The sequence below is a fragment of the Pelodiscus sinensis genome, chromosome 18 (genome assembly GCF_052426305.1).
Source record: "Pelodiscus sinensis isolate ZL-2025 chromosome 18, ASM5242630v1, whole genome shotgun sequence".
NCBI classification, from domain to species: Eukaryota; Metazoa; Chordata; order Testudines; family Trionychidae; genus Pelodiscus; species Pelodiscus sinensis.
The window spans coordinates 6552570-6623508 of NC_143069.1; the positions used below are offsets into that span (position 1 = coordinate 6552570).

At 49.9% G+C, this 70939-nt stretch overlaps 1 protein-coding gene and 2 long non-coding RNA genes across 5 annotated transcripts in view; all 3 read right to left on the reverse strand.

The window, feature by feature from the left end:
- Positions 1-2210, reverse strand: part of LOC149523175 (uncharacterized) — a 2406-nt gene extending 196 nt beyond the window's left edge. Inside the window, exons 1-2 of the long non-coding RNA XR_016347140.1 lie at positions 2052-2210; positions 1453-1551 (exon numbers count right to left, since the gene is read on the reverse strand). This is a non-coding gene — a long non-coding RNA (uncharacterized LOC149523175). The remainder of the gene's footprint in view (positions 1-1452; positions 1552-2051) is intronic.
- Positions 2211-28215: 26005 nt separating this feature from the next.
- Positions 28216-47270, reverse strand: LOC149523176 (uncharacterized). 3 transcript variants are annotated; one of them, XM_089769953.1, is made up of 5 exons: positions 46750-47270; positions 43669-43707; positions 41538-41825; positions 35184-35230; positions 28216-29054 (listed from the first exon to the last, which is right to left on the reverse strand). In XM_089769953.1, the coding sequence occupies exons 1-5, from the start codon at positions 46778-46780 to the stop codon at positions 29040-29042; spliced, it is 420 nt and encodes a 139-aa protein (XP_089626079.1). In that variant the 5' UTR covers positions 46781-47270; the 3' UTR covers positions 28216-29039. The 3 variants fall into 3 exon arrangements, with proteins under 3 accessions (XP_089626079.1, XP_089626077.1, XP_089626078.1); XM_089769951.1 differs by lacking the exon at positions 35184-35230; XM_089769952.1 differs by lacking the exon at positions 28216-29054 and having other exon boundaries at positions 34420-35230.
- A 13769-nt stretch (positions 47271-61039) lies between these two features.
- Positions 61040-62054, reverse strand: LOC149523177 (uncharacterized). The gene is made up of 3 exons (XR_016347150.1): positions 61948-62054; positions 61607-61742; positions 61040-61375 (listed from the first exon to the last, which is right to left on the reverse strand). It is a non-coding gene; the product is annotated as an uncharacterized LOC149523177 (long non-coding RNA).
- Positions 62055-70939: the final 8885 nt, after the last annotated feature.

A 70939-nucleotide genomic window follows, 5' to 3' on the forward strand; every position in this document is an offset into this window, starting at 1 on the left:
AAGGATACGTTGTTTTATCAGTGAAGACACCCAGGCTTGTAGTTTATTACAATTCCATGCCCAATTCAGGAACAGCTGATGAAATCCAATAACAGTTTTGAATGATTTCTCTTCCCTCCTTTCCGTTTCTTGTTTCTCAAAAGGCTTTCTTCTCTTTTGTCTCTCTCCATCTCTTTTTAATTCCCATCATTTGAAAACATATTTTTTTCTCCCTTGTTACCTCTTAATTAGAGATGATTGTAAAGGTAGTTGAAATTAAATTAAAAGTGTTTACTCTTGTTTTTTTTCAAAATTTCAAATTACAAAGATCATTCACATGTTTCAAAAATCAACAAATTTCAGCCACCTTTTTAGCTGCACAAAAACACTGAACACATCCTGATTAAAACTGTCATTGACATTTTTTCAGTTTAATATTCCATCAACTTGGAAAAAAATATGAAAAATGTAATACAAAACCAAAATATTTTGACCAGCTGTTTTCTGAATGATTCATGTCCTCTGCAGTTATTGCTTATTTAGCCCTAAAACTGTACGATTTCCTGTTGGGTTACAGTTTGTCTGAAAGATGTTCAGTGCCCCTAACTCCTATTAGCTATACTGAGATTTGACAGCATTTTGCCCTAAAATTAGATGCACCCGCTGCCCTTGAAAGGAAAATTAAGGCTCAATCCTATGTTCTATGAAGCTGATGGCAAAATTCCCATTGATCTCAAAGGTGCAGGATTAATCCCTTAGGCCTGATCTACACTAAAGGGGAAAGTTGACTTAAGGTACGCAACTCCAGCTATGTTAATTATGTAGCTGGAGTTGACGTATCTTAAATCGTGTTTTCAGACTGTCCACACAGTGGAAGGTTGACAGGAGTGTTATTCCTCATGAGAAGCAGGACTACCGGTGCCAACGGGAGCACCCACTCAGTTCGAATTAGTGGGTCTTCACTAGACCTGCTAATTTGGACCCTGGTGATCAACTACAGCAGCATTGATCTTCTGCATAGTGTAGACGTGGCCTTACTTGAGCATCAACTAAAAAGCAAAGGAAGAGAGAAGTGGAGAAGACCAGAGGACAGAGAAAGAGGGTGAAAGGAGATGATAATTAAGCAACTAAAGAGGAGGAATGGGTGGAGGGGTGGAAAACGGGAAATTTTTAAATGTAATTCAGTCTGTTGCCTGCACATTCTCCCCCAGGAGTTTCCTGGCACATGGGCAGCATCAGCTTTTGTTTATTTTTAAAATAGCCACAAGTCATAAAGGGCCTGAACTTACAAATGCTCAGCACCTCCAGCAAAGTAAGGAGCACTCTCAACTCCACTGAGTGCCACAGGAGCATGAGGACTCAGCCCCTGGTACAATCCAGTTCAGAGCCTGTTTGTAACGATCAGTCACTTAACTCTGTACCAAGGCCCCTAAATATCCATTTTGGACATCTGCAATAAGTGCTGGCACTTACCACCACAAAATGCTTGCCTCAGCCTGCTCTCGTCGTCTAACATCCGCATGGAGCTCATGCCGTACAGGGTCATTCCCACAAAAGGAATGCACTTGAGTGCTGAAAAGAAGGACCAGAAGAAAAGGAAGAGAGACAATTGACTGTTATCTGCCTTCTTACTATCGCATTTAGAAACACCGCTGGGTCGGATGCTATGGGCTCCTAGGTCATTTTGTGCTGCGTACACAAATGATAAGGCAGAAGTAAAAAATCAGTGGGGGATTTACCCTGAGGAGGAGCATTCTCCACCAATGTGCAGCTGTGCCAGATGCCCAATCCTCTCCCAGAGTAGGAGAGAGAGCACTGGGGAGGGATGAGAAATGGAATGGAGAAGAGCTCCACTAGACCTGATTTTCCTCAATCCTGTCCTTTAAGAACTTCAAATGGGGCATAAGAGCTTGCACCTTGGTGTGGATAGCTCATGGTCTAGCAACTGGAACCAGCCACAGCAGTTCATCTCATGCCCCCCAAATAGCACTCTGTGTAGCTGTACAGAGCGTGAACCTCTGTCCTTAAATGGAAGACAATAACTTTGAAACAAAAGATGGAAGTTGACATACGATAAGCTGATGATAGGTTGCCCAGCGTAATCAAAGTGAACACGTCAGACAGCTTCAGTGGATTCAGATGACATTGAAGCTCATACATCACCTCACTGAAATAGCAGCGTGCCAGAGCCACTAATGTGTTGCTCGCTGCCACTTTTAGTTCATTTGTTGCGTCCTTAAAAAATACAAAAAGAGAGAGACTGAAGTGATTAAAGCCAACTACACCAGCCAATGTTGCTCAAATGAATCAAGTTCTTATTTCTGTTTTCCACCCAACTTTCTGAGAACAGAATCATGAGTCATAAATAATCATTGAATCGTTTGCCTAAACACTTGTCAGCCTTTCAGTTGTTTGCAAGCTGCTTAGACTATTCGCTATTAGCTATTTGTGGTGGATGATTGGCTATCATAGTGACATGATATTTTTCCCTCAGAGGAGGTGGGCAGCTTCAAGATATTCAGAGAATTTTCCTGAATAAACTATACCCTAAATCCAAATACTGCTTCTTTTGGAAACAGCTCCGATTCTGTTTAAAGGTTTCATCCTGCTTCTTAACACCATAGTATCAGAGCACCTTCCACACAAAATCAGTATCAATAATGAAATCCCTAGTAGACTTCACAAAATACTTGCTTGTTAAGAAGCGGTAGGCCTCTCTGCATCTGATATATGTCACAATATCCTGACCTTACAAAGCACTTAAGCACATGTGTAACTTGAACAAGATGAAACTAGTCACATGCTGCTTAGGACCTGGGATTTCTGGAGGACGGTGTGGGGATCTGTGGGCCCCTAGCAGTCATTAATCCTGGAGTTTCAGTATATAGTTTACAAACAATGTTTTAATTAGTTTAAGCTTTCATTCCTGTCATTAGCATATAGGGAAAACTAACTTACCTGAGTATCAGAGGGGTAGCCGTGTTAGTCTGAATCTGCAAAAGCAGTGAAGTGGGTCTTTGACCACAAAAGCTTATGCTCCAAAACTTCCGTTAATCTAACTTACCTGAGTCTCTCTCATGTGCTTTGAGGCAAGTGTTATTATTTTGCTCAGTAGCCTTCTCTCTAGGACCTGGGCATCCTGCTGTAATACTTTCTCCAGGATACAGTAAATGTCTACTCTGTTTTTCTGGGGACAAAACATAAAAGAACAATTGGGGAAAATGTTTCCTTGATGACAATATAGTAATGCTATAAGCTAATATAGTAACGCAATATAGTAACACTTACGCTAATAAGCTTCTGCCCAAAAGAGTTTACAATCTAAACATGAAACAACTAGCCCAGGCTAAAAGAGCAGATCAATAGCCAGGAAAATAATTCAGGTCTTCTGATTCACTATCTGGAGTCCTCTCCACTAGACCACACTGATTCCACAGCCTGCATACTCACTCAAGTAACCCCTAGTCTTCATTTGTATAAAACTTGCTATGCCCTCCACAATCACCCCAGCTAGCAGCATTTCAGAAGAAGCTGAGCAATTTACACATTTTTTAATCAGAATAAGGGCCCTGCACTGCCCCCTTATCCAATTTCGTTTATTATTATTATTGTTGTTATTATTATTATTATTATTATTATTGTTATTGTTATTATTAGCATCATGCCTTTTTTTATCCACTCCAGACAGAATTTGTAAATACAATGATAAAATACCCAACTCCTGCAGTAAATCTTCTGCAGCTTTTAGGGAAAATTAGCTCAGGAGTTACCTCTACATTGACAGTAGCACACTTGAAGGTCTCTTTTATGGGGTCCATCAAAGTTCAAATTCACAGATGATACTAAATATGGAGGAGTTGAAGGTATGAGTTGTGACAGAGAAATAATAAAGAGGGGCACAGAGAAATTAGAAACCTGAGCAGAACAAGACTGATTTCAGAGAACTGCAAACTAGCGCACCTAGAGAGGGGGTCAATATAACTGACATAATGAGCGGGAGAAAAGTGGGAAACAACAAGTGACCTGGAGTGACAGTGAAAAAAAAAGTCAGCCATCTGGGTTGGGTTTGTTACATACAGGAATCTTGTCATAAAGCAGGAAGACAACAGTTTCTCATTGTTCATCTGAGGTGTGACTGCTTCTGGCTTATTTCACTTTTTTGGCACCACATTCCCCAGAAAAGATCAACAGCTTGGAAGTAATTCAGGAGAAAATTTTAAAAAGTGCAGGGAGGCCAGCAGAACTGACTTTTAAATAGAGACCTGCAACCTCTATGGGATCTGACCTCATGCATCCGGGTGAGGTTGGGTGGGTGTAGGGGAGCCTGCCTTGACAATAAATGGCCACGTCTCCCTTTAACACGTGCGGATCTCTAACAAGCAAAACCCAGGCCTGTCTCAAGTCTGGTGCACATAAGCATGCAGGCAAGGTCATGGGAGAAGCTGTGAGAGGAAGGAATGTTTTGCATAACAATGCAGATGAAGCATGGTACGTGAGACTATGTCAAGAACACATGGCAAGCAATCTTGTACAGGTACTTCTGTTTCTGATAACCACAAATTACAGATGCAGCCATACAACTGTCAACTATGCACATAGCAGCAACATCCTGAGTGACAGGATGTACTCCAGATAGGGTATTGGGCATGTTCCATATCCTACACAATACGTAATCAATTGGTAAATATTATTAGAACAACCAAGTCTCGCTTTGCTATAAAATGGGCTTAGTAAGAACAATCCGTGGGAGGGAATGAGCAGGATTGACCCACAGGTACTGCTCGATGTAACTAGAAGTAAATAGACCCTTCACACCGGTGATCCAGTGCATGGTGTTCCAATGCATGGGAAGAAAAGGAACCCTGACCTCCTGCCTGCTACTGTAGGTAGCATACGGGTGAAGTGTAAGTGAACTAGTCTTTATTATTGTATTATAGTAGCTCTTTTATTAATTGCTTTTGCATTGCTTTGCACTATATTCTTGCTTTAGAATGTATGGCATTTAAGGTTTAAATTGTGTAGTAATTGTTTTTAAGGCTTGTAAAACTTAAACAACTGTCATAACTGCTTAAAGCTTGCAATAAATAAGAAAGTGGTTAAGTATCCCTGGAGTGTCCCGGTTTCTCTTGGATCTAAAATGAATCGTATCACATCACAGTGGGAAAACAACTGGACTCCCCTGGGCTCAGATCAGGTCAGCTCTCCTCCACAGAGTCAGCACAACCGTGACTGCCTACTCCAGCCAGCCACCACCTCCTTGCTGCATAGCATGCACTGTGGAGTGAGGATGCTTAGGAGTCAGTGTTTCTTACCCTGCAGCACGTACATTGCACAGCAGAGGGCAGTATCAGAGACCTAAAATTTAGACTTTAACATCAGGAAAAATGCCCCAGCTATAAGACATCTATCAGGTTATTACATCGTCTTCATTGGAAAGTGGTGGAAACCCAGTCACTAGGAGCTTTTAAAATTGGTTTGGCCCCAAAAAATGAAAAAGGCACTGCTGGGAAATTGGATGATCCAACAAGCCTTTCACATCTGTCTCCTGTGAGTCTATAACTCTGAATTCAGGCAGCTGAAGGTGTGAACTGCCTGCTAAGGTCATAAAGCACTTTGGAATGTTCAAAGCCAATGGTTGGCTACACATTCCAGTGGTTGTGCTTTTAAAGGATGCTGCTGCAAACTGCTATTATTACTGCTCTAGTGGGGAGAGGCTCTGCCTCTTTCCATTCATTTTTAAATGTAAGGAGGATTTTTAATTGAAAATCATAATTGATAACTTATGAATACAAGCGCCCCACACTATTCAAGCGAGCCAGAAATGAACTGCTTGTCTTGGCTTCCTGGTACTTGAAACTAAAATGCCTTCTGTGTTGACCCTTAATAGAGAAATGGACTTTGCTGGATGCGAGTATTAATAAAAGAAAAAGGGGTTTGGATTATTTAAGAACCCTTCAGAGCTATATCCCAATCATATGTCATTATAATTAAGAAGTGTTGTCTTGGGTTTAGAGCAGAGAGTCAGTTCACATGGGTTTTATTCACCATTCTTCTACTAACTCACTATGTGGTGTTGAGCAAGTTATTTAATTCCCCATGACACAGCCCATCAGTAAATGGGGATGTTTATCACTCTCCCAAAGGTGCTGTAAAACCTGATTCATGCGTAAGTAGGTAAGTGCTTTGAGGTTTTTGGATGAAGATGCTAAGGGAGGACAAAATACTGCTATAAGAGATTATAGATACCCCTACAGTGCACTTTTATAATCTACAGCCCATGTACTCCAGTGTGTACAAAAAGACAGTGCTCCTCTGAGTGTCTCTTTATTATATCATCCTGATCTGTAACAGAATTTTGCATGATGAGTTTTGCATGAAGACAGAAGGGTAAATACTGCTTACACTGAAGGTGGGCTGAGCCAAGTTCTGTATTGAATTACTTCCATGAAGTCAAACAGAATTTGGAGTGGAAACATGGAAAACAGATGTGATTTGATGAAACTGCCCTACCTCATCCTGCTGAAGTTTTTCTAGCAGAACAGTCACAACGACAGCCAGTTTGGTCTCAGCTATCTTGACAATCTGAAGGGCAATAGAGGCCTTATCTTGATCGTCCATATGGTCCAGGAGGAAAACAACCTCGCTGTAAACAGCTGAAATTAAAGGAAAGGATTCTGCTGGTTATCATTGATGTTGGGATTCAGGGCTTGTGTCTTTAATTCACTATCTAGTAAAGACTCTGTAGGAGACCAGACATGGTGATAAGTGGACCTGGGAATCATGCAAATCCTTTTCTTCCCTCATGGTGACCATGTCTGTTTGCAGAGCTATTGTGGGGGGACGGATTATAATAAGGAAAAGCTGCTCCTTTTAAATAAGATCCCCACATAAAATAATCTTTTCCACCTTTACTATTAATTTAGGCATTTTGATAGCACACAGAATAATTTAGAGCCAAGATTTTTAAAACTGGGTGCCTAAACTAAAACTCCTCAATCCATATTAACACGCCTACATCCTGATTCAACAAATTAATCACATGCCTAACTCAATGCCAACAAATAAATCTAAAGTTAAACACATGCTGAAGTGTTTTGCTTAGTCAGGGTGTCATTTCCAAAAGTGCTGAGCACCCAGAATTACCTATGGATGGTGCAAAGAACTTCTAGGGGTTCAGTATCTCTTGAAAATCAAGCCACTTTTTAAAGACCCTACTGTATGAATTTAGAAGTCAAACTTTATGCACTCTGTTTTGAAAAAAGGCTTCAGTTTTATTTTATGGTAATTTAAATACTTGCAGAGAAGACACATGGAATAGGTATTTGTCCAGTTGCCTCTAGAGACCCTAAAAGATTTTCCCCCAATGCACAACATAAGAACATAAGAACGGCCGTACTGGGTCAGACCAAAGGTCCATCTAGCCCAGTATCCTGTCTGCCGACAGTGGCCACCACCAGGTGCCCCAGAGAGGGTGGACAGAAGACAATTATCAAGCGATTTATCTCCTGCCATCCCTCTCCAGCCTCTGACAAACACAGGCCAAGGACACCATTTTATCCCCTGGCTAATAGCCTTTTATGGACCTAACCTCCATGAAATTATCTAGCTAGGTGTTTTCCATGGGTAGGGTGATTGCCCCATACCTTTATGTGAAGCCTCAGAGATTAAATCTTGGTAAGTCTTGCTCACATAGTCAGGATCAGTGTTACCCGTAAACTGAGCACTTGGGTGGCAGACATGTGTTTCTAATGGTTGTACACATCCGTACATGCCTCAATGCACATCAAATGTATTCTACACGTAGAATTGGAGAGAACATTGGTCAGGATGCAATTGATCTCCAGATTTGAGGGTGGGGAGGAATTTTCCCTGGGTCAGACTAGCAGGGATTATTGTTTGGGAGGTTGGGAATTTGTCTTCTTCGGGAGTACGGGGCACTGATCAACCACCAGGATCATCAGGGCATTTCTGACCTAATCATTTCTCTACCATTGCAAAGGCCTCAGGCATTGGTAGCATTTCAGTTTCTCCTATCCTCTGTCTGCAGCACACAGCATCTTGGTCTCCTAGGCCTTGGGCACATCTACACAGCAGGGCTAAAGCAGAAATAAGCTACACAACTTGAGCTCTCAATTGTGCAGCTTAAGTTGAAATAGTTTATTTCGGCTTTTGGCGCTGTCTACACAGCAGGAAGTCGGGGAAAGAGCACTCTTCCTCCTACTTCCCTTACTCCCCATAAAATGCGGGTTATAGGAGTCGGAGAAAGAAGTCCTCCAGCTTGACATTATTTGACATTATGTTGAAATAATGGCTTGCTGTGTAGATGCGGACTATGTTATTTTGCAATAACATCAGTTATTCCAAATTAACACTGCTGTGTTGACATACCCTTCAAGAGTGACAATTTTTAGTCCAAGACAAGTTTTGGTTTCAGCATAGGGTTGCTAGGTGAAACGTAATGGTTTGTGACATACAGAAGATTAAAGTACATGATCGAATGACCTACCAGCCTTAAACTCGATGAAACTGTGAAATTGTTGATGTATTAATAAAATCAGGATTTTATCTCCCATGTGTGTCTCAGCAGAAATTCTCCTGGAGACTTAATATTTAACAAGAAATCTGAAATGCCATATTTATCTGTCTCCATTGTAACAGCATTCCAAGGCATGGAGGAGGAATTGATCAGAATTTACCCTTCCCATGAAAGATTGCTCAAGATTAGGCGATTACCCATCCTTACCCTTCGATTCCAACACCCAGATGCAGATGGAATCAGAACTGTAACTTACATTGCCCATACAGTTGCAATAGTAATGGTGAAGGATTAAGAGCACTAGTGTTGCTAAGAAACGCTTTGTTATCCTCCATTTAATATGCTAGCTATCCACTTAATATCTTAAGTAGACAGCAGGTACATCTAGACTGCAGAGTTTTTCCAGGATACCAGAGATATCCCAGAAAAGCTCTGCCACGTCCAAGGAATGCGTCTGCTTTTCCAAAAAAATATTGGAAAAGCAGACATGTTTTTTCAGCATCTCAGTAAACCTCGTTCTACGAGGAAGAAGGGATGTTCTGAAAGAGGCTTTTTTTTCTGACATTTGGCCCAGTGTAGACGGGCCAACTGTCAGAAAAGCCTCTTTCAAAAGAAAAGTGATAGAACTTTGTAGTCTAGACACAGTCAGCTAGAAGAGAAGTCCTTCTGTGTTTTCTCTTCTAATTTCTCCCATCTCTGATGCTTTGCACCACTGGATTTTGGCTCCAAGGATGCAGAAGTCATAAAATAAGGACCCATATTAACAACATAAAACAACTGGAGAAAGGAAAGAAGACCTTCCCCATAACATCCAATAGTGACACAGGTTGTCAGGAAAGTTTCCAGGTTCAGAGGCTGTAGGCCAGTCCTTCAACTCAAGTCAATTAAAAGGGAAGTCAGTAGAGGTTCACTGGATTTACAGCAGCTAATGATCTGGTCATAGAAATGGAGAATATTACACGTTTCTATGCACCCATGCTCTTGAATGTGTATGTGTGGCTACAGGTTGGATATAAAAAATACAATAGTGACCCTTACCTCTATCAATTACCTCCTGTTCACTCACAAATGTATTCATGGTTTAGTCTTTCCTCAACACCTTCTCTCAATCCTTTCTCCAACTAGCTCCAGTACTGAGAGATAGATGGCCTCTCAGTCTGTCAACCAGAACTTCCAGTTAAACTTACACAAGCACTATTGTGACATCCTTGTGACCAAAGCAAATTCCATAAACTGTTGATGACCAGGTAGGCACACAGGGACTCTGTCACTTTGCTGGAGAGAACTATGGTTAAGATGACCTGTCACCTGTCTATGACTTTTACTAAAAATTGCCCTAAATAAATTTTAGGTGCTGGGGAAAGGCAGCACTCCAGCAGACTCCACCGCTCTGAGAGCAGGCTAGGGTGCCACTACTACTTCCACTCCAGGTGGGTGAACTGCCCAGGGTACCCTGACTGCTCTCCAACCAATGCTCCAGCACAGCATCTGGCCCCAGGGATGCCCTGAGATGTACCACGCCAACTACTGTGGAAGTCACAAAGGTCCCAGAAAGTCACAGAATCCATGATTTCTGTGATAGAAATGTAGCCGTATTAGTCTCGTGTAGCTGAAACAAAAAACAGGACTATGTAGAACTTTAAAGACTAACAAGATGGTTTATTAGGTGATGAGCTTTCGTGGGCCAGACCCACTTCCTCAGATCAAATAGTGGAAGAAAATTGGCACAACCATATATACCAAAGGATACAATCAAAAAAATGAACACATGAAATTTGATTTGTCCTTTTCATATGTGTTCATTTTTTTGATGGTATCCTTTGGTATATATGGTTGTGTCAATTTTCTTCCACTATTTGATCTGAGGAAGTGGGTCTGGCCCACGGAAGCTCATCACCTAATAAACCATCTTGTTAGTCTTTAAAGTGCTACACAGTCCTGTTTTTTGTTTCATAATTTCTGTGACCTCCATGAATGATTCACAGCCTTATTCATAATCACTTTCTCCCAAATAGGCCTCTACCTACAGGTTCACAACCATCTCCTCCCTGTTGGTCAGAATCAATTCTTAAATGCCTATGCCCTGGGTTACTTCCTTCAGTTTCTGAAACAAAGCATTGTCCCCATGACATTCCAAGAACTTAGTGGATATTTTGTGTTTTATCATATTACTTTTCCCACTGATGTCTAGGTAGGTAAAGTCCCTCATTACTATAAGGGTCTGGATATTTGTTTTATTTGTTCTAGAAATGCCTCATCTCCCTCCTCCTCCTCCTGGTTTGGATGTGTTTTCCCCACTTCGTCTTTACCCAGAGACTTTCAGCTGGTCTGCCTCTTGCCTCTTTCTGGAACTCAGAACAAGTGTACAATACAACACCACCTCCCTTTTATTCCTACATGCTCTTCCTGAACAAGATGTACCCCTCTATGCCAATACTGCAGTTATGAGATTTATCCCATCAAGTATCTGAGATGCCACTTAAGCTCAGTTATGACTTGTCTATTAGTACTCCCAATTCTGACTGCTTATTCCTGTTATTCCTTGAATTTGTGAGTAGACGTCTAAAGCAGTGACACTCAAAATGGTCCATGAAACCACTTTGAGAAAACTGCTAACTGGCTACACTGGTGTGTTTATTTACTGGTGCCGCAGCCACAAAGCCTCGTGGCTCCCATTGGATCCGATTTGCTGTTTGCAGCCAAAGGGAGCCATGGGAAGCAGCAGCCACAGCTCCTTTTGCTATGACTGACTAACCAGAGCCAAAGGGACCTGCAAGGCTCCGTGGCCTCAGTGCTGGTAAATGAGGCAGCCCTAAATGTGCTAGTAGGCCTCTAAACAGCATAACTCCATTCTAGGATTAAGGCCTGGGAACACCACAGTCAGGATAAGAACTGCAGACAGTAAAAGACCCTGGGCACCATAGCAACCACGTTCTAAAACACTCGAACTGGGTCTCAGTTGGTAACGTAACACATTTTGCTTGAGATAACATTCATAAAATTTGCTTAAACTGTCTTGCTTCACTCCTAGATAATAAGCCTGAGAACCAAGTGCTGCACCACATCAAGGCCATACCCGCCTCCTATAGCAACATCATCATCTATGGAGACTAAAATGTTATTACTGTTTTGCTGACATGTTTTGGCATTTGAACAATAACCACCTGTATATTAATTAACGAGCTGTTACTTTGCAATGGGCGGAGATATTATGTAATCTTGAGTAGTTCTATTGGCTTATGTGCTCATTTCGTCTTGCTGCTAGACCTATCAAATCATTTTTCCTCCGTCCTCCTGCTGACTATATAATCTATTGTATTGTGTTAATTAACCAGTGTTCACCAGGGTAACCCCTGCGTGTCACTCCATCAGCTGATGTATAATAAATCCTCTGCTTGTTTTCACCTGCATCCAGAGTGTCCTGGCTTATTTCCAACATAAATAAACACACCGGCGCGGCCAGTTAGCAACTTTCTCAAAGTGGTTTCACGGATCACTTTGAGAAACACTGATCTAAGGGATTGATCAAATTCCCCCCAGGGATTTCCCTCTTGTTGCTCCTGTAATTCTACTCTAATTTTCCATATCTGATTCTCCCCAAAGAACTAGTCCTCTATTAAAGATACCTTTTGAACCTAGTTGCCTTTTGTCACCTGCCCCTACTCAACTTAGTTTAAAGCCCTTCTAATAAGATTGGTGAGTCACTGCATTAAGATGTCCTTCCCTTTTGTGGTCAGATCGACCCCATCTCTTCCCAGCAAACCTCCTTCCTGCAACAGTATGCCATGACTAAGGAAGTCAAAACCTCCCATCCATCCATCTTCATCACACTATTATGTGGACATGCTTACCATTTAGTGTAAAAAGCAGAAAAAACACTCAGTGCAGGAAACAAGGGGACTGAAACTGAAGCTGTCAAGTTCACATGCTTCCATTTTCACTAACTGATACATCTGGATCTCTCAAGCTAGTGGGGATGTCCAAGGCAGAAAAATAGTTCTGTAGATCAGCATGTGATTATTTGTATTGCGGTACTGCCTCATAGTCCCAGTCATAGGCCAGAATCTTATTGCCTTAGGACCTGTACAAACTCAGAATAAGATGGTCCTTAACTGTCATTAAGTAATATTTATTCACAGCGCAACAGAGAAGATAATTAAGCAAGAAGATAAGCCTACTTTGACCAGGTACCAACATGAAACTAGTGTAATAATACTACATATTTAGGAAACTTTCTCCCTGATTCAGGGTCTGTTGTGGCTAAGCCCCAGTTCCATACCATTGTGCAAACTGGGGTCTTATACAACTGCGCTAGATAGAAAGTGTACAGCAGTACAGTTCAAGAGTACTCCATATTTAATACATGCACAGGAGGTCACTTCCACAAGAAGCTAAGGGCATGGTCATCACAGAGAGACTTCCTGTCTCTGCTAGTTTTATGCATCCCTCACTGTCTACGCCTGCTCCATAAGTTCAGGCCTTTCAAAAACACAGCATCATGTACAGGTAACTGTAACAATGCTTGTTCGTTGTATCTGTTCACATGAGAGCAAGGCATCCAATATCAGTCCACTATGGGTGGATCAGCAATAGGAATAATGTTTGTGCATGTGACAAATAACCCCAGGACCACAGAACAGATTAAGGACACCAATGTGTGTAGCAAAGTCATCACAAACACCGTGCAGACGTCAGGGAACTCATAAGTTAGCATATAACCTTCATTCCGATCTTGGTGCAATAGTATATCCTCAAAAGGAAACTTTACTTATTACTTGGTTGTATTTTACTTATCAGTTGGTTGTATTTTACAAGATAAAAAGCTGAATCGTTGGTTGAATGTTAGTTTACTTGCCCCAGGGCCAGATTTTTACAAAAACAAGTCATGTGCACATACACAACTAAGAGTTCTGCAGCAACGCACACTGTCCTGCAGCAAGTAGTAGTGGGATCCTGCCCTTAGCAAGTCCTGGGCTTACAATTCACATGCTTATCTCACTAATAGGTATCAATTGATCAGCCTGTACTGAATATGGCTTGACAATTTGCCATCACTCAAAACACATTACAGTCAGAGAGGATGATAAATATACCATTTATTCACCATTATGTACAAAGTCCAACATGTCCAAGGAGGCAAGAAAACAAAACTGGTGAATACAGAAAAAACATTACAGCCTCTCTCCGAGTTACAGACCAAACACTTGGCTGTAACTCGATCAGTTTGTAACTTGGACCCCATTGAGTTACACGTGACCACGCTGTTTGTAAGCGCGGGTCACATTCGTAACACGGGGACCGCCTTTACGACTGCTCCATGGGAGCTTTGGTCGTAAGTGCGAACGGTCGTAACTCGACCATTTGCAACTCGGGGAGCAGCTGTACTGCAAAAAATAGACTGATAGCAAGAAGCTTTTGTACAATGTGCAGTAAGATGCACACCTTAATCCCGCTCAGCGTTTGACTGACTCTAATTCAACCTAAGGTTTGTCAGAGTAGGGTATGAGGCCCAGATCTTCAAAGGTATTTAGACTAATTTCCATTGAAACCAATGGGAGCCAGGAATCTCAATACCTGGGACGATCTGAGCAAGGACGGCAGAATTTGATGCAACAACAATATGCATTTCTAGAGAGATTTTCCTTTTTAAATAATTTTACTAACTCTCTGATTCAAATATAAGCCATTATTAGCCAATAATTATATTTTTTCTATCCCTATTAGAGCACAGACAAATAGGAGAGTGGAAATAACATGATTTATTTAAAAGATTTTAACCAGGTTCTTTCATGGAAAAAAATTAAAGATCCAGCATTGTACAGATCACTCTGCTGAGATGTGAGCCAAATGACTTAAAGCAGAATTCCAATATTACTTCTCTTTTTTGAAAGTTTTCTCACAAACTCCTCAAAATATCTGCCTCCACCTAGTGGTGTGGGTTTGTTATTTATATTCCCTGTTGTAGAAATACATCAAATTATACTCCGCATGATTCTATGATTCTATCTGTAGGGACAGGGACAGGGATAATCCTGGGAAGAGGCTCTTTTTTCCTTCACTACTCTATAGAGGTTCTTATACTGCTTGTTGTCGGCAAGACATGAGAAGTCATTCTTCCACTCTACTCTGCGCTGGTTAGGCCTCAGTTGGAGTATTGTGTCCAGTTCTGGGCACCACATTTCAAGAAAGATGTGGAGAAACTGGAGAGGGTCCAGAGAAGAGCAACAAGAATGATTAAAGGTCTAGAGAACATGACCTATGAAGGAAAGCTGAAAGAATTGGGTTTGTTTAGTTTAGAAAAGAGAAGACTGAGGGGGAACATGATAGCTGTTTTCAGGTATCTAAAAGGGTGTCATAAGGAGGAGGGAGAAAACTTGTTCATCTTGGCCTCTGAGGATAGAACAAGAAGCAATGGGCTTAAACTGCAGCAAGGGAGATTTAGGTTGGACATTAGGAAAAAGTTCCTAACTATCAGGGTAGTCAAACACTAGGGCTGTGTCTAGAATGCATCCTTTTTCCGTAAAAGGGATGCAAATTAGACACATCGCAATTGCAAATGAGGTGGGGATTTAAATCCCCCCTGCTTCATTTGCATAAACATGGCTGCTGCTTTTTTCCGGCTCGGAGCTTTGCCGGAAAAAAGCGCCAGTCTAGACGCGGATCTTTCGGAAAATAAAGCCTTTTCCATAAGATCCCTTATACCTCTTAAAAAAAGGAACAAGGGATCTTTCGGAAAAGGCTTTATTTTCCGAAAGATCCCTGTCTAGACTGGCGCTTTCTCCGGCAAAGCTCCGAGCCAGAAAAAAGCGGCAGCCATGTTTATGCAAATGAAGCGGGGGTATTTAAATCCTCGCTTCATTTGCAATTGCGATGTGTCTAATTTGCATCCCTTTTACAGAAAAAGGATGCAGTCTAGACACAGCCTGGAAGAAATTGCCCAGGGAGGTTGTGGAATCCCCATCTCTGGAGATATTTAAGAGTAGGTTAAATTAATGTCTATCAGGGATGGTCTAGACAGTATTTGGTCTTTCCATGAGGGTAGGGGCCTGGATTCGATGACCTCTCGCGGTCCCTTCCAGTCCTAGTATTCTACGATTCTATGATTCTTTTCATCCATAAACATTTTTACAGACAAAGGGAACGTGATGCAATTGACCTGGCCTTGGGATCCCCTCCTGGAGGCCCTATGGTCTGACCATACCCTAGAGACACAATAGAAAAGTCCTCCAGACAGACTGGAGTGGCTGTGGGAGAAGCAACCAATCAGGGCCAGGAAAGTCCTATAAAAGCAGCGGAAAGACCAGTATCAGTCAGTGTCTCTGGAGGCCACAAGGTATGCAGAACCAGGAGACAGGCTGCCTGAGAGAGTGGCAGCACTGCAGACAGCTCCTTGGCTATGTCTAGACTGCAGGCTTCTTTCGAAAGCATCTTTCGAAAGAGCCTCTTTCGAAAGAGCGCGTCTAGACTACAATACGCGGATCGAAAAATCGATCCGCTTTTTCGAAAAAGAGCATCCAGACTGCTGGACGCTCTTTCAAAATTGAAAGCCACCCGGAACTGCTTCTGCCAGGGCATGGGGGCAGCATTTCCTTCCGGGTGCTGCCTGCCTGCCCTTTGCAGAGACGCGTGGTGAGAGGGACACTCCTGAACACCCGTTGCTCTGCTCCTGCAGCTGCCTTTGCTGTCCCTCGAGGAAGTAAGCAAGGCATTGCAGTGCTGCTTTGGAGTGCTCAGCTTCCTGGGACACCCCAGCAGCTTTTTTCTTTTGAGGTTTTTCGCTTTGAGACCCTTTTTTTTGGCATGGAGCCAGAGCTGCCCCTGGGCAGGCGATAGCCCCACACCACCATACTGCAGCTGTTGCTGCATCTGCATGACACTGTCATGAGGCTACTTCCCGAGCTGGACCCAGACCAGAGGTACGAGGGGCTCCTCCGTCAAGCAGCCGCACTGCCCTTGCCTCCAAACTTTTTCGTGGACAGGCGTGTTTGGAGGTTTGACACCAGCTCTGACTGGTGGGACCGGCTCGTGATGGAGATCTGGGATGACCAAGACTGGCTACGCAACTTCCGGATGCGAAAGACCACTTCCCAGGAGCTGTGTACCTGGCTCGCCAGACACCCACCTGCGGCCCGCCATCCCCCTGGAAAAGAGGATCGCCATTGCCCTCTGGAAGCTGGCAACCCCCGACAGCTACCGCTCCGTGGGACACCAATTTGGCGTGGGCAGGTCTACCGTAGGATCCATCCTGATGGAGGTAAGTCATTGTCTGGGGACAGTCACAGTTTGGGGTGGGGGGAAGGGAGACTGTCAGGAAGGGCCAAGTGGAGTGGGAGTGGGAGGGAGCTCCTCCACTCACCCTGAATTGTTGGGGGGGGGGGGGTTCTGAGGAGGGGATTCCCGGGGTGTTTGAGAGGGAAGGTGGGCGGTGGGTTCTCCTCCTAAGAGATAAGGCACCCCTTCTAACATTTTGTTGTCTGTCTCGTTCTGCAGGTGGTGAGGGCCATCAATTCAGAGCTGCTCAACAGGCTCATCTGTCTACCAGATCTGGACAGCGTCATGGCCGGCTTTGCTGCCCTCGGCTTCCCGAATTGCGGAGGAGCGCTCGATGGGACACACATTGCAATCCGTGCACCGCCCCATCGAGCAGCCCAATTCATCAACAGAAAGGGCTACTTTTCTATGGTCCTCCAGGCCCTGGTCGACCATCGTGGCCAGTTTTCGGACATTTCTGTTGGGTGGTCAGGGCGGGCACACGATGCCCGCATCTTCAGGAACTCGTACCTCTACCGGAGGCTTCAGGCAGGAACATTTTTCCCGCATCGTGAGTTTGCGGTTGGGGATGTGCACATGCCGGTGTGCATAGTGGCTGATGCCGCCTATCCCCTGATGCCGTGGCTGATGAAGCCCTACACCGGCCACCTGGATGCGAGCAAGGAGCAGTTTAATGCTCACCTTAACCGGGTTCGCAACCAGGTGGAATGTGCGTTCGGACGTTTAAAAGGCAGATTCCGGTGCTTGCTCACACGCCTCGACATGGGGGAGAGCAACATCCCTGAGGTGGTGGCCGCGTGTTGCGTTCTCCATAACCTGGTGGAGAGGAAAGGGGATGCCTTCCTACCAGGGTGGGGTAGAGGTGCTGATGGCCAGGAGAGGCACTTTGCCCAGCCCCGGACAGCTGCCATCCGCCAGGCTCACCGGTCTGCTGTTGGCATCCGGGAGGCCCTCCGGGAGCAATTCTCCAGTGGAGGCCACTGACTCTACTTAGGGGCTTCTGCCTGGGGACTGGGCCCTGGCCCAATAGAAGCTTCCCTCCACAACCCATCTCCTGACCCTGTTTGGACACATCAGTAACACCAGGGTGTGTTGCAAAATAAAATGTTATGTTTAATGTTTGTACATATTCTCAAACAATAGTATAAATGTAGCAAACATAACACATTTTTTTTTCATTTTTGTTGTTGAAAACACTATTTACAATAAAGAAACATTTTGTTGAACCCTTTGTTTGTGCTTTATCTGGGGTGATGGGGGTGCTTGAAACATGGAGGGGGGAAGGGGACTGGAAACCTGGAGGGGGGAAGGGGACTGGAAACCTGGAGGGGGGAAGGGGATCAGGTTGCATGGTGCTTGCCAGATTTCCCTCTCCTGCCTGGGCCTCGTGTTTGGGGTGCTCCACGGCTACGGGATCGGGTGGTGCACCTGTCGGTTGGCTGGCTGGGGTGCTCTTAGGACGTGGAAGCCTGGGGGAGAGGAGGGCCAGGGGGAGAGAGGGGCTGGGGAACTGGGGGGGCTGGGGGAGAGGGAGGTCCAAGGAGGGAAAGGGATGCTGTTGTGGAAGGGGGGTTTGGTGGGGTGGGGTCATGGGGTGCTGGAGGAGCAGGACCAGGCACAGGAGCAGGCAAGCCGCAGACCTCCCTGAGAGTGGCACACAGGGACGTGCGCTGCAGGACCAGCTCGTCCATGAGCCGGTCACGCCAGCGATCCTCTGCCTCCGCCCTCTCTCTGAGGATGGAGTTCAGCTCCTGCACGGCCTCCACGTGCTGCCTGAGGATGTTCGCATAGACACGCCTGTGTCTACGGCTCCCATGTCCCCGAGATGGAGATGGAGGTGGGGCTGGGGTGCTCTTCCACGGCCTGGTCTGGCTGTGGAGGAAAAGAAGAACACACAATCAGTCCTAAAAACTGGACTCTGTAGCACTTAAAATACTAACAGGATGGTTTATTAGGGGATGAGCTTTCCTGGGCCAGACCCACTTCCTCAGATCAGAGTAACACGGCTACATTTCTATCACAATCAGTCATGTGTGCAACAGCTGTCCAAAAGGGCATGCCCTCTCCCTGGAGACAGGGGAATCAGACATTCTGAAGGTTACACTGTGTGTGTGTGTGTGACCTGGGCATCAGCCTGAGCATGACAGGTTTCCCTTGTGCATCACCCACTGTGCACCCACCTACCTCCCCCCCCCCCCCCCCGGGTGTTACACAACCTCACTGCACTCACTTGCTGCTTCCTCTCCTGCGCCAGATGATGCCTGGGAGGCCTCTGGGGTCTGGGTGACTGGCTCCAGGGTGAGGGTCGCCGTCTCCTCACTGTCCTCCTCCTCTGGGACCATGTCCCCGTCTCCAGACTGCTCTGGGTCCTGCTCGGGAGCGTCCACCATGGGGTCTGCCAATCCAGACTGTACGAACCGCCGTGGTGTGCATGCTTCTCCACTGCCACCCAGGATCTGGTTCAGCTCGGGGTAGTAGGGGCAGTAGTGGGGGGCTGCCCCAGAACGGGAGCTCTCCTCCCTGGCTTTGACGTACCCCTGGCGCAGCTCTTTTACTTTGGACCGCACCTGGTCCTGGGTGTGGGGGTAGTGGCCCTTCTGGGCCAGGGCTTCAGCCATGCGGCCATAAATATCTGTGTTTCGCCGCCGGCTTTTGAGGGCCTGTAAGGCCTCCTCCTCTCCCCAGAGCTCCAGCAGGCTCTTGATCTCTGCGCCAGACCAGGATGGTGCCCGGCGTTTGGAGCCCTTGGCTGGGTCCCCAGAAGGCTCTCTGGAAGGGCCAGGACGGTCTTGGGGCTGGGACATGCTTCAGCAAAGTAGCCGTGTGCTCTGGCTCCTTCTCTGCAACAAGTGGCTGTGAGGGTGCCTGTCCTTTAAGGAATGGCTGCAGCCAGGAACCACAGACATGCAACGCATGGCCCAGATTGTCCTCCAGGGCTTCTTCCTGGAGGCCAATACTTTCGAAAAAAAGGGCTCCCCCCGTCCACACTCACTTACTTTCGATGGATCTCCCTCGAAAAAGGCGTTCTTCCTCGTAGAATTAGGTGTACCGCCGTCGAAAGAAAAGCCGCATTCTTTCGATTTACTTTCGAAAGAACGCGGCTTGAGTCTGGACGCAGGGGAAGTTCTTTCGAAAAAAACCCTGAGTCTGGACACAGCTCTTGTGAAGAGCTATTGGCGAGTGCTGGACTGTGATGGGACTTTGAAATAAAGCCCTGAGGTAAGGGCAATAATGCTGTATTTTGGTGGGGTAGCTCTGGGGACACCACTCTCTTTGAGTGGGGAACAAACTTGAAAGGACATAAGAGAGCTAACCAAGATAGGCTCCGATTAGATGTGTACCCTGGAAGGGGTTTTGATGAGCACACACAATGAGTGAGACTCGGCCAGAGACTGTGTCACCGAAGTCAGACAAGAGAGTGCAGGCACATGTGCTTAGCCAGAAGGGGTACTCAAGAGAGGTGAATGCTGCTCTGTTACAGAGAGCAGTCCAATATTGTCATTAATTCCTGTTCATGGCTTGTTCCTTCATTAAAACCAGTTGTGTCTCTGCATATGATGTCCTTTGTGGACCCCGGGTGAGGTGAAGGGACATGGCTTCGCGCATAAGGGGTGTGGCACTTCCTCCCTCCGAGCTACCTAAAGTGTGTGGTGCTCCAGAAGCAATTTATAGGGTCTTGGGCTCTGGCTGCTGCTGCTGCATTAGCAGCAGCCCTTATTGGAAAACTTGAGAGCCCCAAGCCCTCTCTATCCCTTCCCCCAAATCCCACTCCTGCTTCACCCCACTGGGTACTGAGACTAGGGCCAGGACACTCTGCTTCCCGGCCACCACCATAGTGAAGTAGAGCAACCCAGCTGGGAGATGGTGGAGCACAGTAGGCTGTTGGTTGTTCCAGGTCCCACCACTGTGGTGTGTGCTTGGGGGCATGACCCCCTCTGACTGCCCTGTGCTAGATTTTCCCAGATAATTACCTGGGCACCATGGGTCCCATCCATCTGATGGTTGAGGCATCCACTGTGGGGCCTGGACAGCTCAGAGAGGCCTATATAACCGTGTCTCTCATGGGCCAATACAAACTGCCTCCTGTGTTGCATCATTTAATGAAGCATCTCTTGTACACAGGCAAGACTAGGAAGAGCTGACAATTAGGCTTACCATTTTTCCCAACTGGATGGACTGGACGCCATTTACAGCAATGGTGTCCCATCCCTCTGGTCAGGAAAGATGATAACCCTAAGCTGACTCAATGCAATGGTAGCCACGTCAGGTGACAGAACAGTAGCACAAAAGAGTGGCAGGGGAAACTCAAAACAATATTTTTTTTTAAAAAAAAGAGAAAATTGAAAGTTTCAGCAACAAGACAAAAAACAGGAGAAAATGACTCAAGTGGAGAATTAGGCGGGAGTGAGGGAGTGTCATGTCTCTCTTAGTATATCTGCGGGGCAGGAAACCCTATTCAGACCTAAAGGGCAGACACCAAGTCTAAGGGCCTTATGCCCAGAACCTCAGAGGTATTTCGGCTCTTAGGGTATGTCTACACTGCAGTGTTTTTCCAGAATAACTGCCGTTAGTCCAGAAAAAAATACTTGCGTCCATACTGCTATTGCATTCTTTTGACAAAAAGTTGAAAGAACCAAGGGGTTCTTTCACGAGGAAGACGTCTTTGTCTGAAAGAGCAGAAGAGGGAGTTCTTTTGAAAGAAGAGGCCTCCAGGAAATAGCACAGGTGTCCTGGTGGCCACTCCGTCCAAACTAATCAGAACTCTATAGTCCCTGTCTCCGGCCAGCTCTTAAAGCTGCAGGCACCTGGGACAACACTTATGGCAGGGGGCTGGCCCAGAGAGCTGCACCTCACTGCGTGGCTGTGACTGCCACACTAATTGGGACCCATGACCCAGCCACAAGCCTCCTGAGACCTCTCTGGCCCTCACAGGGAGCATGACCAGGGCTCCCAGGACTCAGCCAGAGGCCCGAAGAGGTTTGTGCCATTGTGGTCCGGGGCAGAGATCCTGGCCTTCCTGTAGGTGTGGGGTGAGCAGGAGACCCTGCAGGATCTCGGCTCCCAGTGGCACAACGCCGACATATACGGTCGGATGGCCGAGGCTCGGGCCACAAGAGGCCACCACTTCCAGAACCTCATACAAGTATGGAGGAAAGTGAAGGAGCTCTGCCAGGGCTATGCGAGGGCAAGGGAGCACAGCTCTCTCTCTGGGGCAGGACCCCACTCCTAGCCCTACTACGCTGAGCTCCACCACATCCTGGGGGGTGGTTCAGCCCCTTCCTCCCCCCTGGTGGTGGACTTGGGGCTGGAGATGCTCATCTTTGCCAACCCAGGGCTCCCAGGCCAGGAGGAGGAAGAATCCGACGACGAGCTGGAGGAGGAGGAGGAGACAGCCAGCACAGTCACCCTCACCCTCAAGCCCGTACCCCAGGGCCTGGATGTCTTACACGCATTCTCTGAGGACGGGGAGGAATCATCAGGTGAGTGCTCTGTTGTTCACACACACAGGGCAGGGAAGGCGGGCGCAGAGGGGATGGGATGCAATCGTCGCTTGGTCATCTTGGCCTGGATATTGTGCTACACTCCGTGCACGTGGAACTACATGCAGTGCCAGTCTGCAACATGCAGCCCCAGGAGGCAGCCCCAAAGCACCTCCAGGCAGGGCCAGCCCGAGCCCTTTGGCACCCTAGGCCCAGGCATGCGGCGCCACCCCCAGGCGCAGGGTGCATGCGTGGGCCTGCCCCCCAGGGCGCTCGGCGCATGCGCGAGCTGGTCACGGCCACTGGCGCGCAGCCCGGGGCCACCCCCAGGGTGCGCAGCACATGCGCTGCCCAGCCTGGTCCGGCCAGCGCTGCTGGCACGCACGCTGGGCCGTGCAGGGCCCCGCAGCCATGGGTGGAAGGGTGCTGTTGGCCAGCGCCGCGGGGCCGGCGCTGCGGGATCCGGGCACGTGGCTCCTGATGGCAGCTGTAAGGGACGCCATGCACCCCTTACAGCTGCCATTAGGCGCCCCTCATCGGCTGGCGCCTTGGGAAGCTGCCCGGCTCACCCATGCCTCCATCCGGCCCTGTCCCCAGGGTCCTGTTCACGGGCTCTGGGGAGGCCACACACACATCTGACCCCTGTGGGAGATGCCCTCCCACCACTAACCACTGCTGGAAGCAGGCTGGGGACAAGGGCACACACGTGGCTGCACACAGACTTAGGAGTGCCGCACACGACACACGGGAATGCCTGCATACTTGAGGCACCACCCACTTCCACGGACAGCGCTGGCAGGTGTGCGTGCAGCCCCCATGGAAGAGCAGACTGCTCCAGGCCCCTCTCCTGCCCATGGCATCCCACTGTGGCCGACCACTTCCCTTGCCCTGCCTGTCTGTTGGATGAGGATGGGGGGGGAGCAAGAAGCATGGTCCCCTGGGCACCTCAGGGCCTCTGTGAGGCAGGGCCGATGTCCAGGCCACACATAGCCTTGCTCCTGGAACATCCCTGCCCTCTAGCCTGAGGACTCTTGTTCTCAGCTCACAGAGGAGGGCACGGACTCAGGGACAGTGTCTGCATGGATGACTGACCGCCTCTTCCTCTTTATTCTCCACAGCCGGACTAGCATCACTAATGGGCGATCACCGCCAGCTGAGGCAGCCGCCTGACCCTGGGGGAGCTACAAGTGCAGGAGGGTCCAGGGGGACCTGATGAGACAGCACGTGGTCATCCTCCAAGGCATGCAACGGATCCTGGCCCAGAAGGACCAGGAGGACGCTCAGGGGCCGTGTCTACATTTGCGAGATTTTGCGCAAAAACTTGCCACCTGTCTACACTGGCCGCGAGTTCTTGCGCAAGAACTATGATGCGCCCGCTCAGGAATAAGCCCTCTTGAAGAAGTGTTCTTGCGCAAGAGGCCAGTGTAGACAGGCAACATGAATTTCTTGTGCAAGAAATCTCGATGGCTAAAATGGCCATCGGAGCTTTCTTGCGCAAGAGAGCGTCTACACCGGCACGGATGCTTTTGCGCAAAAGCACATCTCTTGCACAGAAGTACATGCCAGTGTAGACGCTCTCTTGCACAAATACTTTAATGCAAAAACTCTTGCGTTAAAAGTATTTGTGCAAAATCTTGCCAATGTAGATGTAGCCAGGGTGTGTCTAGACTACAGGGTTTTTTCCAAAAAAGTGGCCTTTTTTTGAAAAAACTTCCCCTGCATCTAAACTGCTGCCATGTTCTTTTGAAAGTAAATCGAAAGACCATGGCTGGTTTTTTAACTATGGAAAACCTCGTTGTACGAGGAATAACGCCTTTTTTCAAAAGTGCTCTTTCAAAAAAAGGCACTATGTATTGCAAACTGTGCCTTTTCGAAAGCGAGCATCCAGACTGTCTCGGTGCTCTCTTTTGAAAAAGTGGCTTGCTTTTTCAAAAGTACCGGTTGTAGTCTAGATGCTCTTTCGAAAGAGGCTTGCAGTCTAGATGGGACCCAAATATGGGCTCAGATGGTGCAGCAGAGCCAAAACATGTGTGCTACCATATATGAAATGATGGCACACCCAGCTCCTGTCCCTGTCCCTGTCCCCGCTGCTCCCACTGCCCTCCCTGCTCATGCTTCTCCTGTTGTCCCAGGCCCCACCCACCTCCCGAGGTTGCCGAGGTCCTGAGACCTGAGGTGGCACTTCCAGCTGCACCACGCACCACTCCCAGCCCTGAGTCCCCCTCCTCCTTGGCCCTATCCAGGGAAGAAAAGGAGGAGTTGCACTATATGTAAGAGAGCACTATGACTGCTCTGAACTCCAGTATAAAGAGGGAGAAAAACCTGTTGAGAGTCTATGGGTTAAGTTTAGAGGAGCAAACAACAGCAGTGATGTTGTGGTTGGTGTCTGCTACCAGCCACCGAATCAGGTGGATGAGGTAGATGAGGCTTTCTTCGGACACCTGAGAGAAGCTTCCAGATCTCAGGCCCTGGTTCTTGTGGGGGACTTTAATCACCCTGACATCTGTTGGGAAACCAATATGGCAGTACACAGGCAATTCAGGAAGTTTTTGGACAATATTGGGGATAACTTCTTGACACAAGTGCTAAAGGATCCAACCAGGGGCCATGCGCAGCTTGACCGTCTGCTCACAAACAGGGAGGAACTAATAGGGGAAGTAGAGGTGGGTGACAACCTTGGAGGCAGTGATAATGAGATGGTAGATTTCAGGATCCTGACCAAAGGAAGAAAAGAGAGTAGTCAAATACACACCTTGGACTTCAAAAAAGCAGATTTTGACTCCCTCAGAGACCGGATGGGCAGAATCCCCTGGGATGCTAACATGAAGGGGAAAGGAGTCCAGGACAGCTGGCAGTATTTTAAAGAAGCCTTATTGAAGGCACAGAAAGTAACCATCCCGACACGTAGCAAGAGAGGCAAACATGGTAGGAGACCGGATTGGCTTACAGGGGAAATCCTTGGTAAACTTAAGCACAAAAAGGAAGCTTACAAAAAGTGGACACTTGGACAAATGACCAGGGAGAGCTATAAATGTATAGCTCAAGAATGCCGGGGGGGTTATCAGGAAGGCGAAAGCGGAAATGGAATTGCGATTGGCTACGGATGTGAAGGATAACAAGAAAGGTTTTTACAGGCATGTTAATAATAAGAAAGTGATCAGACAGAGTGTGCGGCCCCTACTAGATGAAGGAGGTAACCTAGTGACAGATGATGTGGGGAAAGCTGAAGTACTCAATGCTTTCTTTGCCTCTGTATTCACGGACAAGGTGGGCTCCCGGACTAATGCGCTAAATGACACAAGATGGGATGAAGATGGACAGCCCTTGGTGGGTAAAGAACAGGTTAGGAACTATTTAGAAAAGCTAAACGTACACAAATCCATGGGTCCAGACTTAATGCATCCGAGGGTACCGAAGGAGTTGGCAAATGTCATTGAGGAGCCTTTGGCCATTATCTTTGAAAAGTCGTGGAGGTCGGGAGAAATCCCGGATGATTGGAAAAAGGCAAATGTAGTGCCCATCTTCAAAAAAGGGAAGAAGGACGATCCAGGGAACTATAGGCTGGTCAGTCTTACCTCGGTTCCTGGAAAAATCATGGAAGCGATCCTTAAGGAATCCATTTTGAGGTACTTGGAAGAGAGGAAACTGATTAGGAATAGTCAGCATGGATTCACAAAGGGCAAGTCATGCCTGACCAATCTGATTAGCTTCTATGATGAGGTAACTGGCTCTGTGGACGTGGGAAAGTCAGTGGATGTGATATACTTGACTTTAGCAAGGCTTTTGATACCGTCTGCCACAATATTCTTGCCAGCAAGTTAAGGGAATGTGGATTGGATAAATGGACGGTAAGATGGATAGAAAGATGGCTAGAAGGCCGGGCCCAGCGGGTAGTGATCAATGGCTCAATGTCAGGATGGTGGTTGGTTTCTAGCGGAGTGCCCCAAGGTTTGGTTCTAGGACCGGTTTTGTTCAATATCTTTATTAATGACCTGGATGAGGGGATGGATTGCACCCTCAGCAAGTTTGCAGATGATACTAAGCTAGGGGGAGAAGTAGATACGCTTGAGGGCAGAGATAGCGTCCAGAGTGACTTAGACAAATTGGAGGATTGGGCCACAAGAAATCTGATGAGGTTCAACAAGACGGAAGAATCCAAAGCATAGTTACAAGCTGGGGACCAACCAGCTAAGTAGTAGTTCTGCAGAAAAGGACCTGGGGGTTACAGTGGATAAGAAGCTGGACATGAGTCAACAGTGTTCCCTTGTAGCCAAAAAGGCTAATGGCATATTAGGTTGCATTAAGAGGAGCATTGCCAGCAGATCCAGAGATGTCATTATTCCCCTTTATTCGGCTTTGGTGAGGCCACATCTGGAGTATTGTGTCCAATTCCGGGCCCCCCACTACAAAAAGGATGTGGAGAGAGTCCAGCAGAGGGCAACCAAAATGATTAGGGGGCTGGAGCATACGACTTATGAGGAGAGGCTGAGGGAGTTGGGTCTGTTTAGTCTGCAGAAGATAGGAGTGAGGGGGGATTTGATAGCAGCCTTCAACTTTCTGAAGGGAGGTTCCAAAGAGGCTGGAGAGAGGCTGTTCTCAGTAGTGACAGATGGCAGAACAAGGAGCAATGGTCTCAAGTTGTGGTGGGAGAGGTCCAGGTTGGATATTAGGAAAAACTATTTCACTAGGAGGGCAGTGAAGCACTGGAATGGGTTATCTAGGGAAGTAGTGGAGTCTCCATCCCTAGAGGTGTTTAAGTCTTGGCTTGACAAAGCCCTGGCCGGGTTGATTTAGTTGGGATTGGTCCTGCCTAGAGCAGAGGGCTGGACTTGATGACCTCCTGAGGTCTTTTCCAGCTCTATGGTTCTATGATTCTATGATTCTAGGTTCTGAATCCTGCTCCTCCCTAGTTACTTTTATTATGGACAAAATACAAAGTTCTTGGTTTTCAACACAAAACTGGTATCTGTAAAGATACCAAGGAAGGGGGGAAGGGAAAGATTGTTGTGGGAAAGGCAGAGAGGGGCAAGGCACAGGCCTCTAGTGTGTGTGTGGGGGGGGTCATGGGGAGAGTTGGTGGGGTCTTTCAAAGAAACTCTCCCTCAGAGCTTCCCAGATGTGCACCCTCATTTGATGGGCCTGATGGATGGCAGCTGTGCACGGCGCATTCCACATGGATACAGGCCCTGTTTAGGTGGGTATTAAATTGGTCCCTGCTGAGGTCCAGGTGGCAGGTGTATAGCTTCATCAGCCATGGCATGAGGAGTAGGCCACATCCCCCATGATGCACAGTGGCATCTATGTTATACCAAATAAAAGCAAGCAGGATCTTATGAGGGGGATAAGGCAAAAAGCCACGTTTATTGTAAAGATAATAATAAAAAATAAAGAAAAGATAGAAGCAAACAATGTTGTTTAACTACTTAACCCTTATACATATAAACATTCATTCATCCATTTATTCAGGTTCTGTGTATTTGTTATAGTTACCAGCCTGGAAGTTGCTTGTGACAGAAAAATGGCCAGGTATTCTGTACACAAGTGATGGTAGTGGGGAGCGAAGTCCTGATCAGATGTGCATCTGAAGCTCCTGGTAGGCTGGCAGCAGAACCTTGGACTCTGATTCCATAGTTTTTTAGTCCAGTTCTTATAGGAATTTTTTCCTATGCCAGTCTATGGAAATTGCTGCATCATGCTGATGTCTCCAGGGTGGCTGCCAGGTGCTTGACAGTGATCTCATCGGGTGGACCTTCAGTATTTGACACCTTTTGGTTGCACTGGCACCTGACGCCTTTTTCAGCCCTTTGTTGCTGTATTCTCAGGCTGGCACCTCTCAGAACCATTCACTCATCATCCAAGCACTCTCTCTCTTACATACATTCCTTAATTAATGTTTCCCATACAATATTTTTGTATAATAATAACTTTACATATCTCAGGGTTGTAGTTACAAAAAGTTTCTGGATGGTATTGCTTAAAACATTCTCTGAGTGCTGAATAAAGTTACAATGTTTTAAAGAGAACAGGCGTTAAGTAAGTAATAATGCCCTTAGTCAATTACAGGGCTTGGCTCCCATAGCAGAGTTAGTGGATTGACAGTGCATTGTTACAATGTATCTCTGCAATGTCAATTTCAAGCAGCCCCTTGCACAAGCTTGAGCATGCCCTGGAGCACAGAGGGGGGGCTGTTTCTGGCTACATAGGATTATATTCTTAAATTCTAAATTACATAACCTAATACATTATATTCTAAAGGGGCAATAATAATGATAAATCTAAACATTTAACAATCTTAACAAATAATAATAATAATAATAAGAAGAAGAAGAATTAATAATAAATCTAAACACTTTAAGTTGTGGGGAACAAATTATGGGGAGTCACTTTCATTTGGGGGAATCATTTTCAATATATTAATATGTTATCCCTACATCTGCACATCCCCAACCTGACAGTCACGCTGGGGGAAGAATGTGCCAACCTCCAGCTAGTGGTAGAGGCTGGAATTCCTGAAAATGTGTGCATCGTGAGCTCTGCCCAACCACCCAACAAAAATGTCCATGAACTGTCCATGGTGGTAGACCAGGGCCTGCAGCACCATGCAGAAATAGCTCTTGCAGTTGATGTATTGGGTGGCTCGATGCTGTGGTGCATGCATGGGAATATGGGTTCCATCTATGGCCCCACCGCAGGTGGGGAAGCCCAGGGTGGCAAATCTGGCCATGATGGGGTCCAGGTCTCCCAAGCAGATGACCCTGTATAGCAGGATGGAGTTAGGCCTTCACCACCTGCAGAAGGAGACAAAGAAATACAGAAAACAGAGAATGAGAGGGGGTGCCTGAGCCCTTGGGAGGTTCCGGAGTCCCTCTTCCTCCTTTCCCCCTCAAACACCGCAGGAGCCACCCCCTATGAGTCGTCCCCCACCCCCTGCAGGGCTGTGTGAGGGCGGGATGGCACATCCCCCCCAGGGATGGGACTTTCCCTCCACTCCCAGCCCACCCCCCACAGCCTCGCACCCCTTTCCCTAGGGTCCCCTTTTCCAAGACTTCTCCCCCCCCAGAGATTCTGAGAACACCTTACTTCCATGAGGAGGGCCCGGACAGTGGACTTTCCCATGCCAAACTACTTGCCCATAGACCACTAACTGTCTGGGGTGGCGAGCTTCCAGACAGCGATGGTGACCCACTTGTCCAGGGGGATGGCGGGTCGTATCTGGGTATCCCGTCAATGGAGGGCAGGGGCAAGCCAGGCACACAGCTCCATGAAGGTGGCCTTCCTCATATGAAAGTTATGGAGCCATTGCTGGTTGTCCCACCACTCCATGACCAGCTGGTCGCACCAGTCGGAACTGGTGTCCAGCCTCCAAAACCGTCTCTTCACTGTGGGATGCAGTTGCCAGGGCCTTGCTCCGCACACAGGGAGAGGGTCTCAATGATGAGCTCGGTGTCGAGCTCGTGCAGGGCCAGGAAGCAGCCTGCACAAACAGAAGCTGCAGCAGTGTGGGGCCATCGCATGCCCACAGGCAGCTTCGGCTCCATGGCAAAGAGTATGCTGTGGTGTCCAAAAGCCGGGCAACCAGAGCACACACTGCAAAAGCTTTGCTGTCCCTCGGAGAGGTAAGCAAGCAGCGGGGTCCCTTTAAGCACATGTCTCAGCTAGCCTTAGGCAACAGCACCCAGAAGCAACTACTGGTAAACCTCATTGCAGGAGGAATAACAGCTAATTCAATGTAGGGCTTTAATTTGGAATCCCGTTTCACTGCTGCGTGTAGACGCGGGCAGTTACTTCGGCCTAGTCAATTTCTAAAATGGCGACTGGACGGGAACATGCTAATGAAACGCGGGATATTTAAATCCTGCGCTTCATTTGCAATTTCGGTCACCCTCATTAGCCTCCCTAGATCGAACTAAGGGGCTAGTGTAGACATACCCTTCCAGAAAAGCTTATTCCAAAAGAAGCTTGCAGTCTAGACGTAGCCCTAAAGTCCATTGCTTTCAATGGATGTTAGAAGGCTAAATACCTTTATGGATCTGGGCCCTACTCCTACAAAATGATCCACACAGATAGATCTGTGTGTCTGCATTCATGTCAATGGTACTCTACACAGACACAATGAAAGATTAAGGAGTAAAGGATATTTATTTGGGATATATCTCTTCAGACACGCACATACATGCCTGCATACACAGTAGCCCAACAGTTAGTTTGTTCTTTTAAAGAAATGATGTGACACACATAAGGCTGACTCAAAGGCAGGGACTCATAAAAACGTGTAGTGATATATGCCTGTCAACTTGTACAACTATAATCATTAGGAAATACAACTTAAACCCGTTTTATTTCCTAACATGCAGAGCACATGTAGGCAGGGAATAGCAAGCACTTTGAAATGTATCCACACACTTGCTGAGCTGTCTATGGAGAGCGACAGTCTACATCCATAAACTCCAAGGCTGGCATGTCAGATCCAAAGCAATGAGCAAAAGTCTTAGTGTCATCAACTTCCACAGATGTCAGTGGGAGCTACAGATACTGAGAGCTTCTCAGCACAGTATGATTATCTATGTGTGTGGCCAACTTTAGCAGGATTTTGTTTTGTTTAGTTTTGTTTTTCCTCCAAGCCCTAGCTCTTGGATTCATGATTATGTACAACTCAGTTTTTGCCTTCAAAAAGTAAGTTTCTATCCGTCATGATTACAGAGAAGTTTAAAATATGACATGAGTTCACCCAAATGACTCAGAATCCAGAAAACAGTCCAAAAATAATATTTTTTTTAAAAAACCTCATGATTTTTAAGCCAAATGAATGACTTTTTTCAGGCCTGACCTGAGATATTTGTTATGCTTAGGTTTAGAAATATTAATAACATGTTAGAAGTAATTTATATGCTGGGCTCTTGCAGTGCATTAGAAAGCCTGATGAGTGCTATCCCACGAGAAGTACTGTTTTCCAACTGAACAGGGGAGAGGATCTGTGGGATCACGTGAGGATTACTTGTATTCCCTCCCTCTGGGGTATCTGGTGTTGGCCACTGTTGGCAGACAAGATACTGGGTTAGATGCACCTTTGGTCTGACCCAGTCTGGCCATTCCTTTGTTCGTATCAAGCACCCATGCTGAGTGAGAATGTGAATGGAGCAGACAGGGTATGTCTACTAGGGATGTTAAAAGTTGATTAAATAGGTAACTATGTGACCACTGAAAATCTCATGGGCAACATGCTGCATGCTCTTAAATAAGCATTATATTGCAGAGCCCACAGCGATGCCTCCCTGAGAGCAGGCCTGTCAGCCCCTGCTGGCCTGGCTCCCAGGGAAGTGGTTTCCCTGCCACAGTGAAGCTACATCCCTGGGAACTGCCTACATCCCTAATGTCTTCACCAGTGGCCTCCAACCTTTTTATGCACAAGAACATTTTTTAAGTATTAGGGCAACTCCCACCCTACCCCTGAGGCTCCACAGACTTCATTCCCCGCTCTCTCCATCACTTGCTCTCCCCACACACACACTTTCATTAGGCTGGGACAGGGGGTGCAGGCTCCAGGCTGGAACCAAGAGTTCTGGGAGCAGGAGGGGGTAAGAGATGCAAGCTCTGGGAGGGAAACTGGGTGCAGGAAAGGGGCTCTAGGCTGGAGCACAGTGTTAGGGTGTAGGTGAGGTATAGAGTACTGAGCAAACACCCAGGCCAAGGAGAAAGTCTCTGAATGCTTATGGGAAGCAAGGCTTTGCATTTCCCCCCTCAGTGACCCCTAGCATGCAGGACAGCTGCCTCCCAGGCTGGAGGCCCAAGGAAAAAGCCTGTGTGGGTGGGTGCACAACAGGGCTTGGTGCAGTAATTTGCTTGACCACAAGCCCTCTCATGGGGTGGTCTCGGCTACTGCCTAACTCCATCTGCACTGCTAGCCAAGGCAGCACCTTCTCCTCAGTGCGCACAGGCTCCAGCCTCAACTCCCCTGGGCAGCTGGATAGCCAATCTGTTATAATCTCCACTCCCTCCCCATCCTATCATTCCAGACTCCCTGCTGAATGCACAGGGGCAATCCCATCCCCTGAGTCTGTGGGGGCCGTTCTCAGACAAACACCTTCCTGCTGGCCAGATCCACCATATGCCACAGCAGCTGGATCAGCTCTTATCAGATCCCAATCTAGACCCCCCAGCATCAGCAGTCTTCCTGGACAAGATCACAGAGTAGTTAGGAAGGGAGGAGGGAGAAGCCTGTGGTAATAGCAGCAGCAGAAGGCAGCAAATTGACGGTGGAGACAGCTAAAAGTGGGAGAAAGCACCAGCAAATGGGTGAAAGGGCAGGAGCAGAGGTGGCAGCAGCAGGAAGGATGAACATTAGATGGGTCCCAAGAGAAGGGGGAGGAAAGAAATAGCAAAAGAGAGGGATAAATGGATGAGAGGCAGCAGGAGACAGAGGAGCCAATAGCATGGGCAAGGGCCAGCAGTACTTGGTAGGAGAAGGCACTTCTAGCAAATGGCAAAGTTGTTTATGAGATCAACATGTCTTCTAGTGCCCAAAGGAGCTCAGCTGAGACCTGGCCATCCAGGCTCTCGCTCTGCATGGTCATTGCAAATGGCCCTTCTCCCTGCTGGAGAAATGTGAACAGCTCTGACACCGCTGTGTGATCATTAAATACTGCCAATGCTGTTCTCTCCTGGGACTCTAGGGGTATGTCTACACTACCCTCCTAGTTGGAACTAGGAGGGTAACGTAGGCATACCGCACTTGCAAATGAAGCCCGGGCTTTGAATTTCCCGGGCTTCATTTGCATAAGCCGGGCGCCGCCATTTTAAAATCCCGGCTCGTTCGAACCCCGTGCCGCGCGGCACGGACTAGGTAGTTCGGACTAGGCTTCCTAGTCCGAATTACCGTTACTCCTCGTGGCCACAACTTCCCCCACAGAGTGAGGGAAAGTGAAGGGGGAAACTGAGGTTCCAGGCTTCCCATAGACCAGACTTATTTTTCTGGAGTTCTGGAGTTAGTGGATTAGACTCTGGCGTAGGGATAAAAATGAGGCTTCAGAGGTAGGTACCTTATCCACTGTGACACTGAAGGAGCCCTCCAACCTCCCTACCTTCAGGGCCCCCTTTATCCTTCCTGTGTTCAAGGGTGCCAGGTTGGTTCTCTGTGACACTGGTGGTGGCTGTCCCCAAGGGGACAGTGTGTGAGACAAGACTCCCAGCAAGTAGGATAGGGACAGGGTGCAGGATCTGGGAGGTAGCTGGGGTGCAGAAGCAGGCTGGGAGTAGGGTTTCTGGCCAGTTGGAGGGAGCAAGAACGAGGGAGGGTGCAGTGTGTGGCCAGGAGAGAGGGTTAAAGGACAAAGGAGGGTGTCGGAGTAAGCTGGGGAGGCTGGGTGTTGGTGGGGAGGTAAATGACAGGATTAGGGTGTAAGTGAGGGGGTCTGGACATGAGGGGGAACCTTACCTGGCTTCGTGCTCCCTTGCAGCAATGGCTGCAGCCACGCTGTCCTTGCTGCCCCAGAGGGAGGCCCTGCTTCTGCGGGCCACGTGGTTCCGAAGGCCGGAGACACTGCGGCTGTGGCCATGCGATCCAGGGCTGACCCCGAGGCACTGCAGCCACAGGCCACCCCAGAGGCTGGAGGTGCCACTGCCGCAGCCACGCGGCCGGACCCCAGGTACCACCTGCCACAGAGGCACCATGGCCTGGGGCTGGCCCAGGAGGTGCCACTGTCATGGCTACACAGCAGGCCCTACAGGCTGCCCCAGAGGCACTGCAGTCACATGGCCCGGGGCCAGCCCCAGAGGTGCCACTACTGCGGATACATGGCCTGGGGCTCGCCCTGGAGTCACTGCTACCACAATTATGTGACCCAGGGCTGGCCCTGAAGGTGCTGCTACTGTGTCTTAGGGCTGGCCTGGAGGCACCACTACTGCAGCCAGGCCGTCCGGGTCCAGCCCTGGAGGTGCCGTGGTATCAGCGTCTCCATCCTCCGGAGCCAACCCCAGACTGTGTGGCCGCAGAAGCAGTGTCTCCTGGGCTGGCCCCTGGCTGCCTGGCTGCGGTAGCAATGCTTCCAGGCTGGCCCTATAGAGGTGCTTGAGTCCTGGCGCTGCCTCCTCTCCAGTGGCAGTGTGGGGCATGTAGGGGCTCAGCTGAGCTCCTCCCCATCATGAGTCCTGTAATTAGGAGGAGGGGTCTGTAATTGCCTCGCGGGCCGGATCAAAGCCCAAAGCGAGCTGGATCCAGCCCGCTGAGAGACTTTTGTCCACCCCGATCTAAAGAATAGCCACATCTCCTCAATAGGAGTGAAACCCTTATGAATTTGTAGACAAAAGACATTTTCTGTGAAAAATCACTTTTTGTGAAAAATGTGATGTAATTGAGAGTCCAGCTTTCCATTAATAATTAGATTAGAGAGAAGTTTTTGACCTGCCCTAGTGAAAATGAATAGCCATTCAACATTTGAGGGAACATGTAGGCTGTGTCTGCATTGGCACGATCTTGCGCCAAAGTGGCCGCTTTTGCGCAAAAACGTGCTGCCTGTCTACACTGGAGGGGAGTTCTTGCGCAAGAACACTGACGTTCTAATGTGTGAAATCAGTGCTTCTTGTGCAAGAACTGTGATGCTCCTGCTCAGGAATAAGCCCTCCTGTGCAACTGTTCTTGCGCAAGAGGCCAGTGTAGACAGGCAACATGAATTTCTTGCGCAAGAGAGCGTCTACACTGGCACGGATGCTCTTGTGCAAAGGCACATGCCAGTGTAGACATAGCCGTACTTTTTTTGCAGTATTCCACCAACTCTGCTTATACACGGAAAACATGTAGGAATCACTGTGCTAAATCAAACTAGTGATTCATGGAATCTAGTACATGGTCTCGTTTAAGGAATAAGTTGCACATAAATGAACTTCTTCCTAACCTCAGGCAGTTAGGGCACATCTCTACTTACCAGAAGATCAAGGCTCCGGAGGTCAATCTTCATAGAATCATGGAATCCTAGAGTTGGAAGAGAGCTCAGGAGGTCATCAAGTCCAATTCCCTGCTAAAAGCAGGACCAACCCCAACTAAATCATCCAAATCAGGGCTTTATCAGAGCAGGACTAAAAAATCTCTAGGGACGAAGTCTTCCACCACCTCCCTAGGTAACTGATTCCCATGCTTCACTGCCCTCCTAGGCCACGTGTAGACAGCGACATTATTTCGGGATACTGGAAGTATCCAAAATAGTTATTCCGTGTCTTTAACTGTGCCTGTTATTTCAAAATGTACCCTTATTTTGAGGGTAGGGTGCAGTGTAAATGCACCTCTAGTGAAATAGTATTTTCTAATATCCAACCTAGACAGTCCCCACTGCAACTTGAGACCATTGCTCCTCATTCTGTCATCTGTCACCATTGAGAACGGACACATTCCATCCTCTTTCGAATCCTCCTGCAGGTATTTGAAGGCTGCTATCAAATTCCTCCCTACCCCCTCATTCTTCTGTAGACTAAATAAAGCCAGATTCCTCAGCCTCTCCTCCTAAGTCATAAGTCATTTTGTTGCCATTTGATGGACTTTATCAATTGCATGTAAATCCTGTCTGTAATGGTGGGCCCAGAATTGGACACAATACTCCAGATGTGGCCTCACCAGTGCTGAATAAAGGGGAAGAAACACTTCCCTAGATCTACTGGAAATGCTCCTCCTAATGCATCCCAATTATCCTGCTTGGCACCATGGGCACATTCTTGACTAGTATCAGCTTCTTATCCACTGTAATCCTAAGGTGTTTCCCTGCATAACTTCTGCTTAGCCAGTTGGTTTCCAATTTAGGGAATGTCTACATTGCATTCCTCTTTCGAGAGAGGAATGCAAATGCAGACTAATGAAATTGCAAATGAAGCACGTATTTGAATTTCCTGCACTTCATTTGCATAATCGTACCTGGCTGCTTTTTCAAAATACCCTATTTCAAAAAAAGAAATGCTGTCTAAACGTGGTTATTTTAAAAGAAAACCCTTCTTTCGAAATAATCCTTACTCCTAAAAAAAATGAGGTTTAACAGTTATTTTGAAAGAAGGGTTTTCTTTTGAAATAACCGTTTCTAGACAGCGTTTCTTTTTTTGAAATAGGGTATTTCGAAAAAGTGGCCAGATGCAATTATGCAAATGAAATGAGGGAAATTCAAATCCATGCTTCATTTGCAATTTTGTTCATCTGCATTTGCATTCCTCCGCCTTGCTCCAGCACCCTTCCCCTAGCCAGACACCTTCCCCCAGCTGGCTCCTGCACCCTCCCCTGCTACTGAACCCTCCTTCCTGGCCACACACTGCAACGTTCCTTGTTCTTGATCCCTCCCCCAGCCAGGCACCCTACTCTCAGCCTGCTCAGGCACCTCACCTCCCACCCAGACCTTGAACCACCATTCCTCTCACTGGAAGCCCTGTCCCACACACTGACTCCCCATTTTTGTCCCAAACCCAGGGGCTGAGGGGGGGGGGGGGTCACAAAATCCACTAACTCTGGAACCCCAAAGGAGTAAATCTGGGTTATGGGAAGCCCTGAACCTCAGTCCTCACTGTCCTCCTCCGCCCCCTCCCCGCGCATTGGGGCTGGAGCACCAAAGAAGTGAAGCCTCTCAGTTGGGGGCTGCATCAGTGGGGTTTTTTTTTGTTTATTTGGGGTTGTTTTGGGGTTTTTTGCTTTTCACTTGTGTAGTTCCCAGTTGATTTTTCTGTGGGTCAGTGGACCCCAACCCAAAAAAAGGTTCCCCACCCCTGCCATAAATAAAGAAAACATGGGAATCTTTTGTGTTGGACATAAATGAATATGTTACTTTCTTTAAAATGAAGCTTGATAAACTAACTTAAGAAAATTGCAGTGCTTAATCAGTTTAATAATTGAAATGAATAGTTCCTTTTTACTCGTTAAATTACACTGTTCTCCCTTGCTGCAGCACTAGCAAAATGGCTTGGACATAATTATGTAATTAACAGCAAGTTTCCATTAGCAACTGGTGGCCCTTGGAAAGGTTTGTGTTGAGCCAGGTGGGTCACGGGCCAAGAGAATTTGGGAACCATTGTGTTAGAGAGATGGGAGAATGCAGGGTTGCAGTGGGGCAAGGCTAGTGGCAGGGCGGCAGGGCTAGGAGAACAGTGCCTCCACCTATGAGGTATGGCCCAGGCCCAGGTCCAGCCCCACTGGCTGGAAGCCCCACCCACATTTGCCAAGCAGATAGAGCAGCAACAGACAGAGGCAGCCGAGGGAGAAGGAGGGCCATGGTCTGCCATGATCCCAGAAGGTATAACAAAATCATTTTACCAATTACTGTTTCCACTCAAATTCTCCATTGCATGACTATTTTGAACTCCTTTATCATTTAAAAGAATTGTTGTCCACATGTCCAAAAAAAGTACCCCTCTAGAGAAATTCCTACAGACCAGCCTGTAATGCACACAAGTGCAAGGGTACTTGGCATAACTTTGAAATAACTTTTTTAATAAAACTGCCAGGCAATAAATCTATTGTTGTTTCCTATGCAGATTTCCTCACCTAGCTTCTGTCACATTTGTTGCAGCGCAATGGTTCACGTGCAGAAAAGCACACTTATCCTTTAACACACAGACACTCAGTCCCCTCCGATCTTCTCTGAGATGACTTCCAAGTCTCTGTAATGTGGCCTCAATGTATGGGCATTCTCTAGAGCAGTGGTCTCAAACCTTTTTATGTCCAAGAATACTTTCTGCGTTTAAGGGCAACACAGAATCTACCCCTACCCCAAGACCCCATCCTTCCCCCAAAGCCCCACTGACTCCACCCCCTCCCTTGGTTGCTTTCCCTCACACACTTTCATCTGTCTAGGACACAGGGTTGGGGTGCAGGAGGGAATGATGAGTGTCAGTTCTAGGAGCAAGTTTGGATGTAGGAGGGGGCTTCAGGCTGGGGCAGAGTGTTGGGTACAAGATGGGATGAAGAATGTGGGCTGTGGGAGGGAGTTTGGATGGGCTCAGGGCTGGCACAGGGAGCAGGCGTGCAGGCTGTGGCTGGGAGGTACTTACCACAAGTGGCTCCCAATCAGCAGTACAGAAGGACTCAGGTAAGCTTAACTCTTTCTAGGCCATGGGCCACACAAGCATATGAGTTACACATATTTGCCATATCTGGACTGTATTTATGTTCTTAAAACAAAAACATCCGTAAAACATTTTTTTTCGAATAAGATTTCTCATCCCTGGGATTCACAGTCAAGAACAGTTTCTAGAGAGGAATTAGAAAGAAATGTCCTCTGATTTTAAAATTATCTTAATTAAAAAAACATTCACACACATAACAAGGAAAATTGCCAAGAAATAAGGGTATGTCTACACTACAAAGTTAGTTCGAACTAACCAACGTTAGTTCGAACTAACTTTCATAGGCGCTACACTAGCGCTCCGTTAGTTCGAATTTAAATCGAACTATCGGAGCGCTTAGTTCGAACAAGGAAACCCTCATTTTACGAGGATTAAGCCGAGTTCGAACTAGCTAGTTCGAATTAAGGGGTGTGTAGCCCCTTAATTCGAACTAGTGGGAGGCTAGCCCTCCCCATGTTTCCCTGGTGGCCACTCTGGCCAACACCAGGGAAACTCGTCTGCCCCCCACCCAGCCCCGGAGCCCTTAAAGGGGCACGGGCTGGCTACGGTGCCCGTGCCTGGTGCAAGCCTGCCAGCACCCAGCCAGCAGACCCTGCACCTGGCACGGCTCGAGCCACCCACCCGATGTCCCCCAGCCCTCCGCCTCTTCCCGGGACCAGGCTGGCGGCTCCCGGGAGCTTGCCCGGGACCGCAAGAGGCGGGTACCCGCCTGCGCTAGTGCGGACATCGTGAACCTTGTCCACGATCTCCGCACTAGGCACAGGAAAGTGGCCGCCTAGGGCAGGAGAGCTGCCAGCCTGGCCACCCAGGAGCAGGAGTGCATGAAAATCAAGGGGGTCCACTGAGACCCCCGACCCTGAGCCCTGAGCTTACAATGGCCGTACTGGGTCAGACCAAAGGTCCATCTAGCCCAATAGACTGTCTGCCGACAGTGGCCAACCCTAGGGACCCTGGAGGGGATGGACCGAAACAATGACCAAGCCATTTGTCCCCCACCCTATGTTACATCATGGAAAGTCCCAGGACTCTGGAGAGTAAGGCTGAGTCCTATTTGACTCCATTCAGGCCATTATTCATTTTCTGTGGTTCACTAATTAAGTTAAATATTGTGGGGCTAATTCATGGTGGATGATCCAGTCACTTTGGTTAGGCAGAAGCGAAGTGGCCAGAGAGGAGAACTAAGATCCACCCAGGAATGGAGCATTGCCTGTTCCATTAGATTTTCACCATCTCCTCAGGCATGATGTGGTGGTGTTGGGGTCTCACATTAGGCCTTGAGGAAGGCAGATTTGTGCCCCTGAATGAGTCCCCAGGGATCGAATCTGGCTCTCTGGACCTGTTGCAGTAGATATTCCTATTGACTCCATAGGGAGGGGTCTGTAGAGAGAACTAGGCATTTTAGACTGCGATAGTCAGGGCAGCATGCTCAGCTGTATGCAAGCACGCTCCAAAACACACATTCCTGAACCCCCTGGCAGGGGTCTCCCCAAAGAAACCAGTGCCCTGACTCATCTCACTCCATAAACAATGAAGAGGCCTGTGATACCTTACATCAGGGGTGGGGAACCTTTTTTGGGTCAGGGGCCACTGACCCATGGAAAAATCAGTTGGGGCTGCACACAAGTGAGAAGCAAAAAAAGAAAAACCAGCCCCGTACTGACGTGGCCCCTAACGGAGGAGAAAGACATTCCCCACAATCCCCTCACAAGCCAGAACCTAATGGGGTCCAGGCTAGTAGACTTTGTGTGCTCCAGTTCCACAGCAGGCATGAGCTTTCTAATACTCGGGATGGGGGAGCCCCCTTAGCCTTAGGGGCCAGATCCAGGCAAGCCAGGGGTCCGCATTCAGCCCCTAGGCCTGAGATTCCCCACCTCTACCTTAAAGAAATAATATAATATAATATAATATAATATAATATAATATAATATAATATAATATAATATAATATATTTTCTTACTATGTACTTTAGAAAGGTGTGTCTGTCTGTCTATTCTTCCGTCCATCAGTGAGTCTATGTGTTCAAGAACCTCTCCTAAACCGTAACAACTAGGACCACCAAATTTGGTATGCTGCTCTCTCTTCTTAAAGCTAGGTCAGGGTTTGATTATCTCAGGACAAGGGGATAAGCCTGGAATTCGCTTGTTTCTCATAAAATGGAAAGGGAAAGGTCTAGCAGGAGGGAGTTATGCTGCGGATTGAGCCAGGGGACAAGGGTGGAGAAAGGGACAGCTATCCAATATATATTTCTCTGTCTGTGTGTCTGTTTGTCTGTGTGTCGGTCTGTCCCACACCCGGGGAACATGCACTGTTTTCCGGGTTGTGTGCTCACTGTAGCAGCAGCGACTATGGGTAGGCACTTCTTACCTCTCCCTCTCTTCCCCACCCAAGCTGCTGCAGTGAGAGGGGCTGGGGTTATTCTCTTCCCCTGGGGCAGCCTGCATACTGAACCCCCCACTTCCCAGATCCACCCCAGAACAATAATTTAAACAAAGAAAAATGCAATGCTCAGTCAAACTTCCAGTAATATATAATGTAATATATAATATATCCTTGCCTCTAATTTCTACTCCAACCTTTTTTACCCATGGAAGTTTATGCCCAATTACATCTGTTAGACTTTCTATCCCTGTGAGACTTGTCTCCACAAACAACAACATTCTCAACCCACTTTACAGGGGATTTGTTTGGGACCCTTTGTTCTCACTTCTTGTCCATTTTATCAAATCGGCACGAGTAGGTAAAAAGAGGAATTTTATTTATTCCTTCACATAACACATGAATTAGCGGGCACCCAATGAAATCAGCAGGTGGAAGGTTTAAAGCAAACGTAAGGAATACTTCTTCTCCACAGTCAACCTGTGGAACTCCTTGCCAGGGGATGTTGTGATGTTCAAAGTAGTAATAGGATTCAAAAAAGAAGCTCATGAAAGTCAAGCCCATCAATGGCTGTTAGCCAAGATGGTTAGGGATGCAACCTCATGCTCTGGGTGTCCTTAAACCTCCACCCATCAGAAGCTGGGACTGGATTACAGGGGATGGATTATTCCCTCTGAAGTTCCTGGCATTGGCGACTGTCGGAAGACAGTGTACAGGGTTAGAAGAACCATTGGTCATTCTGACGTAGCCCATTTGGATTTCTCTAATATTGGAGAATATTTGTATAATTAAGGCAAGTTTAGTGTCTTACCTGTCACATCCAGGTTCTGGGAGTCACTTAGAAGTGAATTCTTTTCCTGATTCTGATCATCCTTGTGCTGATACAGACAGGTAAGTCTCCCTGTGTTGTTCACACTCACTCGATAGCTGTAGGCAAATTTGGTTTCCTGCATTGGCCAGCTTCCAAGATCCTTCCCATCTTTGCAGAAAATAACACGTGAAAAAGGAGAGAGGGCAGGTACTTTGCACTTCAGGACCAAGCTGACTCCTTCCTCAGAGGATGTCTTGTCTAGAAGTAGCTGAGGAGCAGAGAGGTTACCTGAGTAATAAAAACATTCGGCTAAAGACAAAGGGTCTATTTCCTTAATGATGGAACCTGCCAATGCTCTAAGGACATTAGCAGAGATTTTGGCCCAATATATAAGGTCACCTGCCTGGTTTTGGGGCATTTACAAAATCCCAATGGAAATGTTGCCCCAAAGAGCCCATAGAAGGAAAGGAAGTGGGGGGTCAGTCTGTTGCCTCTGTCTCTGTCTCTACACAACCATTTATTTCAAAATCATGTTGAAATACTGTCAAGCTAGAGGAGTGTTTACTCCAACTCTTGTAACCTTCAGGCTGTGTCTAGACTGGCAAGTTTTTTCTGCAAAATCAGCTGCTTTTGCAGAAATACTTGCCAGCTGTCTACACTGGCCACTTGAATTTCCACAAGAACACTGACGATCTTATGTAAGAAATCAGTGCTTCTTGCGGAAATACTATGCTGCTCCCATTTGGTAAAAGTCCTTTTGCGCAAAAGCTTTTGCGCAAAAGGGCCAGTGTAGACAGCTCAGATTTGTTTTCCGCAAAAAAGCCTCGATCGCGAAAATGGCGATCTGGGCTTTTTTGTACAAAAGCGCGTCTAGATTGGCACAGACGCTTTTCCGCAAAAAGTGCTTTTGCGGAAAAGCGTCCGTGCCTATCTAGACGCTCTTTTCTGTAAATGCTCTTAACGGAAAACTTTTCCGTTAAAATCATTTGCGGAAAATCATGGCAGTCTAGACGTAGCCTCATTGTATAAGGAGTCGGATGAGGAGAGCTCTATTTTGAAATAAGTGCTGTGTAGATGCTCCCAATTTTGAAATAAGCTGCGCAATTGATGTAGCTCAGTTTGTGTAGCTTATTTTGAGTTAAAAAACCAGCTGTGTAGATGCACCCTCAGGTTTACTTATCCAACTGCAACAAATAGTTCCAATTTATCAGCGGCCACTAAAACCAGGTGCCTTGATTTTAATTGTGCACTAGTCACACCAATTCATAAAGTCAGAGACAGCCCAGAATTATAAATTCCTGGTTAGACAGACTATGGACAGTGTTCCATACTCCATCTTACAAGCCAGGTTCTTTCTCCCTAATTTTCCAAATGACACTGATCTATCCTTGCATCATGGGAAGTTTGGGGAGGAAATTTTTTATATAGGCACCATCTAAGACAAGCAAAATAACATATCCGGGCCCCTGTGACAGCAGAAGCTTGCAATAGGTTGGGTTTGCTGACCCGCTGCATTATCCACTATTTCCAAATGGAGTTGAAAGGCTCTTATGAAAAAGTCTGCTATATCCCAGTTCCCTATATGGGTTGCCAGAGCCATCCAAGGGGTTCAGAGCAGGTGTGGAAAACAGGCTGGACTTGGATCCGGAAAAGACGTCTGAGGCCTTGGTTTAGGGAAAAAATTCCACTGATTCATCTTTTTAATTATTCTTATTTTTATTCCTGCATAGCCCAGGGTTTACCTTTTAGTTTTACTGCATCCTTTTTTGGTTGTTTATACTCAAGAGCATATGTTCATTAAGAGCAATTCACAAACTAATACTGCTGATCAGCTTTCAATCACTGTGCTGTTTGGTCAATTACACCATTGCTATTAAATTAATTATCTGCCAAAGTATTTTGCACAGTGTTTTTCTAGATGTTCCTGTGGAATTTGGTAAATAAATTAATTTCCCTCAATATAGAGACCTTCATCTAATAAACAATTAATATTTTTAACCCAGTCTACATAACCCCACCTAGCTCCTCACAGTTTCTGTCCCTGGAATTCATTGCTAGTCTCTCAGAAATTGCAGGCTTTTTCTGCAGTGTCAATTTATTTCTGCTCTAGGAATGTGGAGGAAATACTCACCCGGAGAGCTGCAGATTTCTTGATTTGTGAAATGAACCCCTTTAAAATAAACACACAATTTTAGTTTTAGGCACAGGCTCAAGCTTTGTTCTATCCTGCTATTGGGTAAATCCAGACTCACCTGTTGCTGGAATGGGTCAGGGCACATTCTGACCAGAGATAAATAATACCTTTAGCTGCATATTATTTTCTCTTATGAGATATAAAGGAAATGAAATACAATGGTGGTTTATAGCCTATGATCCAGGGTCCCTTGTGGATTTGCAGATTAAATCTAAGGCTTTGTCTATGTTGCCAATTAAACAACAAAACATTTGTCATTCACGGAGGCTTAACACCCCGTTCATTCGAAAGACAAATTTTTCAGTGGCAAATGGGTCATTTTCCGCAGGAGCGGAATATTAACAATACAAATCCTTCTCATAGGTGGTGGAATGATTTTGTCAGGAAAAGGGCTCACAAACAGCAGCGTTTGCATTACTCGATTTTTATCGACACAACTGTACTGACACAGCTGTGACAGTAAAAGCTGTGTAATATTATGGACAAATCCTAACATTTCCAAAGGGATCTGCAGCTGCATTTGAATTTTTTTAGGGGTCCACAAATGAAAAAAAAAAAAAAAGAAAATCGCTGTAATGCAGACATGATAGAGTGGTTGAGCAAAATGACACCTGGATATTTCAAATACAAAAAAAGAAAGGAAATGCATTCTGCCCCTTTAACATTTTCATCATATGACACATGATGTTGAGTAATATCACATACTAGCAGGTAAATGCAGAGATATAATAACATTATATAAAGAGGCACCAATTCTCTTCAAGCCTAGATTAAACTAAGATCTCAGTCCCAATTTAACTGACTTTATACTAGTGCAAAAATTTAACTCCCTGGGAGCTCCTTGCAGTACTCTAGACAATGCATTGCCTATTAAACTCTAGAGGTGCGTCTGCCCAGCAATGTTTTTTCGAAATCTACACAGCCGGCAGTTATTTCAAAATAATGTTGAAATGCTGTAAACTGGAGAACTTCTTAGTCTGACTCCTGTAACCTTCATTGTAATCGGAATAAGGAAAGCCAGAGGAAGGGTGCTCTATTTCAGAATAAGTGCTGTGTAGATGCTCCCCATTTCGAAATGAGCTGTTTTGAAATAAGATACGCAATTGACCTAGCTCAATTTATGTAGCTTATTTTGAGGTAATCTCTGCTGTGCACCCTAGTAGAACTTCTTCCATGTTGAAACAAAAAACAGGACTGTGTAGCACTTTAAAGACTAACAAGATGGTTTCGTGGGCCAGACCCACTTCCTCAGATCAAATAGTGGAAGAAAATTGTCACAACCATATATATCAAAGGATACAATTAAAAAAATGAACACATATGAAAAGGACAAATATCTGAAATTTGATTTGTCCTTTTCATATGTGTTCATTTTTTTAATTTGTATCCTTTGGTATATATGGTTGTGACAATTTTCTTTCACTATTTGATCTGAGGAAGTGGGTCTGGCCCACGAAAGCTCATCATCTAATAAACCATCTTGTTAGTCTTTAAAGTGCTACACAGTCCTGTTTTTTGTTTCAGCTGCACCAGACTAACACGGCTACATTTCTATCACTATTCTTCCATGTTGTCTGCTTTGAAAAAAATTGAGCCATTCTGAAATTATTTCATATCAGACAAAGGCCAAGTCACCTGCAAAATTGCTGCTTCTAAAATTCCATTATATATGAATTGTCCATGTGAAAATTAGTCAGTCGTATTTTGTTTTATTGCTTGGAAAGACATGCCTGTTTTTCTGCTGTCACATAGATGATTAAAGGGATTTAAGACAAACAATTGAAAATAAAAAAATTCCTTCTAGACTGTGACTAAGAAGAGATTTGAATTTGAAAAGGAGATTGTTTTAAGGAAATTCTGAGTATGTGAACGGAGGAAGATTTTTAAAATGTGAGGCTGTTTTGAAATGAAGTCAGAACATATTCTCAACTACTGGAACTTTCACTACCATGAAAAATTCCCATTCTGCTCTCTCTTTAAACTCAGCAACTAAAGTCATGATGCTTGCCAACTAGACCACTGAAAGCATGTAAAAGGGAAAGAATGGTGCTTAAAATAATAAATACAGTGTAGGTACAACAATTATTTCCAAAGATTTAAATAAATATTTGGCATGGTATTTTTTCTTACTTGCCAAATAAAACTGATCATATTATTTATTATAAGAATTGGACTCCTTGTTTCTTAGATGACAAATAAATATATGTGGAAACCAGCCACCTCTAATCACTGGGGTATTCCTACACTGCAGAGCTTACCTCAAAATAAGCTACCCAAACTGAGCACTTGTACAATGAGGATTACAGGAGTTGGAGTAAGAAGTCTTCCAACTTGACAGTATTTAGATACTATTTTAAAAAAACAGCCTGCTGTGTAGATGCGGACTAAGTTATTTCGGAATAGCACTAGTTATTTTGAAATAGGGTTGCAGTGTAGACGTACCCTATGACTTCTTTTGAATTCCATTTTGGATTATTCAAGAAGATTTCACGCTCTTTATTCATGTTTGCATATTGTAGGTGTCCCAATGGAAAAGAAATTCTGGCATTTACAAAACATTAAATGATTATATCTTCAATGTATAGGTTATTAATCTTCCAAAATAAGTTCCATTCTATAGTGGTGGATCTTAAACAGAAATATCTTGATTAAATAAGTGATATTTCCTTACGGTCTCATTCTGCCCCAAATTTGCACAGTTCAAATCAAAAGTAAGTCAAGTGGAGTTACACTGAATTTGCAATGGTAGAATCTTAACCTTTATATGTGTGTCTCAGTATGTGTATAAAATTAAGGCTGAGATTTTAAGTGTGCCCTAAAGGATCTGGACTCTCAATTCCTGTTAAGGTGAATGAGAATTGTGTGTTGAAATCCCCTAGGTGACTTGGCAAACCTTACCCTTAAATTCAATTTTAGACCAGTTATTAAAATGTTGCCTTTTAATTAAGGGGACCAGGCTCAAATATTTTGCTCTCAGTCTCAACTAAAAATAAAAGGTGGAATATCCACACTACTCACAGCAAAGCCAGAGAAGCAGCAGTGGGATCATCAGGAGATTTGGTGAGGAGAGGCGACAAGGAGACCAGAATCTGTTCTGGGTTTCCTCTTGCCCACTGGGATTCACAGAAGATCAGACACAGCCCCTCCCAACTGAGTTGCTTCTGGTAGCAGGTACAGGAAGCTGCTGCATTCACCTCTGCATCTCCTTTTGCTTCTCAGGGCTGTGACAATAGGCAGGTCGGTTTGTTATCTCCTGTGGACTGTGTTGCCGCTGTCTGTATGAAACGAGGGTTCACTACATTCTCCCTGCACCATCCCTCAGCCCCAGCTTCCTGTTTGAAACTGAAAAACCAAGGAGTTTCCTTTGATCTGAACTTCAAACAATGACAATGGACTGTGGAGGTGTCAGTCCCATGTTCTGAATGGCCAAATAAACAGGAGAAGAGACATTTCAGCCAATTTTCACATTTAACAGCCCTTCCTTTCCGTGGGTGTGTAGGGGGTGTTTTAAAGTCACTTCTGCTATAAATTAAGAAAGCCTTTGGCTGTGCTTGAAGAAAACAACCTAAATTCTTTCTCTGATACCAGTATACCTAAAAGCAGCTCTACTGAAAAGTTTCCGAAAAACTTTTGTGCAAAAGGGCCAGTGTAGACAGCAGAGATTTGTTTTCTGCAAAAAAGCCCCGATCGCGAAAATGGTGATCGGGGCTTTTTTGTGGAAAAGCGCGTCTAGATTGGCCGTGGGTGCTTTTCTGCAAAAAGTGCTTTTGCGGAAAAGCGTCCTGCCAATCTAGACGTGCTTTTCCAAAAATGCTTTTAACAGAAATCTTTTCCGTTAAAAGCATTTCCGGAAAATCATGCCAGTGTAGACGTAGTCTGAGTGTGTTGGTGTGTAAATACAGTTTGCTCCTGCTTTGCTTAGATTTGTTAGATAGTTTGCAGATTTGAGTGTTACTTTGTTTATTGTAATTAACTTAATTTGTGACTCTACCCCAGCTATTGTTTTATTAAATGCAGGGAGAGCTAAAGTATGGTTACCAATGTTTGTAATTTTGTGGGAAAACAGAAAAGCAGGATCTTGCTAAATTTGTTCCAAAGGGAAGGGCTCATAATTATCAAAAAGAACCTTGCTAAGCAGGGACCTGACTTTCAGAGCTCTATGGCTATGGCTACATGTCACGGGGTGCGGCCCCAGTCCGCCGCCCCCACTGCTTTGCTTACAGACAGGTAGTGCCCAATGCACCGCTTGCTCGCGTACCTCCTTGGCGGAGTGGGGGGTCCGGGCCCGCCCTCACTCCGGACCCCGACCCAGGGCCCTGACACCGAGAGCGTGCCTCTCGGTGGTAGCAGGGGGGTAGTACCCCAAACACACCTGCTCCCGGGATACACGACCCGCCCTGGGTCCTCCTCCACTCCGCTGGGCCGCTCGGCCTACGTGGTCACCCTGACCGGCCCCTTCTGCTCCGGGGCTACTCCCTCCGTTGCCTCCCACTCGCCGTCCTCCCTTCGCTTTCCCTCTCCTTCCCCCTTGCCGGACACACCCCACGCCTTTTCTACTTCCCCGGCTCTTCCGGGTTCCCCCTCCCCCTCCCCCGTCGCAGCCGTGACGTCCTCGGCCGCGTCCCTGGGCGCGCCGTGATGACGCGTCACGGCCTCCCCGGCCCCGCTCCCTCGATCGCCGGGCCCTGCCGCGGCCGCGTCTAGCTCCCCGGGGGTCCCCGTTAGCGCCCGCGAGTGGCGGGGCGGTCCTGCCCCGTCACACACCTCCCCCCTTCCTCCAGTCGACCTGCCCTCCGGTTGCTCGTCCCCCGGCAACCGCGAGAGACAGTCTGCGTTCACGTTATCTTTACCAGGTCTGTGTTTAATGTCAAAACGAAAAGGTTGCAAGCTCAGGTACCACCGCATTATCCGCGCGTTGTTATCCTTCATGGACTGCATCCATTTCAGCGGTGCGTGGTCCGTCACCAGCGTGAAGGTATTGCCTGTAAGAAAGTAGCGTAAAGAGTCTATGGCCAATTTGATGGCCAACGCTTCCTTCTCTATTACGGCATAGTTCCTTTCCCTAGGGAATAATTTCCGGCTTAGGTAGGCTACGGGGTACTCTGCGCCCTCCTCCTCCTGTGCGAGGACTGCCCCGAGCCCTACCTCGGAGGCGTCAGTCTGCAAGAGGAATGGCTTCTCGAAATCGGGGGACCGTAGTACTGGGCCCGACACCAGGCACTGCCGTAGTGTCTCAAACGCCCTCACCCCTTGGGGCGTCCACACCACCCTCTGGGGTTTCTCTTTCTTTGTCAAGTCTGTTAAAGGGGCCGCCAGGGAGGCAAAATGCTTTATAAACCGTCTATAGTACCCCGCAAGGCCCAGGAACTGGCGTACTTGTCGTTTGGTGTGGGGCCGGGGGTAATCCCTAATGGCGCATACCTTGTCTAGCAGTGGTTTTAGCCGGCCCCTCCCCACCGTGTACCCGAGGTAGGATACCTCCCTCTTCCCGAACTGGCACTTCTTGGGGTTAGCTGTGAGCCCGGCCCGTTGGAGCGTTCGCAGGACGGCTCCCAGCTGCTGCAAATGCTCCTCCCACGTCCTACTGAAGACGACGATGTCATCTATGTATGCTGTGGCGTAGTCACGGTGGTCCTCTAAGATCTCGTCCATCAACCTCTGGAATGTGGCTGCTGCACCGTGTAACCCGAACGGCATGGTGACGAACTGGAATAGACCGAACGGGGTAGCGAATGCTGTCTTCTCTCTGGCCGCCGGCGCCAGGGGTATTTGCCAGTACCCTTTCGTAAGGTCGATCGTTGATAGGTATTCCGCCCGCCCCAGGCGCTCCAGTAGCTCGTCCACCCTGGGCATGGGGTATGCGTCGAACTTCGATACCGCGTTTAACTTACGGAAGTCTATGCAGAACCGTATGGCTCCGTCCTTCTTCGGGACCAGTACGATGGGGCTACGCCACTCGCTCCGTGACTTCTCCACCACGCCCCACCGCAACATGTCCTGCAGCTCTTTTTGGACCGTGTCCCACAACTTCCGGGGGATGGGACGTACCGGATCCCTCACTCGACTCCCCGGTTCCGTCGTGATCTCGTGGTACGCCTGGGTCGTCCTCCCTGGTCGGCTCGTCAGGCTGGCGGCCGCCTGTTGTAGTACCGCCCGCAGTTGTGCCTGTTGAGTATGGTTTAGCTCCCTCCCCATGGGGCTGGCCGCCCAAGTGACCTCTTCCTCGCCCCAGGGTCCGAACTCGATCTCCGTACTAAGGGCTTCCGATGGGGGCTCCTCCCGGGGTACCCATCGTTTTAACAGGTTGACGTGGTACACTTGGCTCTGCCGGTGCTTTCCCCCTACCTGGACTTCATAGTCCACCTCCCCAATCCTCTTGGTCACCCGGTAAGGTCCCTGCCACTTGGCCAATAACTTGGACTCCCCTGCCGGCAGCAGGACCAGCACTGGGTCGCCCGGGTTAAAGACCCTTAGCCGCGTCCCTGCGTTGTAATGGCGGGCCTGGGTTTCTTGGGCTTTTTTCAGGTTTTCTTGCGCCCACCTGCCTATAGTTCGCATGCGGTCCCGCAACTTGATTACGTATTGGACCGCCCCTAGGGCAGTGGATGCCTGCTCTTCCCATCCCTCCCGCACCAAGTCTAGTATGCCCCGCGGGCGTCGGCCGTACAATAGTTCGAACGGAGAAAACCCTACCGAGGACTGCGGTACCTCTCGTATTGCGAAGAGCAGGGGTGGCAGCAGCTTGTCCCAGTCTCGTGGGTCGTCTTGGACCAGCCTCCGCAACATGGCTTTTAGGGTTTTGTTGAAACGTTCTACCAGCCCGTCCGTCTGAGGGTGGTAGGCTGCGGTGCGAATCTTCTTTATCTGCAGCCATCTGCACAGTTCTTTCATTAGGCGCGATACCAGGTTCGTCCCCTGGTCCGTCAGGATCTCTTTCGGGAGCCCGACGCGGGCGAACATTTTCACCAGCTCATCGGCTATCGTAGCCGCGTTGGTCTTGCGCAGGGGGACAGCCTCCGGGTAGCGGGTGGCGTAATCAACCACCACTAGTATATACTGGTGCCCTCTCCGAGTCCGCTCCAAAGGCCCCACGAGGTCCAAACCTATCCTCTCGAAGGGTTCGGTCACTAGCGGCATGGGTACGAGGGCAGCCCGTGGGACCCGTGCCTCCGCTGTCCGTTGGCACTGGGGGCATGATCTGCAAAAGTTCTTAACATCCTGGTATACCCCTGGCCAATAAAACCGCTGGATCACCCGTTGTTGCGTCTTCTCGGTTCCCAAGTGCCCGGCCCAGGGATTGTCATGGGCCATCTCCATCACCCGCCACCGGTATGCTTTTGGGACGAGTAGCTGGGTCTTCCCGCCTGCCGTCCCCGGGACCCGGTACAGCCGGTCCCCTTGGATCTCGAAGTGGGGTCCCTGCTCGCTTCGCTGTGGGGTCCCCTCGCCTTCCACCCGGGGCTCTAGCGCGTTTTCCCAGGCGTGCTGTAATGACGGGTCCTCCCGCTGCAAGGCTAGGAAGTCGCCTGTGTCGACCTCTAGGGTCACCTGCGCCTCCTCCCCGCCTAGCCCTTGTGGGGGTATCGTCTCCTCCTCCTCCTGGGTAGCCCACGCCTCCCGCGTGTCCCTTACACCGGGGGGGCCCCGTTCGCCTAGCAACCGCCGCAATCCGGGCCAATCCCGGCCTAGTAACACGGGGTAGGGTAGTCGGTGAGTCACTGCTACTCGTAATTCCCCGCCCTGGCTCCCGTCGTGTAGCCTCACCCGGGTCGTCGGGTACGGCCGGGTGTCCCCGTGTACGCACTTGATCCAGACTTGTGCCCCCGTGTGCCCTGATCTTCCTAACGCGTCTCTCCGCACTAGCGTCTGTCCGCACCCTGAGTCTAGAACGGCCTCTACTACCTCCCCGTTCAAGCGTATCCGCCTTATCATGCGGGCCCGGCTTGCCTCCTGCCGCGGGCCTTTCCGGGGTCTAGGTTGGCCGTAGGTGCAGTCCATCATGGGGCAGTCCCGGCGGATGTGGCCCTCCTGGCCGCACTGGTAGCACGTCGGTTTTGGTTGGATCCTCTGCGCATCCTCCGCCCTCTTTCCGACTTCGGCCCGGGGTTCCCCTTTTCCGTGGTCCTCGGTACCGCGCCATACCGGGGCCAACCGTCGCTCCGGTCCTCGGACTGGGGGGCTTCCAGCCCTAGGCCCCGTGTTGTCCCGCCCTTCCTTCCCTTTGGGGCTAGGGCCTCCCCGACCCACCGGGTTGGTCGTTGTGCCTACCTTGCCATGTCCTTCCGGCGTCTCGGCTGCCAGGAAGTGTTCCATGAGCGTGACCGCTTCCTCTAGGGTCCCGGGCAGGTGTCGCCGTACCCATTGTTGGCCCTCCGCGGGGAGCACTTGTAAGTACTGCTCGAGTACGACCAGGTCGGCCACCTGCGTTGCGGTCTTGGTGGACGGTTCCAGCCACCGAAACCCGGCTTCCCGGATCCGCTGCGCGACTGCCCGCGGCCGTTCCCCCGTTGCATATCTGGCCGCCCGGAACCTCTGCCTGTAGGTCTCGGGCGAAATACCAAGTTGGTCGAGGATCGCCTCCTTGACCTTGTAGTAGCACAACGAGTCCCGGTCGGACAAACTCCGGTAGGCGAGCTGGGCCGGACCGGACAGGTAAGGGGCGAGTATAGTAGCCCAGTGCTCTTGGGGCCAACGGGCCGCCGTGGCCACACGTTCGAAAGTTACCAGGAATGCCTCGGCGTCGTCCTCGGCCCCCAATTTGGTGAGCCTGATGGGGAGTCGCGCTGGGCCCGCCGCCTCCTCTTCTTCGTCGTTGGTGGGTCCGATCAGGCCCGTCCCATCCTTCAGCTCCCTTACCAGCTGCTTCTGCTGTTCTCTAAACTCGGAGGTTAGTTGTCGCAACGCCTCCGTTTGTTGCCTCTGGAGCTGGCGTTGGCTATCCACCAGCCATTCTACAATTTTGTCGGCATCCATGGTGCCGTGTCCAGGTCTGAAATGGTAGTTAGGATAGAGTGGCCACCAGCCAGCGAGAACAGAAAACAAAACAAACCACCACCCTCGCACCCTCGGTTTCAGGGGCGCAAAAGTGCCCACATTCTCCACCACGTGTCACGGGGTGCGGCCCCAGTCCGCCGCCCCCACTGCTTTGCTTACAGACAGGTAGTGCCCAATGCACCGCTTGCTCGCGTACCTCCTTGGCGGAGTGGGGGGTCCGGGCCCGCCCTCACTCCGGACCCCGACCCAGGGCCCTGACACCGAGAGCGTGCCTCTCGGTGGTAGCAGGGGGGTAGTACCCCAAACACACCTGCTCCCGGGATACACGACCCGCCCTGGGTCCTCCTCCACTCCGCTGGGCCGCTCGGCCTACGTGGTCACCCTGACCGGCCCCTTCTGCTCCGGGGCTACTCCCTCCGTTGCCTCCCACTCGCCGTCCTCCCTTCGCTTTCCCTCTCCTTCCCCCTTGCCGGACACACCCCACGCCTTTTCTACTTCCCCGGCTCTTCCGGGTTCCCCCTCCCCCTCCCCCGTCGCAGCCGTGACGTCCTCGGCCGCGTCCCTGGGCGCGCCGTGATGACGCGTCACGGCCTCCCCGGCCCCGCTCCCTCGATCGCCGGGCCCTGCCGCGGCCGCGTCTAGCTCCCCGGGGGTCCCCGTTAGCGCCCGCGAGTGGCGGGGCGGTCCTGCCCCGTCACACTACACTACAGAGTTTTTCTGGGATACCCTGAAAAAATTCTGCCACATCCAGGGAAAGCATCCGCTTTTTTTGGACCAATTTCCAAAAAAGCGGGCACATGCATTGGGAAGCCCTGTATTCCTCATTTTATGAGGAATAAGGGCTCTTCTGAAAGAGGAGGTTTTTCCTGCATTTCGCCCAATGTAAACAGGCCAAATGTTGCAAATGTCTCTTCCGAAAAAAGAATCAGAAAAAGCCCCCCCTGCAGTGTAGACATAGCATATGGGAAAAAAGGGGTGAGAGAAGGTTATTCTAATCTAAATCATATTTATGTTTTCTCCAGCCGGCCTGGGTTAGATGTGTTCTCCCCCACTGTTCAAAGAGAAGAGCTAAATAGGCATCTTTAGGAATCTTTTTAGGTTAAATGTGTTTCTTCTGTCCTGCTTGCTAAGAGTTGAAATCACTTGAGACTGATGGGAAGAAAAGTCCCAGCCAAGAGGTAGATGGCAGCAGATGATGTCTGATACCCATCAAGGCATAGTGGACCAGTCAGAACGAGTAAGATGCCTCTTTACATCCCTCCGAGCTCAGAGTGGGAGGTGAAGTCTGCAGATGGGTCTGCCCTGACTGAGGGCAGCAACGGAGAGAGGGGTTCAGAGAAGGGTTGAGCATATGAAGGGGACATTCTGGTGAAGTAATGAAATAGCAGATTGATTCATAGTAACTACATATTCTGATCCAAGAAATATTGTCCAAGAAGTAGAAGTAGGCATTCAGGGAAGAGAACACACAGTTAGAATCAATAAGCTAATGTTCCCTGCATTCAGTAAAAGGGGTTCTCTTTCTTAATTCCCATTTAAATATTGGCTATAACAGGGATCCATTTGGCATATCTAGTTTATTGGTCTTCTGCTCATAAAATGTATAAATAGACTCCCATTCATGCTTATGTAATTTGTGTTTTTGGTAACAATTTCGTTTGGATTTAAAAAATCATTTTTTTTCATTTCCTCAAGTCTGAATTTACTTTCATTTCCTCAAGTCTTTTTTTTAAAACTTGTCATTGTTGAAAAATGTTGGTATTTTGACCCATTGGCTTGATTGGGGATGGAAGAAAATGTCAAAATAATGCCATTTTCCATGGGATGGAAATTCATTTTTCTAACCAGTTGCTGGGTAAAAGAGTCACTTTGGTGCTTTGACAGTTTTGTCCAATATGTAATACTGGTGACGAGATGAAAACTATGTATCCCAAATATCAACTACCCAGATGAGAATGTATATAGCTAATAAATCCTTTTAGGGTAGCAGCAGAAATGTATTTCTTCACTTCTAGGCTTCTGTCTGAGAAAGCAGGACTAGCTCATCAGCTTCAGAAAAGTTGTCTGGAGCCTGTGATAATCAGAGTTTTGATGCCTCATGAACAGAATGGGAGGGGGAAATCCTGAACCTCAAAAATACATACCCAGTTTTATTGGGTATACAATAGAGCAGTGTTTCTCAAAGTGGTCCACGGACCCACTCTGCCTTTGAAGCTTAGCAATAGCCCTTCAAAGGTGAAAGTGCCGTGTGGAGCCCAGGATCAGCTGGGGACTCCTCCACTGACCCCAGGCTCCATACAGTGCTGACACTTTGAAACTCCACAGGGAGCCTGGAGTCAAGCTCCTTGCAGCATTTCAAAGTGGCACTGCTGTGTGGAGCCCAGGACTCCCCAGCTGATCCCTTCGGTGGTTCAAAGCGGGAGCGCTGCACGGAGCCTGGGGTCGGCAGGGTAGTCTCCCCCGCTGACTGCAGGTTACATGCGGCACTTTCACCTTTCAAGTGTAGCATCAGCCCTAGGACTGTTGCTACACTTCAAAGGCAGAGGTGCCCTACCAAGTAATTGAATAGTCAATGCAAAACGCATTCACTATTCGATTAGTCAAGTAGTCAATATTTAACATTCTTAATACTCACTTCATATGAAAATACAGATGTTAAAGGTGGGAGAAATTGGCTTTCTAATGCGCCAATCAGATAATGTTGTTGTTCAAGACTAAGGTACCAGTGTCAGATCTGTAGATGAATTCCAAGTTCTGCAGAGTGTCTCTGTAATTGGTTAGTGAAATTCCTTTGTCAACGAATGGCTACTTTTAAATCCATGATTGAGTGACCAGGCAAGTTGAAAGGTTCCCCTGCAGGTGTCAGCCTGCATTTTCACAAGCATTACGAGGGTTTGTCCACTGAGTGAGGCTCAGTCAATTTAGCTACCGGGACTGGAAGCCAGGCCTTTTCTGAGGTCACCACCTGGCCACAGAGTTCATCAGGTCTTAGCTAAATGAGCAGAAAGGAACATGCTTGATTGCTTCATCAGAGCCAGCAAGTTGGCTCCTTTTGCTCGTGCAACTAACAGTAAACTGGTTAGAGCCCAATCTGGGCCTGGCTATGGTGTGACTCCTTTAGCAAGCATGAGTAGCTGCACCCAGAAAGGCCTGTCTTCTTGGGTGCCCATCACTGTGGAATGGCCAGCGCCGGCCTGCTGCAGCCTGTAAAGTCCCCATACAGATGTAGTGCCTATAAATAGATCTGAGCTGTACAGTGGTTTTGTAGAACTGATGTAGAACCCTGTCTTTGACCTCACATTAACCCCGCTCAGAGACCCAGCCACAGGATATGGTGAGAGGAACACTAAAATAGACCATGAAGAAACTTTGTCCAGCCATCTCCTGCCTCCAGCCACCCTCCCCCTCGTAGCATGTGTAGCTATAGGGCAGTATGTTCACGTACTGTACGGACTTGATGGTACATTCTGTGTTTCTTCCATTTGCTAGAGAAATCTGGTCTCTTTTTTCTTTAAAGTTGCTCCTTAACACACAAACTTTTCCAGGAGGCCTATAGAATGTCCACCCCATCTCAGGAGTTTTTAAACAAGAGTCAGTGGGAAATGTACATTTGAATTTACAATATCACGGATCAAGCTGAACTTCACAGTTGCATCACTCTGATCCTGTGAAAACCTTCATTGGGAAACAAAAGACAGGACTATGCAGCGCTTTAAAGACTAACAAGATGGTTTATTAGGTGATTAAATGGGCAAAAATGGTTTACTGGGCAGCTTGAACCCACCCCTCCACCTTACCGTGGGTAGGCCCTTTATCCCTCCTGCCCCGGTGCCTCCCGGGACTGTATGGGCTACATGGCCAATGTGAGCACGACACACACAGAGAGAGAACACATACGCAGACAACAACTGACAGCAGTTTTATATTCTGGAATGCAACATTAAAACATTAGACAGAAAGCCACTTTAGGAGGGAAAATAGAAAGGTTCCCTTTCAATCTGATGGCAACAACTCATTTACCTTTTTTTTTTCATTACCCAGATTTTTGTCAAAATTGACAAGTTTCTTTGAGGTGTTTCAATTTTGATGAAACTGCATTTTCCAGTGGAAAAGCATTGCGCTGGAAAAATTCCAGCCAGCTCTAGGAAATAGGTAATACACCAACCAATGGCTCTCAGGAATATGTAGCATAGCTCAAGAGTGTACTAGAACGAATAAAACGGCCTTGTCATGCACTGCAAGAGGCTTTTTGTGTTCAGTTATTTCCTTTTTTTAAAAGCCCTTCACCCCAGACAGTTGCAGCTTCCATCCGTGCAGGACTCTGCTGGAGAACACACAGCACGCTGGCTGCCCAAGTTTATCGTCCACATGATGCCCCCTCTGGGAAAGGTGAGAAGGTTGCTCTGTGGTTGTTTGGTCCTCTGGTCTCAGCTCCTCACTGGTTCCCCTGCACAGACATCCCTCTCTGAAGAGCTACACAGCACTTGAGTTGCAACCTTTCCTGTCACTTCACATAGCACCATGATCTGATCTATGTTGATTTTCGTCTGGCTTTTGGCATTGTCCCTCCTGGCATTCACACCGGAAGACTGGGGAAATGTGCTCTAGATGAAATTAGTATAAAGTGAGTGAACAACGGCTTCTACATTTTGTAGATTACTCCAAACTGGGATGGGTTGCAAACACATTGTAGAATGGGATTACAATTCAAACAGATCTTGAGAAACTGGAGAATTGGGCTGGTATCCCGGATTCTGACTGCACCTTTATACAGCCACAGCCTCCTGCCCCGGCACCAACACTGACAGCGGATGGTGATGGCTTCCCCCATGGCAACCACCCCGCCGGGGCTGATGGAGATGGAGGGTCCGGGCGCAGGGAGCTCTGCATTTACACACAGACAGGAGTGAGCTGGGGAGGCACAAACTCCTCCCCGTGTTAGCACCCACCCCCAGGGACAGCGCCGGGGCTCACAGACACCTCTCTGCACCCACAGGGGCCCTGCGGGCTGGGGACTGATCTCTGCCCCCCTTAGAACAATCTGGAGTCACCCCCGACTGCCCTGGGAGTAGGGCCTGGTTCAGATCTAAGGCCCCCAGTGTCGATCCGCAGTCACCCCCCAACTGCCCTGAGGACCCGTCCGGATTCTGATCTAAGCCCCCCAGTGTCAAAACAAGGAGGTGGAACTCAGCTTTGGGGTGAACATTCAGGTATCAACAGCTCTTCTCTGTCCCCACCTGTCCCAAACAGAGATACTCATGTCCCAACACCCTGAATTGCTCCGCCAGCCAGCATCCTGGAGAGGAGACAGCTCATTAGGGACCAGAACTCAGAGCGATTGGATCCCACACCCTGGTCTCGGATCTCCCACACACACACCTGCCATAGGCACGTGCACCAGCTGTCTCCGATACTCACCGAGGAAGAGGACGGTGATAGCAGATGCCATGATGGGGCTGTGAGGGGCCCCTTAGCACCACCACCAACGCCCCGGTGCCCAGTTCTACCCAGTCCCATATAAGGAGCTCAGATGCTAGCTGCAGCTACAGGAAGATGTCGATGTCTTGTCACTTCCTGCGTCCGTCACACCTTGTCTCTGATCTTCAGGTGAAATCTAGTGCCGTCACAGTTAGCAGCAAAGGTCCCTGCACAAATCAGGAAACCCTGCAGCCAAGTGTCACGTAGCTCGCAGCTGGCCTGTTTGTTTTGGGGAGGGGGAAACTGGTCACCATCAAAGTACTCTGTGTCCTGGGCTAATGTGCATCTGAGCGAGATCTAGGAAGCCGCAGTCTCATCTTCCATCTTTAATCGACGACTATTTCCTGCAGATTACACACACCCCTTTTTTACAAATGATCCAAAGGATGGCATCAGAAGCCACGTGACTGAGGGGGCAGAGTTAAGGGCATTTGGGGGACAGTCACTGTGTCATTTCCAGTTGCTGGAAAGTTTGATTCTGCAGCCTCCCCTCCTAGCCTGCAAATCTGCCGCCATGTGACATGGGCCCTGGTGCCATGCATGGAGAGGACGCAATGGGGGGCACCTGGGTTTGCTGCCTCTTATGCCATACTTCAGCGGTGATGATGGCTTAATGCCTGGAGCTAAGCGTGTTTTCTCTGTGTGTGAATTAAATCAACCAAGTTCAAAAGGAAACGGAAACAAGATAAATTCGATCCTGTGCCCCCAGTAGGTTACCAATGAGGAGAGACCCAGGGACTTACTGGGTTTCTGATGTGACTTGAGTTATCGCCCCTTCCTGACAGCACGTCCCTGCCCCCAAAAGTGGGAGCTGGAAAAAAAAAACTGTAAAGAGTCTCTGAGGAGCAGGGTTATGTGCGTGTGGGGGAGACCCCCAGACACCTGGGCACAGAAAGGGCAGCTCCCCTGGGCCCTGACTGGGCTCTCATCGCCCAGCCATCCTCACCACTGCCCTACTTCTGTCCTGCTCCTCATCCCCCACCCTCCGCTGTTCCCATCCCCTGTTCTCCTCCATCTCCTCCCCCTTCCCTTCTCCTTCCCCTCCCCATTTCTACCTGCCCAGCTCTCTGCCCATCCCCATCCTCTCCCTCCTCCCCATCTGTCCCCCTCTTATGTGAGGGGCTTTGCTGGAAATGTCCCTTCCCCCCCCAGCCAGGGAGATCTCCCCTCCGGGAACAATTCACCCCCCCATCTCGCTCCCTCCCCTCCACATTGTTTCCTCCATTCCCCACAGTTGAAAATTGAGTTCCCCCGTCCTCTCAGGTGACAGTCGGGCTCCTCCATCCCCTCAGGTGACAGTTGGGCTCCCCCATATGCAGCTGCCTAGGTAAGCGCCCCCCAGCCAGAGCCTGCCCCGGCACCCACATCCCCTCCCCCACTGCCTGTCCCAGGCGACCACCTGAACCTGCGTCCCCCTTTCCCCAGGTCACAGCTCCCTCCCTGACCCTGCACCCCCCCCCGACACCCCTCCCCCAGGCCAGACTCCTCTCTGGCACCCTGTGACGACGCGTTGGGGTCCCCCGCCTCCTGCACCCCCGTAATGGCACGAACAGACTCCACCAGCCGGTGGAATAGAGGTGGTTTATTGCTTCTTCAGGATACAGCACAGCACAGATGTCATCAGGCTACAGGGCAGGTCTAGGATGCCTCAGCCCCCCTTGATATAGGGAAGGGGGGTCTCGGCTTCTAAACCCCCCAGCCTGTAGCTGAGGATGCTTCCTCCATGCTCCCAGACAGAAACTAACTAACTCTCCTCCAGCCCTGCCCCCCAGCCAGGGCAGACTTCCACCCCCTCCCTGCACCCAGGCTCCTACCCTAAACTCCCTTCTGCACCCATCCACCCCGTCCCAGACCCCAAACCCCTCGGTAGAAATGTGGCCCTTGATCAGTTACCAAAATGCCCCCCCCCATTAAAAATTATTGACCAAGCCTGATACAAATGTTTTTTCAAATGTTGTTTATTCAGAGTTTAAATCCAGTTCTATACAATTAGGAGGGTTGGGGAGAGGGGGACGCAGCTGCTGGCTCCTCAGCTCCCTCACTGGCTGTCTTCCTGCTGCAAGGGAAGCAGAATCCGTCAGCGGTTCATCCCCCAAGGACTCAGGGGTACTGGGCCCCCCGGGATTTCCACCCGCCTCCCCCCTGCGCTGAGACTTGTTCTGCTCTCTGGTCACGCCTGTCAGGCCTGCAGCCCGTAGGGTGAGCTCCTGACCCCCCCAGGGCTCCTGACACCTCTGCCCCCTCCCGCCTCCTAGGACACGGTTTCTCCCCCAACCATGCGGGTAGGACATGGGGGTGGGGGCAGCCTGAGGAAAGGGGTGGGGGGGACTCACTGAGGGGAAGAAAAGGAGACCCTGCCCCTGCCCCATTCTCCTGCATTTGCTCCTGCTGCTCACCATGTATTCCAGGAGCTGATGGGCCTGCCCCTGCAGGGCGTGGGCCAGGACCAGCCCGGCCTGGCTGGGGCGCCGCAGGGGGGAGCGGGCAGCGAGCAGAGCCGTCTCCAAAAAGCAGTTCTCCTGCTCTGGTGTGAAGAGCTGCCCAAAGACCTGAAATCAAGAGCACAGGAGGTTTCAGCTGACGGCCCAGAGCCCGGCCCCAACTCCTGGGGCTAAAACAGCTTCCTCCTCCCCCAAACTCCCTTCCAGACCCTGCACCCAGATGCTCTCCTCACCCTGCACCCCAAACCCCTACCCCGGGTCACCCCTTCCTCCTGCCCCCAAGGCCCTCCCAGACCTCACCCCCTCCGCACAACAGAGCAGCCCTAGGCCACTGGCCAACATCTTGGAGCGGCCTCCATCAAAAAGTGTTGCCCCCCGTCCCGCCCTGGTTCCCCTCCTACGGGAGATCCGGGCTCCGTGCGTCACTGCCCCTAGGAAGCGCCGCCCCTTTGAAACGCCGGGACAGCGTCACAAAGGGGCAGCGCCGCCCTGTCCACGGCTCGAATAGCCGAGGGAAAATGCATCGACCATTCGATCAGCGACTCACTCCCCGCTTCCCCCCCGCGTCCTACCCGCACGAGGGCCCCAGCCAGCCCCACCCCCGAGCCCTGCCCTGCCCTGGCAGCGCGTCCTTACCTCTCCCACCCTGACGGTGTTGCTGTGAGCCAGGACCCACCTCTCCTTGTACCAGTGCCTGCACCACAGGTCCTCTGCCTGGTGGATGTTGAGGCCTGGAAGAGACACAACAGGGTCATTCTGCTGGCAGGTCTGAGCCCTTCCCCTCCCACGGGTCCCTGCAGGCATCCCTGGGCAAATGGAGGGGCACAGGGGGCAGAAGGAGGGGAACACAGAGGGACGCATCCCCCCTTGGACCAGTCTGGGGAAAAGGGCTGGGTCCCCTCCCCCCGCCGCCGGCACCCTCAGGGTGTCCCTGGGGCCCAGATCCCTGCTGGGTTCCTTACCCCTGTGGTGCAGGACTAGTTGGAAGAGGCGGTGCACCCCCTCCCGGGCCAGCCGGCTGATGTCCTCGGAAGGGTCCGAAATGAAAAGGCCCAGCTGGGCCACGTGGTGACCCATCCTCGGCCAGTCGGCGGAGTTCTGAGGGGAGAGAGAAGAGGGGGGGTCCCTCAGCATCCTGTCCCACGCAAACGGCCGCTCCCTGAAAGGCCCAGGGTCGCCCCTCCCCAGGGAAAGGGGAACGCGGATCACTCCCGGCCCATTCCCGACCCTGCCTCTGCCTCCCGGGGATGCTCCCAGCCCCGCGCCCTGCAGCCCCAGACCCCCCGGCTCTGAGGTCACTTACGTCAAACCCCGGGAGGGTGGTGGCGACTCCCAGCAGGGCCGTGGTGCTGCCAAGGGCCCTGGCTCGCTCCTGGGGCAGGCGGGACTCCAGCCAGGGGCTCAGGTGCTGGGGGGGAAAGAGACAGGTCAGGACCCGTAGGGAGGTGCCGGTTCTGGGCAGAGCCTGGGGCTCCTCTCAGACTGTGCCCCCCCCCCCCAGCCACTGACACAGCCCCTCTCTCGACCCCCCGGGGAAGCAGGGCCAATGGCCCCGTCCCCCCCACGGGGCTCACCTCCAGAATCAGCTGGAGCCGGGCGGTGTCTGGGGACTCGGCGAGGAGATTGCCCAATAGGACATCGAGGATGTCAGCAAGGCCCCGGCTGAACTCCTGCAAGGCAAGGGGGAGCCCTGGGTCAGAGGGGGGGCTGGGGTTGGGGGATCCAGGCCGCCAGAGGCTGCTCCTGCTCCTGGCTGGGGGGGGGGGGCGAGGGAGGGGACGTACCTGATTGTGGGTGGGCTCCTGCTGCCAGTCCCCAGACACTGTCTGTCCTACGGCCGCCCTCAGCAGGGGGCTCAGGAGCTGGGCCCGCAGGGGAGGCTTCAGGGTGCTGGCAGGAGAGAGGGGCAGAGACTGTTAATTCAGCAGCAGGAGACTTTCCCACTCCCTGGTCAGGGGATCTGCTCTTGGGGGGGGGGGGTCGGGGGGGTCGGTACCTGAGGCTGCAGGCGGCGCTGAGGCAATTGGCCAAGACCAGAGGTGGGGGGAGGCCTCCATGATCTCCTGGGAGACCCAAGGAGACAAAGGGGCGTGTGAGACTGGGGCCCCCAAGAGACGCTCACACGGCCAGCGCCCCCACCCAGCAGGATCCAACCCCACTGCCTCCCACTGCCCTGTAGCCCCCCTGCCCGGCACAGGGCCCCTCCCAGCACCCCCCTCCCAAACCGGGACCAGCTCAGTCCTTGTCCCCAGGCCGTCTCCTGCCCCTCCCTGCCCTGGTGACCAGCCTCTGAACCTCCTCATCCCTGCTCCCCAGGCGCATCCCCAGCAGCCCGCTCTGCTGCCTTCCAGCCCCCCCCCCCATGGCCCGGGGAGACCCCTCCCTGTCCCGAATCCCCCTTCCTGTCCAGCACCCCAGACCTGCCCCATTTCTCTGTCCCTCCCTCCTCCACCAACCCCACCCACCCACCCACCCCCTCCAGCTCTCCTGGCCCCACCCATCCCATTTCCAGGTCCCCCACCCACACCCATTGCCCAGGCACACCCCTGTCCACCCCTCGTATCCCATCCCCTCCTCCCGGCCACCGCGACTCGCTCACCACAATCCTGGCCACCACGGTGTCCCTGCTGCAGCGCGTCGCCAGGGTGCCCTCGCCCCTTTGGAGGGCGGCGAGGCAGGCGGTGGAGATGGCCAGGAGGAACCGCTGGAGGGCGGCTGGGCTCTGCACCCCAGAGAGAGTCTGTGAGCCTGGGGCCTGTCCCCCCCCGCCCCCGGGCAGCGGCAGGGCTCAGGTCTCCCAGGAGTGGAGGTGGGAGCTGCTGGTTGTCCAAGCACCCACACTCCCCCCCCCAACTGCTGCCCCAGGCTTGAGGGGGCCCAGCTGGTGCATGACAAGAGACCCCAGCTTGGGGGGCCCATGTCATGCAGGAGAAGGAGCCTCAGGGGGATGCCCAGGGACAAGTCCCTCCCGGGCGGGGACGTGCTGGGAAGGGGCCAGACACACTCGGGACCCCCCATGTGGAGAAGGTTCCTACCGTGTCCCGGGTGTGGAGCTGCTCTTCGATGTCGTAAATGGACACGTCCTCCACCCAGGAGTCCACCCGCTCCCGGCAGCGCTCCGGTGAGGCGCAGGGGGACTCTGTGCGGGAGGGAAGGGACCAGGGTGACTCCAGCGCCCAGCAGGGGTCACGCGCCCCCATGTCAGGGACCCAGGGCAGGTTGGGCCCCACACGCCCCTCGCAGGGACCCATCCCCCTTCCACCCTCAAATCTGCCAACGCCCTCAGCAGAGCCCCCACCAGGAACAAGAGAGCCAAGCAGCAGCCCCCGCCCCCATCCATTGCCCTGGCTGCAGGGCAGACACTGGGGCTGCCCCTCCCCGCCCCCCCCCCGGGTACTGGGTGAGCCCCTGGGCCCAGCGTGTTCACGGCCCCTCACCTGGGTCTGAGCGGCTGCGGGAGGTGGCCCGGCTGCAGCTGGAGGCCCAGGCGCTGCTGCTGATGGACCTGGACCCACAGCTGCAGGGGCTGGTGCGGGGAGCGACGGGCTGGGGGCTCCCGGAGACTGGCAGGTCCCCGGGGGCCGGGCAGGGCGATGCCCCCTGGTGGTAATGGGGGCTGGGCTCCCGGGGCAGATGTTTCTCTCCACAGAGGAGGAGGCCCCAGAGCCACCCTACCCGGCTGCCCCGCTGGGCTGGGTCCCGCCTTCCCAGCCGCCCCTGGAGCCAGGTCCGGGTGGGCCTGGCCGGTGGGCGAGTCGCCCCGAGCTGGTGGGATTCAGCATCCCCGCCCATGGGGACGGAGGAGCTGCTCCCCACTGGCCCTGGGGCCATCTTCAGGGTGTTCTTGAAGAATTGTCTGAAGCGTTTGGCCATTCTGCAAATGAGAGGAGCAAAGAGGAGCTTGGGGCGCAGCCTGAAGAGCGAAGTCCAGGGGTTCCAACTCCCCAGAGCGACTGCCCCCAGCCCTCAAATGGCCCCTTGCTTACCGGCTCGGTCTTGCACAGGCACTGCAAGGACCTGAGGGTATGTCTACACTACAATGTTAGTTCGAACTAACGGACGTGAGTTTGAACTAACATTCCTAGGCGCTACACTAGCGCTCTGCTAGTTCGAATTTAAATCGAACTAGCGGAGCGCTTAGTTCGAACTAGGAAAACCTCATTTTACGAGGATTAAGCCTAGTTCGAACTTACTAGTTTGAATTAAGGGCTGTGTAGCCCCTTAATTCGAATTAGTGGGAGGCTAGCCCTCCCCAGGTTTCCCTGGTGGTCACTCTGGCCAACACCAGAGAAACTCTATTGCCCCCCTCCAGGCCCCAGACCCCTTAAAGGGGCACGGGCTGGCTACGGTGCCCGTGCCAGGTGCAAGCCTGCCAGCACCCAGCTAGCAGACCCTGCACCTGGCACGGCACAGAGCCACCCACCCGATGTCCCCCAGCCCACCCCCTCTTCCCGGGACCAGACTGGAGGCTCCCGGGAGCTTGCCCGGGACCACAAGAGGCGGGCACCCACCTGGGCTAGTGCGGACATCGTGGACCTCGTCCACGACCTCCGCACTAGGTCACAGGAAAGTGGACGGCTAGGGCAGGAGAGCTGCCAGCCTGGCCACCCAGGAGCAGGTGTGCATGAAAATCAAGGGGGTCCACTGAGACCCCCGACCCTGAGACCTGAGCTTACAATGGCCGTCCTGGGTCAGACCAAAAGTATATCTAGCCCAGTAGCCTGTCTGCCGACAGCGGCCAACCCTAGGGACCCTGGAGGGGATGGACGGAAGACAGTGACCAAGCCATTTGTCTCGTGCCATCCCTCTCCAGCCTTCCACAAACCTTGGGCAGGGACACCACTCCTACCCTCTGGCTAAGACTACTCCATGGACCCAACCTCCATGACTTGATCTCACTTCCCTTTAAACTCTGTTCCAGTTGTAGCCTTCACAGGCTCCTGCAGCAAGGAGTTCCACAGGTTAACTATTTGCCTTGGGAGATAGGCCGGGCCTTGCCCACACACAACACGCCAACCTGAAGCAGATTCTCACCAGCAACTACACAACGCACCATAATCACTCGAACTCACGAACCAATCCTTGCAACAAACCTCGCTGCCAACTCTGCCCACATATATACACCAGCAACACCATCACAGGACCTAACCAGATCAGTCATACTGTCACTGGTACATTCTCCTGCACATCCACCAACGTAATATAGGCCATCATGTGCCAACAATGACCCACTGCTATATACATCGGCCAAACAGGACAGTCCCTACGTAAAAGAATCAATGGACACAAATCTGATATTAGGAACGGCAACATACAAAAACCTGTAGGGGAACACTTCAATCTTCCTGGACACACAATTGCAGATCTAAAAGTAGCCATCCTGCAGCAAAAGAACTTCAGGACCAGACTTCAAAGAGAAACTGCGGAGCTACAGTTCATCTTTAAGTTTGACACAATCAACTCTGGATTAAACAAAGACTGTGAATGGCTTGCTAACTACAAAAGCAGCTTCTGCTCTCTTGGAATTCACACCTCCAGATCAGCTGCTAGAAGTGGGCCTCATCCTCCTTGACTGGATCCACCTCGTCATCTCCAGCCTGATCCTGGCCTGCATATTTATTCCTGCCTCTGGAAATTTACACTACATGCATATGACGAAGTGGGTCTTTGCCCACGAAAGCTTATGCTCCTACACTTCATTTAGTCTATAAGATGCCACAGGACTCCTCGTTGCTTTTGCAGATTCAGACTAACACGGCTACCCCTCTGATACTTAACTTTCTCTTACTAGTTTGAAGCCTGCTACCCATTCCTTTCCTCTGGTGTCCTCTAGTCCTTCTTTATGGAAACTCATGAAGAACTTTTCTGAATGCACCCTCTCCATCCAGCCCCTGCTTTTAGAGACCTCTATCCTGTCCCTGCTCCATCTCTTCTTTTCTAAGCTGAACAGTCCCAGTCTCTGTAGCCTCTCTTCATCTGGGACCTGTTCCCAACCCCTGATCATGTTAGTTGCCCTCCCCTCTCCCAGCCTTTCTCTTCCCCTCTCCCACCTCCTTTTCCCAGTCTCCCCCAGTTTTGTTCAATAAAGACAGTCAATGTTGGAAGAAACGTTATCTTTATTTTGTACATCAGGAAGGGGGGCTAGGGAAGGGTAAGTGGAAGGATGTGAGGGAGGAATGGGGTACGAGCCCCTGATGGGGAGGACTGGGCTGGCTCTGCGGGCTTCTGGGGGCGGAAGCTCTCCTGCAGCCCCCCAATTGCCCCCTCTCCCCAGATGGCAGCCTGCGGCAAGTGCAGCCGGGCTGATGGCCGAGTGCTGTGATGTGCCCAGTGTGGGCACTCCGGGCACTCCAAGCCAGGACTGCTATGCAAGCGGGGCACCCCTGAGAACTGTCTGTCCGGGGTGGGGCTCGGGACCGTTTAAGCGCAGCCCTCGGCTAGCCTGAGACAGCATCTCCACGCTCTAAGTCCTCCTCTGATGCCCTGCCGGCACTGCTTCCAGCCATCCTTAAGCCCTGTTCAGGGTCCACTCAATGTGGACATGCTAGTTCGAATTAGCAAAACGCTAATTCGAACTAGTTTTTAGTTCTAGACGCGTTAGTTCGAATTCGCTTAGTTCGAATTAACTAATTCGAACTAAGTTAGTTCGAACTAACTCTGTAGTGTAGACATACTCTGAGTCTCCTACCCATCAACAGCCCCTGCTCAGCCAATTAGGGGCGAGTCTAAGCTGTGGGGGGTGGAGCTTTCTTCTGAAAGACACCAGCATAGACCTGTTCCAGACCCACTTCCCCAGTCCCCACAACGGGGGCTGCATCCCCCGCTCCACGGGCTCCTGCAAATCTCACCCCATCCCTCAGCTTGTCTGTTGTGTCACAAGCTGGGGGGGGGGGGGGCAGCAGGGGAAGGGCACAGAAGAGGTAAGAACAGAGCAGAAATGCGGGCGGGATGGAGGAACCCAGCCGGCCCCGGGCGGGATCCAAACCCCTGGGGGCTCTTACCTTTTGCACAAAGGTGTCGGGATGTGGAACTCACAGAGCACAAAGGAACCGTGAGGAGGAGACGCACCAGAGCTAAAGCAACCGGGGGTCTCCAAAGTCCCCTGGGCCCGCCCCCCCCTTTATCAGCCTGAGATGTGGGTCCCTCTGTGAGGTCACCACCTCCCCACCTGCCCTTTGCCTCATATGCTGAGGGCTGCCCAAAGCCACTGTGAGGTCACTGCCCCCCCCCTCACCCTGCCAGGCAAATGTCCTGCCTCTAGCCACCCCTCTGGGAAGTTTGAGCCATTCCTAGGGGTGCCCCCCACTCCCTGACTGGGCATCCTGCGGCCAGCAGCTCCAGTAGCCCCACAGGCTGCTCCCTGCCCTACACTGCAGGCTTCTTGCACGAGAACTGTTTCACGCAGGAGTTCTTGCGCAAAAGGTCTCGTGCAAGACCGCCTCCACCCTGCCATGTGCTTTTGTACAAGAGCGTCCATGGCAGTTGAATGCTCTCTTGTGCAAGAAAGCTCTGCTGGCCATATTAGCCATAAAAGTGTCTTGCTCAAGAAGCCCCTGGAGCCTGTCCACGCTGCCTTCTTGCACAACAGCTCTTGCACAAAAGGGGCTTATTCCTCATGGGGAGAGGAATAACTCTTGTGCAAGAAGCCCTCTTTTCTGATGATTCACTGCAAATTTACTTGCGCAAAAATTCATGTGCAGTGTAGACGTGCCACAAGTTTTTGCACAAGAACAGTTGTTCTTGAGCAAAATGCCCGCACTGCAGCCGCAATGTGTACGTTAGGCATGTCCACTGGGAGCAGAGGAGAGGGTAGAGGAGCGGGGTCCTGGGATGGGTATGTTAATGTGGGGTGCACCCTTGGCTCACTCTGCACCTTTTGGGTGACCCTGCCTTGTTCTGTGCCTCAGTTTCCCCCCACTGCACCATGGGACCAGGGACTCTGCCCCACCTCGGTGTGCTTGGATGCAGTCAGGCCAGTCTGTGACAATTATAAAATTGTCAGACATATGGATGAACATAATTTGTTGGGGAAAGTCAACATGGTGTCTGTAAAGGGAAATCATGCCTTACTAATAGCCAGAGTTCTTTGAGGGAGTCAACTATCATGTGGTCAAGGGGGATCCAGTGGAGATAGTGCATTTAGATTTCCAGAAAGCCTCTGACAAGGTCCCTCACCCAAGGTTCTTAAGTAAAGCAAGTTGTCATGGGAGAATAGGCTCGGCTTATGGTCTCCCCATAACCCTCCTGCAGCTGGTTCTGCCACATCCAGCCGCTCAGACCCATACCCTCCCCATTGGACACATGCCTCAGTTTCCCTCCAATGGGCACATGCCCTGGTCTCAGATCTCCCCACAGGCGCATGCCCCTGGCTCTCTGCAATACACACCGAGGAAAAGGATGGTGAGAGCAGATCCCATCATGGGGCAGTGAAGGGTACCACCGATCCCCTAATGCGCAGCTCCACCCCTCCTCAAATAAGGTGCTCAGCTGGTGGTTGCAGCTACAGGAAGTCAATAATATTTCATCTCTTCTGGTATCCCTTGCCTCTTATCGGCAGGCGACATGTCATGCAATCACAGTTAATTAGAGGTCTTTGCAAAACCGAGGAAATGATCAGCCTGGCTCAGTGTCCTGCAGCTCCAGCTTGTCCGTATCCCTGTGGGGAGAAAGGGAAGTCTCCTCTGTCTGTGGGGAGCCAGGAGACCACAGGTTCTGAAATTCAATCATGGACTGACCATTATTTCCATGACGATTCCCCTCCCCCTTTCTTTGTTTCTAGATCCAAGTGGTTGGTGACTCATGTAAATAAAATCAGGAAGTGATCATGCAATTAAAGGAAGCTGTTGTGAGGCCTGTTAGTGAAGGGACAGAGTTAAGGGTATTTAGGGAACAGTAAGTGGCATTTCCTGGCTTTGGAGGCTTTGATTGTTTAAAGCCTCCTGCTCAGCTTGCAAACCTGCCCACGTGCAACACAAGCCCTGGCACCATGCGAGGAATGGGCATGAAGGGGAACACCTGGGTTCACTGCCCCTTGCACCATAGCTGAGCGGTGTTGGCGGCTTTACGCTGTAACGCTTGGTTCTAAGGGTCTTTAGTCAGCCTGTGAATTAAATCAGCCAGGTTCAAAAGAAAATGGGAGCAAGAGAAATTCCATTCAACCCAATGGGTCACCAACCAGGAGAGACTCAGGGACTTTCCCATGTGCCACATAAACCTTGCCCACTGAGCTGCCAGTGGGTGTGTGGCTAGGCCCCTAGAGAGGGACATAAGCTGTGTTTGTGCAGCTGCTGGCTACCTGGCAGGAGTAAGCTAGTAGTCAGGCACATTTGGCCCTGGTCCCAGCTCTGGGAGGGGAGTGGGGACTAAGGGTTAGAGGAGGAGGTTGGGAACTAGGACTCCCATGTAACAGCTAAGAACCAAGCCCTTTCTGTTTGCAGATCCTGGTTGGGCCTGGCCAGCCCTTAGACCTGCTGTGGGGAGCCAGGCTCATAAGCCTCCCCCAGCAACACACAGACAGCCCCTTCCCTCCCCCTCTCCTCCCCCCCCCCTCCCGCCAGCTGCAGAACGATACAGATGCTGAGAGCATCTCTGGGCAGGCTCAGCTGAAGGGACTTGCCCCAGGCCAGGTGTTCCCCTCCCTTGGAGACCAACATCATTCCCCTTCTCATGGGCCCACAGGTCACATCCACACTTGGCCCGTTGGCCCTGGGGGAACCCGCTTCAGGGCGACAGCCCCTTCTCGTATGGTCCTTGGGGCCACACACTCCTGGGGGGGCACTAGAGCCCTTTATTTCCAACCTTCTACTGTGCTGCTTTCCATGGGAACCTCCCAACCAGCACACACAGGGACAAGGGCCGGCAATTCCTCCTGTGGCCGCTAGGTGGCGCTGCAGCCTCGCACTGCCCCATTCCCCAGAGAATCTGGATTTGTGCTGATCTGATCTGGCCCCTCTGCATTTGATGGGATAAATGAGGCCCTGTTGCACTCGCGGCTGGCTGAGTCAGGCTATGTCTGCACTCGCGGCTTCTTGCCTGAGAAATATGCAAATGAGGCTAAGCGTGGAATATCGCCTAATGAGCCACCATTTTTGCAGAAGAAAACCCTCTTGCGCGATGCTGTTACGCCGATTATTTTCAGGAATAACGGCATTGCGCAAGAGTGTAAAGCTGCAAAGTTGCCATCCCCACTCAGCTATGCAGTAAAGAGCAGCAAACCCATCACACCTGCTTTTCTCCCCATCACACCTGTTCTTCTCATGGTGCCAGGGCTCATGTTGCACATGGGCAGGATTGCA

Coding starts and splice junctions, on each gene's coding strand:
- LOC149523176 (XM_089769951.1), bottom strand. CDS start 46,780: ATGATCCCACTGCTGCTTCTCTGGCTTTGCT. Junction 43,708..46,749: donor GCTGCTTCTCTGGCTTTGCT/GTGAGTAGTGTG, acceptor TTTATTTTAAAG/GGGTTCATTTCACAAATCAA. Junction 29,055..41,537: donor CCAGAACCTGGATGTGACAG/GTAAGACACTAA, acceptor CTCCTTCTGCAG/GTGGTGAAGGCCTAACTCCA.